Below are 72,089 nucleotides of genomic sequence, written 5' to 3' on the forward strand. Positions count from 1 at the left end.
TTTTTATGATATGCAAAATTTAACTCAAATGGGTCAAAAACTTAAATGGAAGAGAAAAAAGCCATACAAACTCCTAAAGGAAACCACAGAGAAAAAGCACAACATTGGATTTGGCAATGTTTTCTTAGATATAACACATAAATCACAAACAACAAAGAAAAATAGAAGATTGAACTTACCCAAGTTAAAGCATCTGTGCATCCAAGAAAACTACCAGGAGAGTGAATAGGCAACCCACAGAATGGGAGAAAATATTTGCCAATCATACATTTGATAAAGAGTTACTAGCTAGATTATATAAAGAATTCTTACAATTTAACAACAAGAAAATCAAATGTGATTTTGAAAATTGAAAACAGACTTGAACAAACATTTCTCCAAAGAAGATATATAAATTAGCCAATAGATACATGAAAAGATGTTTAACATTACTAATCATTAGGGAAATGCAAATCAAAACCACAACAGGATATCACTTCACATCCATTAAAATGGCTATTAAAAAAAGACAGTAAATAGCAAGTGTTAGTGAGGAGGTAGAGAAATCAAAATGTTTGTGCATTGCTGGTGGGAATGTAAAATGGTGCAGCTATTGTGGCAAACAGTATAGTAGTTTCTCAAAAAGTTAATCACAAAATTACCATGTACACCAACAATTTCTCTTCTGGGTATATACTCAAAAAAATTGACAGCAAAGACTCAAAAAGATATATATATATATACCAATAGTCACAGCAGCATTACTCAGAATAACCAAAAAAATAGAAATAACACAAATGTCCATCGACAGATGGATAAAGTGTGGTATATACATGCAATGGAATATCATTCAGCCTTGAAAAGAAATGAAATTCCAATACTTGCTGCAATATAGATGTACCTTGAAGACATTATGCTAAGTGACATAACGACAGATATTGCATGATTTCACTTACATGAGGTACACAGGTTAGTTAAATCCAAATCCATAGAAACAGAAAGTAGAATCGTGGTTACCAGGGTCAAGATGCAGGAAGAATGTTTAATGAGTAGAGAGTTTCAGCTTGGGAATGAAGAAAAATTTCTGGAGATGGATACTGATGATGACGACACAACAATGTGAATGTACTTAAGCTACTAACTTATATAAATAAAATGGTTAAAATAGTAAATATTATGTCTATTTTGCCACAAAAATCAGTAGCATTACTTTGAGGCACATATCTATCATAGAGGTGGCCCAGATCACCCGAGAAAGAACTTGCTATTCAACTGCAAGGAGTGCAGGTGACTGAGAGCCTCCTGCTGTTACCACCTTCAGGACACATCTCAGCTTCCAATCTGAGACCACATCTTTCCCAGGCAATCTCTGAGCCAATGACTGAGCCAATGGCTGAGTAAGCAGAACCATAGGTCAGGCAATTCTGCCCAACACCAGGGTCCTTATGGGTAATCTTAGCTCTAGAGCTCCTGTTGGGTTGGCTGAGATTTTGTGAGACCTGCAACATGGTCTGTAGGCTTTCTCTGTCCAATCCTGCTTGGACCCCTCTTTCCTATTTTAGTCATTAATCCCCAATGAACCTCTTGACCTCCTCACTCTCGGTGTCTGATTCCTGAAGGATCCGAATGTCAGAGCTGTTACCAGGAGTGACCCCAGGAAGCTGGCAGTAACCTGGGATTTGGGGAACAGATCACTCACTGCCCAGCTGACAATGAGGACTTCATCCCAGCTGGTATGCAGGACACAAATAGCTTGTGGCATTACGTGGAGGTCCACTTTTCACTGGTGGTAAGTTGACAGAATGTTCTGGTAGAGCAAAATACTCTGATGAAATGAAACATAAATAATGATGTAAGAAGTTGTTCATTATCTCCTGTTTAATAAAAATTACAGGTTATAAATTGAATTATCCCATAATTATTTTTAAAGTATATACAAGCATATTCATAAATGCCACAAAAATATACCAAAGAGTAATAACTGCTACATCGTAGTGTAATTATGAGTTAATTTTTTCTTCTACTGTAAATTATATTATTAGTAAAATGATAAAAATACTTTCAGATCTTTAAAAAGACACTTCTAAACCCAGCTGTTTACAGCACTTTAGAGAATAGAATGTATGTGTTGTTCCCATCCTCTATCCTCAGAGATATTTAAATGTAGTATCTCATATTAGCAAAGTGAAATTTTAATATTGAAGAAAAAGTAAGACAGTGAATTATCAAATTTGATTACTGGGTATTGAGTGTTCAAAAGTGCTATTTAGGACAATAAACCAGGCTTCTTCACCTAGTAATTATATTATTTGTCCTTATAATGATAACTTCATATATATTTCTTAATATTACTCCTATATAAACAGAAAAAATGTCCCTAGGAGGTAACCAAAATATTTTGGTCATGTTTCCATTTTAAAATGGCCCCTAGCAGATCTTAACATAGCTTCTTCTGAATTAAATGCTAAAATATCCATGTAGAAAAAGGGACTACTTAAAACAAAACATTATGTTTTATATCTTTATGGTGTTGTTTAACATGTTGCCATATCCCCTGTGTTTATAGAAAGCTAGTAATTAGGTCTTGAGGCTTGAGCACATTCAAGTTGGATGTTTTTAGTAAGAAAAGTTGTGCTGTATACTTAATTTTCATTTCTCTTATAACTAGCAATGTTGAGCATCTTTTCATGCACCTGTTAGCCATCTGTATGTCTTCTTTGGAAAAATATATGTTCATGTCTATGATGAGATGCCACCTCACACTTCAGAATGGCTAACATCAAACAGTCTACAAATGACAAATGTTGGTAAGGATTTGGAGAAAAGGAAACCCTTATACTCTGCCGATGATATGGTAAATTGGTGCAGCACTAAGGAAAACAGTATGGAGGTTTCTAAAAACTAGAAATAGAACTATCATGTGTTCTAGCAATTTCACTCCTGAGTATATATCCAAAAAATACCTCAAAATACTAGCTCAAAAAAAATACATGCACCCTAATATTCTTAGAAGCATTTTTTACAATAGCCAAGATGTGTAAGCAACACAAGTGGCCATCAACAGATGAATGAATAAAGAAGATGTGAGATAGGTATATAATGGAATACTACTCAGCCATAAAAAATGAATATAATTCTGCTCTCTGCAACTATGTAAATGGACCTGAGTACTATGTTTAGTGAAATAAGTCAGAGAAAGACAAATACTGCACACTATCTCTTATATGTGGAATCTAAAAAGTAAAACAAACAAATGTTTATAATGAAACAGATATAGAAAAAACACTAGTGCATACCGGTGGGGAGAGGCAAGAAAGGGGTGTGGGATTAAGAGATGCAAACTACTATGTATACAATAGGTAAGTCTCAAGTATATATTATACAGCACAGGGAAATGTAGTCATATTTTGTAATAACTTTAAATGGAGAATATTTTATAAAATACTGAATCATTATGCTACACACTAATATTGTAGGTCAACTATACTTCAATTTAAAAAAGTTGTGCCGTAGAGTCCCATCATGAGGTATGTAAAGTTTAGTCATTATCTCTTAATGTTAAGATTGACTGGGAGTTTATACATGTTATCAGTCATAGCCTCCCTTAAAAAGTTCTCCATCTGCTCTTTACCTAGTAGTCTTAGCAGCCATTGACAGTACTACCTTTATTCATTATGTTAGGAGTTAGAAGATGGCATATTTCAATTCTGTCATTCTTTCTTCTTTGATAATTCATATATAAAGAAAAACTTCACCTCATCAACTATTTGGTTCCACTTAAGTGGAGTAACAGGAAAGCCTGTACAAATGCTTGATTTTGAGGCAAGAGCACTGCCCTCCAAATCTTCAGTCAGACTTGTCCAAGAGTACAAACGAGCCAGCTCCTAAGAATTCCCGGAACACTTGAAAGGGAATGGGTCCTGGGATAGAGAGTTGGGGGTGGGAAGGAGGGGGCTTGTCAGATGAGTAACTGGAGTTCCTGCTGAAACAGGGAACACATAGTGAAACTTAATTAACTATTGTTAAAAATGATCCAATTACTATGCACAGGCTCAGGATGCATGGGAAAATTCAAGTTACACTAGATTTTAACACAATATCAAATTATTGAGGAAGAGAAAGATTATGTATTAAACTAGAATGAGACAGTTAAAACTCTGTATTAAAACAAAGGGAGACAATTGCAAAAATATTTCAAGTTTAAAAAGTTATATCACCTTTAACTCAAATGTTACACCAAAGAATGCCTTTTGAATTAAAGAGTTAGATATAAGAAATAAAGCAAAAGGAGCATGGGATTCTTGGTATATATATATATATATATTCTTGGTATATATATAAATATATATATATATATATATATATTTTACTACTTTGTAGTAAAATTCTAAGGGTAATTTCAAAGGAAAAAGCTACACTGGGGAAAAATTGATGTATTTGATTTCACATAAATTTTAATGCATTTGTCAACTCTAACATAAAGGGTAAATGACAACCTGGAAAAAAATTAACAAACAATATCCTCAATCTATAAGAAGCCCTTCTTGCCAAGTCAATAAGAAAATTATGAACATTAATAGTAAAAAGAAAAAATAATAAAACAGAAGATATATATGTCATTCAAGATGGAGAAACACATCCAAATTAAAACACAATAAAATTCTACCTCTTTCCTTTAAAACTGATACCAACTTTCTCTCTAACGTTGAAATGTACCATTAAAACCAATACAGGAAAAAGAAAGCCCATGCTCTATAGAGGGAATCATATATCCGTATAATTTTTAAGAAAAGCAACTTGGTACCATAAATAAAGAATCTTAAAAATATTCTTACCTTTTGAGCTAAAATATCCTGTATTTAAAACATACTATAAATTAAGAATTTCTTGTAAACACATAAACAGAGATATACATTAAGATTTGTATATGATGTTGTGCCTGATAGGGTGAGAGGATTCAGAAACAATTTAAATACACAATGTGGTAAAAAACTATATTGTTATTAAATATATCTCCAGAAATATCTTAAAACATGTGGAAGCCTTTCACTATATAATAATGAGAGAAAATAAATCTCAAAATTATTTCTATAGTCAAAATCTAGTTTCATCTAGTTTGACTGATATACACAAATTTGAATATATATACACATATTTATTTACACATAAATATGTATAAATGTATTTTATGTTTGTATATACATACTTATATATTTATATGTTGTGTGTATGTGTGTGTATTGTGTGTGTGTGCATGAAAATAAGTGACTAATATGCTTACTAACAGTATTAAGTGTAAGGATTTTTTTCCTTCTTTATAAAGTTTATTTTTTAATTGAAGTATAGTCGATTTGCAGTGTTGTGTTAATTGCAGGTGTATAAAGTTTTTCATTATGCTTTTCCCAATGAAACATCAGTTTATAATTCAAAATAATGACGAATATTGTATGTTAATCCATGTGCACGGAATCTACAAAGATGGTACTGATGAACCTATTCGAAGGGCAGCATTGGAGAGGCAGACGTAGGGAACAGACTTGTAGACAGTGTGGGAGGGAGAAGTCGGGATGAACTGAGAGAGTAGCATGGAAACATACATTACCCCATGTTAGACAGACAGCCAGTGGGAACTCGCCATGTGACCCTGGGAGCGCAACCCGGTGCTCTGTGACAACCTGGAGGGATGAGGGAAGTTCCAGACAGAGGGGACATATGAATACCTGTGGCTGATTGATGTTGGAAAAAAGGAAAATCAGTATTAGTTTAAAGGAAATGTCTTGTGTGATTCACTCAGCTGACCCAACTGTGTACATTCATTTCATCACTATCAAATTTACAAGCATTTTCTATTATGTGCCAGGCACTGTCAGTACTAGGATCCATGGGAAAAGGGCCTGGCAATCATTGTAACGTTGAATAAGATGCTGACCTTCACCTTAGGGAAGCATACCATAGTGGAAAAAAAATAGGTCTTTAGAGAACTAAGTATGATGCCCTATCCTCAGAGCTCTATAAAAAGTAATACATACTAAGATCAGAGTGCTATTACACAATCCAAACTTTTTCCCTCAATGTAAGATCTTTTTGGGGGGTGGGGTTGGGGGGGTTGTGGGGGGGGGGGGTGGGCAGCATCATGAGGTATCTAAGTTCTCTCACCAGGGATTGAACCCATGCCCGCTACATTGGCAGCATAGAGTCTTAACCCCTGGACCATCAGGGAAGTTCCTACCTCAATAAGTTCTGATTGGAGCAAATACAAGGTTTGCAAGGCCAATGATCTGTGCAGTATAGATAGGTCTCCAGCAAAATGGGTAATGTAGACAGAATGCAAAAGACTCAATGTTGTATTTAACATGAACAGTGGCATTCACTGCTACGATGCAGGACTATCTATACCACTGCTGTCTGGCCCTGGTTTTCTCTTAAGTCATCCCTACATTCTTAGTGCTGAGGGTTGCAATAGTTCAAGCTTTTCCCATTAAACATAAGAAAGAGTCACAAGCCAAGCTTGTCTTCCTCAGCCTCTCTGACCTGTTCCACATCAAGTAGCACCAATCCAAACCAACCTTGGAGGTTTTGCTTCCTGAGTTACATGGGCAGAGTTAATGGAGCTATCACTTGCTCTTATCTGCAAACAGGGAATGATGGATGGCTATCTGCTAGTTGCTCCTTAGCATGAAGAGAAAGACAAAATTCAGATTCTCCATTTCTTCACTCACCTCCTTCATTCTAGGAAGCTTTTGTCTTCTCTTCCTTCCTCATGCTAACTAACATAACTAACAAGTTCCTCAGTGTCAACCCACATGCACAGAATTTATTTAACACATTGCATCCATTCATTTATTCTACAAACATTTATTGAGAACCCATTAAGTGGCAAAGCTCTGTGCTAGGAGCTGGAGAGACAAAATGAATAAAACATACTGCTAGTACTTGAGCTCTAATGATATAGTAGGAGAGAGAGACATTAAAACAAATCATTGAAATAAAGGATTGGAGGTGTTCTAACAAAGAGAATATACAGAGGAACAATTATAAATCCTTTTTATTGAGAACTTGCAATATAAGTACTATGATAAATATCTCACACACATTAAAATCAGTCAATCCTTACAATATCCCTATGAGACAGTAAAAAGTTAAACCAACATACTTTCCTGGAACAATATTTTCATGCTTGTGTGCTAAAAATACTAGGACCAAGCTAAAGGAAGTACTCTTTTATTCCATGAAATATTTGCTACCAGAAGAGAAGACTATGAGCCAATTAAAATACCTTATCAAGATTTAACTGCTCATCAGGGCTTGCTTTAAGATCTTGCCTAGCTATGTCTACCATCAAAAGTTATTTTATGTTCATCACTGGCCCAATCCCAACCAATTCCCTGCCTTGAAAGGCTGCCCTTAAAATCATACAGCTTAGGTCCTAAGATGTCATAAATATCCTCCCCTCATTCTCCATCTTGAGACATTCCTAAAAGTCAGCCCTTACTGATTTGCTCTCCCTTACTTCAGTAGGCCTGGTGAACTTAGCTCTGCTCAGTCAATAGGTTTTCCTGGGATCTTTTGAGGGATCTGTGATCAGCAATTGATATTATAGTCACCATTTCACATATCTATCAAGGTTTATGTGAGCCCCTGGGTCAGGAAGATCCATTGCAGTAGGAAATGCAACCCACTCCAGTTTTCTTGCCTGGAAAATCCCATGGACAGAGGAGCCTGGCAGGCTACAGTTCACGGGATCACAAAGAGTAGGACACGACTGAACACAGAGCATGCAATCTAAGCCTCATATTTCTGTCATTTATGAGGGATTGAAAGAAGTGATATTTTCTTGAAAAGTGACTGAAAGAAAGGCAAAGTAAAGGTACTATTTAAGCCAAATCTGTAAGATAGATTAAGAGAACTTAAAATTTTAGAAAATGGCTAGAGCTAACAATATAAGGTTGAGTGAAATGCTGGGAGATGAGGCTGGAAGTATAGGTGGGGTCAGATCACAAAGGGTTCTACTGCCATCCTGAGAGTTTTGATTTTATCTTGTAGGCAATGGATAAACATAGCATGGTGTTTTTAACCAAGTAATGACACAGTTGGCTTTGTATTTTTATGAAGATTATCCTGGCTACAGAATGGAAGACTAAGTTGAAAGTCTTAAGACTGGAAACAACAAGACTCATTAAAAGAAACTGTTTCAGTAACCTAGCAGAGATTCTGGTGACCTGCAGGATGTCAGAGGGATTTATGACAGAGATGGGAGCCACAGGATATTGTTAGGGAAAAAGAAGAGTTTGGGATGACTCTAGGATTCTAGTTTAGGTTAACGGATACAAAATCACACCATTTTGAAGGTGGAAAATTCAGGGAGAAAAACTTCTTTTAAAAAAATAAAACAGATGCGTTCAGCTTTAGATGTATTTTTCAGACATACTGAGTTCTAAGTATCTATGAAGTATTTGGATACAAAGCTAGATAATGTTGGAGTATCTGAGAGGCCCAAAGAATAGCATCCTTTCTACCCTGAGCAAGTGAAGAAATAAAATAGTGGAGCAATGCTGATAGTAGACTAAAATATCACCTTTTCTACTATACAGGCCAAGAAGGAAGCTGTGGCTTTAGCTTGGTTATTCAAATGGGCTTCCTAACAGGATTGCACAAATAGATGGGCACATCAGCTCTACACCTGGATTGGGATCCATGAGCCAAGCCAAGAAGCTGAGAGGGAGCAGTCATAAGTAAATCAGAAAAGCCAAGAGAAAGTGATATCACAAAATCCAAAGCAGGGAAGTAAACAGAAGGAAGGAGTATGGAGTTTTAGATACTGTACAGGTCAAGCAAGATGAAGCCTGGAAAAGTACAAGTCAAACTGGAAATTCAGGACTTTGAGACCTGAGAGCAGAGGACTTAGGTTGAAAAGACAAGTGTTCCAATCTGCAAGGCAGTGAAGGTATTGCAAAATTCTAGGCCTCACTCCAGGGAGCTGTGGTAGAATACATGGAAGAGACCAACACAAGAATCTTGGCTAATTCTTCTACCCTTTTCTCATCTATTACAGCCTCCCAAGACAGAAAATTTGGAAGGAACTATAACCACCTCTTCTTTCCTTGTTTAGTGGATAAGATCAAGCGATTTATAATGTTTGATACTGTTACTTTTAAAGCTCTAAGAATTTGAGTGTAATAGTGAATGAATACCACTAGAACCGTAAAGTCCCCACAAGTGCTTCTGAAAGAGACAGAACTTGGAGTCTCCTTTGAGAAGGATGTTATTTATGGATGGTTCTAATCAAGACATTCTCTTTGCTCCAAGACACGTGTTCTCATTGCTACTTTGGAAAAACATTTTTATCCTGGCGTGCAAGTACCACCCAGATCAGACCCTTGACTACTTCCTTCCTGCATCCTTTCATCCATCTTACTTGCTAGTCCAGGAGTCAGCAAACTATGGCCAGTGGGCCAAAATGAACCTACATCTGTTTTCGTAAATAAAATTTTATTGGGACCATGGCCACATCCATTCATTAAGGTATTGCCTACAGGTATCTGCAATGGAGACCACATGGCCCACAAAGCCAAAATATTTGCTATCCAGGCTTTTATAGAAGGCCATGAGCCCTTATGGTCTTTACAGCTGACCCATGTGATCCAGCCTATTCTTTCCCATGAATACCATTTGATTTATCTTTTTTACTTTATTCTCACTTTGTGGAATGCCCCTCAAATACTACACAACCTTCAGGAACCAGTTTCCTGAAGTGCCATGTCTTCCAGAAAACAGTTCCCCGATGCCCCTCCCTGGAGGGCATTTCTGCTGTTTCTGAAACCCCATAATACCTAAAGTTTCTGGTGTGTGTTGGGGATCATTGAGTAACTGAAAGAATTAAGGAAGGGGTCTATTTTTGGATATTGTCCATTCTTTCGTTTTCATTATGCTCACATCACTAGAGCCTCTATCTAGAGGGTGGATCAGTCTGCTAAACTTCTCAAAGCACAGTACCTTGACCCGGGTAAGACATGACAAGCATTTATGAAACGAAAGGCTCAGAGGCAGGAGGACAGTAGTGCATGAATTGGCAATTAGGGGAGAGGAGCTCCCACCATTCTACATTCTCGATGCTTCTCCAAAGTGAACACAGATTCTAAAATCTTTGCAGGAACCTCACATCATTAGCTTTTATATGAATTTCTGCAATGGAAACATTGCTTTCCTTTTATTTTGCTCTCTGATAATTGAAATGGTTGAGCAGGAATCATGTGATAGAGAAATGAGAATTGACATCTGGGAACCTGAGACTCACAAGTTAGCTAAGTAGTCCAGGGAGATATGAAATATGCCATATCCTTGTGGGTCTAAAAATAAAGTCAAGGGACCTTCGGTTTGGATTGAGCAAAGCCTAAAAACTAAAACTAGGACCTGAATCACTATGTTTATAATTGTAAAATTTACAGAAGATAACATTTACCTTCTCAACCATTTTCAAATGCATAGTTCATCAAAGGCATCAAAATCAAACGCAACCACAATGTTGGACAACCATCACTACCACCCACCTCCAGAACGTTTTCTTTTTCCCAAACTGAACAATTCAAGTTCAACACTGGATCTGCACATTTTAAATCTGGATTTTCTCAGGTACTATCATGGGACAATCTGTGGCCTAAGTCACCAAGTGACTTGCATTATCAGCTTATTAATGCAAGCCACTTGGTGACTCCTCCCAAGTATTAATCCAAACTATAGCTGATTGTTTAGAAATAACCCTAAAAAAATGAAATTTTAGGAGAAGTAATTATTAAGGGTGCTATTATTAAGACGTAATTATTAAGGACTCTAAGGAGATTCAAGCAGTTACAAAGAATCCACCATTTATTTCCTGGTGGGTAGGACTGGAATTAAGTATTGAAAGGAATTATCAAGAAATATATTTTATGCAAGCATCTGTTCCTTTTTCATACAAAAGGAAAAAGAAGCTACTCCCCAAACCATTCCCTGTACCCAGCTATACTCATTTCCAACAGATGTTCCCACGTGTCCAAAACAGTCCCCAGAGGGGATTCTATATCTTCCATCCAATCGTTTCCAGAAACACAATCTTCTCAGCTAACATGGCAATCGCTGCAGGGTGTCCCACAAGGGCGCCACTCTTCACCTTGTAATGTCTAACCATAGGAGTGTCTGAACAGCGGAGATTGATTTACAACCCAAGGTGTCTGGTCCCCAAGGGCCACTTGCTTCACTCTAGCCTTCAAGAATCGTATTTCACAGTCCCAGATAACCTGCTTGGGTAACAATCAAACTAAGCACCAGTACTGCTGAGGGAGCAAAAGGTCTGGTGGCCAGAGAACTGAGATGGCCTGCTTTGAGGTGGGTAGCTGTCTCAGGAGGTAGCGCTGACTCCGAGCCAGACTTCTTGATTGACTGACAAGCATCACTTTTGGCCCTCTGTCAACACAGACTACTTGATTGACTGACAAGCATCACTTCTGGCTCCTTGTCAACATCATCCGACAACTCCAATGTTTACCTGCACTGAGGGCTCTAGTTCTCCATCCAAAAAGGCCATGTCTATTACTCAGAAGGCCAAATTTTGGAAGGAGCTTGTTGGAGGTGCTCCATGACTTTCAGCACTGGAGGTCACTGGACTGGGCCTGGGCCACCAGCACCAATCCAAAGGGAGAGGAAGGGCTCCTGCCCAGCACTTGCTCCTCTCCTCCCTGGAGCTGACTAGGGCCTAGGGCAGAGGCTGCATCAGATTAGGGCATGGCACCTCTTACTGTATGCCCCATCCTCAGCACCAGAGGAGGCCAAGCTAAGGAAGTTCACTGGGCCCTGTGAAGGAGGGCTGGGGAGGGGGTGGTGGGGAGGGAGCCTGAGCTGGTGCCATTCTGGGTCCTAAGCCCTCTTTAACCCAAACAGCTTTTTATACATGTTAAAATGATTAAAGAAGACAATTTATGAGATACAAACTTTAACACTAAATGAACCAGGCAGTCTCCACTCTCAAGGGTCTAGAGAATTGCAAAATGAGGCAGAAGGCAGGAAGCCTTTATAGGATAAAGAAAGAGAAACAAGGAAGAGAAAAATATAAAATGAATAAGGAAAAAACAAGTAAGTAAAGAACCCAGAGCTGGCCTGGTGTTTTAGGATCAAATAACTGGATATTCTGGGTTTCTGGTTGTGTGGAGCATTTATAGCAGCATAAAAGTTATAAGATTTGGTTTGCAGCCATGTATCCTGGGAGAATCAGCTCCATCTTGGGCCTAGAAAGGTATTTCAACAAATGTGTGTGTGTGTGTGTGTGTGTGTGTATAAAACCATTTTTCACATTGGGGAAATCTACATAAGATCTATATAGCTTCCTCTTTTTAAAAGAATTCTGACATTAAAAAAAGAAATTTCTCCAATGAGAAAATAGAGATTTCTAGCGCAATGGGCTTCCCTAGTAGCTCAGTTGGTAAAGAATCTGCCTGCAATGCAGGAGACCTCACTTCAATTCCTGGATCAGGAAGATCCCCTGCAGAAGGGATAGGCTCCCCACTGCAGTATTCTTGGGCTTCCCTGGTGGCTCAGATGGTAAAGAATCTGCCTGCAATGCGGGAGACCTGGATCTGGTCCCTCGGTTGGGAAGATTCCCCTGGAGGAGGGCATGGCAACTCACTCCAATATTCTTGCCTGGAGAATCCCCAGGGACAGCGGAGCCTGGTGGGCTACAATCCATGGGGTCGCAAAGAGTCAGACATGACTGAGTGGCTCAGCGCAGCACAGCGCAGCAGAGTACAGGTTCTTACAAACCGAGTGAGGTCCAGGAATGGGAATCAGTGTCTTCCTAACACCCATTGCCTCTTCCACATGCCACTGCCAGTTTCACAGCATGCCCTTTACCTTTGAAATGCAGACTGGAGAAGCCGTTTAAATGCTCTGGTCTCAATTATCAATCAGTGTGAACAGCAGGGGAAAATGAAATCCGAAAGAAGTCAAAAGAATCTGCCTGTGGACATCCTGAAAATCAATGATAAACCCAGAACAACCACAAATAAGCCTGCCTCGGGGTCCAGGGCACTCTGTCCCTGAACTCATTCTCACCTTCCATGAGCCCTCACTGCCTTTAATGTCTGTAGTTCCTCCTTCTTCGAGGTGTACCAGATGAATAGTGAACTGCTGATGCTAGAATTTCCCCCAAATTAGGCCTATACCTGGGCCTTGTCAAGGAGTTCTGGGATTTCAGTACCTTCCCAGCTGGTATATTTTTAAATGAAGGCTTGCTTTTTCCATGCAGTTAAGAGGCTCAGCCCTTCAGATATGCTCCTGCAGAAGCTCTGAGTTAATTGTGGGTGTTCCCTGAATAATTAGTATTCAATACCATGGTCAGTTACTAGGAGCAAGGAGAATCAGATTCCTGAGAATATTGCCCCATTTTTTTCAGAAATGGAAATAACTTCATATATGATAGTTCCCAAGTTCTTTGCACTACATTATTCTCACAAGACCAAGTGTTTTTTTTTTTGTTTGTTTGTTTGTTTTTTTCCCTCTAGATATCTGAGTGAATGTGTTAGAGGAAGCACACTGACTGAAACTGCCCACCCAGGCCAGGCAGCCTAGTAACAATTTGCATGAGTTGTTTTATGACAGGAAATCCCGGTAAGGAACAGGGAACTAATAAACCACCACCAACTGGAAGAGTTCAGGAAAGGTCAAAAGGAGACACCACGTGTCTGACCACCTCGCAGAATCCTTCTCACTGGCATCCATCTTGGCTGAGCGATGCATGTGCCACCAGGAAGGATTCGAGTCAGAGTGATTGGCTAAAGACAAGCCAGAAGCTAATCCTATCACCATAAGGCCAGTGGCAGAGCAGTCCTCCTGGGTTCCCTTCCCCCACTGGTCTCCACCCAGGTGTCCCTTCCCAATAAAATCCCTTGCTTTGTCAGCACACTTGTCTTCTTGGACAATTCATTTCCAAGTGTTGGACAAAAGCCCAATTTCAGGTCCTGGAAGGGGTCCCCCTTCCTGCAACAAATGGCAACTCTGGTGGGGTCTCTTCTCCACTGCGACTGACATCCTGACCACTTGGGGTACTCAGGGAACAGCTTGCCTGCCAATGAACCAGACCCAGTGGCTGCAACTGGGACCCTTTCGTCCCTCATCTCCTCCTGACGTGGACAATTGGCCAGAGTGCCCCACAAGGTAAGGAACAAGAGACTATTGATCTCTCTCCCCTTCCCTTTCTTTCTTCTCCTTAACCCTTCCTATCCTATCCTACCCTTTTTTCTAGTCCCCCAGTCTGGGATGCAGGAATCTGGTCGAAGGGCCTCAGCCTGAGCTGACTGGAAAGTGATCACCTCCTCTTGGCAGAGAACTCGAACTCTGGTTCTGTTCTGGTCTGGTTTCTGGTAGGGCCGAGTTCCAGTCCTCCCTTCTCTGGAGGCCCAGGGTAAAGTCCCATAATGCCTGGGTATCTGCAGGTGACAGGAGACATCTGTAAGGCCATCCCTTTTGCCCTCCTCTCCCGCCTCCTCCCCCCTTTTCTTTCAACCTGGCTTCCTTTCCTCCCTTTGAAATCTTTGAAGACCTGAGACATTTTCATTTATTCTGTTAGTACTTGGATCTGACGTTCTGTGTCTATAGGAGGTTTTCTGAGAAACTGTAATCTTGTATTTAAGGGAGGGTCTGATCAGGACTGCCAGGTCTGTGTGTGTGTGTTTTATACTCCGTGTTCTGTGCTGTGACTTGTGATGGCCATTTTGCTTTGTGTGGCCACCATTTGGTTTAGACTTGCTGCCATTTTGTTAGACTTTGATTTTCATTCCCTGTGCCTTGAGACCAGGGTTCTCAGGAACACTTATCTAGACTATCTCTAACTCCTGAGACTGAGGAAAAATGGGAAGAAGCCTTTAAAATTTCATTTATTCCAACTGTTATTTATAAACTAGTGAATTTTATATTGTAATAGCTAATTCATGACTAAGTAGAACATGAAACCAGACTTTGCATTGTGTCTGTCTGAATATGTGTATGTCTTGGTATGTCTTTGTTCTGGATAATATTTTTGAGAGTAATTTGTAAATAAGCTCTATTTAATTGGCTTAAAGAAAAGTATGTGCTTACAAATCAAATAATTCTAAATTAAATAATGAATTCCAGGTTCATGTGAACTGGGAAATATTCAGTATTAAATTAATACCTGGTAACATAAACATATCTCTAGAACCATCAATAAGTAAAATACTTCCATTGTCCTCAGCTTTACTAGAGGTCAAATAAGACTGTGTTCTGTTACAAGTTTGTCAACAAGAAATGGACCTCATTGTGGAAAATACTTTAGGAAAACTAAGATGTGATTTCAGTAGAAAAAAGTATGAAAAAAATACTGAAAAGAAAGACTTATGCATGATCAGGATATTCTAAAATTGGATTACAGTTAGTTGGATAAATGAATTTTGTTAGGATTGACACAGCCATAGGAAAACTGGTTAGAGACAACTAGGTCCAAGATGGCAGAGCTGACTTTCATTAGACCTTGAGCCTTGGTATACATGCCCATTGAGACATATCAGCAAGCTGAATGATATACCCATCAGCATTGACTAAATCTGACTGAATGTTCTAAACCCTTTTGATTGATTTTTCTTTTTTAAATAAAACTCCCTAAATCAAATTCTGAAGAAGTTCTTTTGACCTCTAGCTAACTTTGGGTTGCTTCAGAGGGCCCCTGAAACATCCCAAAGAGAGATATTAAACTAATTGTGTTTATTTGGTTGGTTAAATTACATGGAAAAATTATCAAATAAGTAATAAATCCTCTCAGGGTATAATGTATGACAAATAGTACTAATATAGATATCCTAGAAATTATGTGGAGTTCTTAACATTCTGATATGTGCTGGTATTCTAATGGGAAACTTGATGACTTCACAAAAGTTAACAAAAGGACTGAACAAATCAGCAAATAGGCTTATAAATTTTATGGTTTCTATCTTAAAAATTATGGGTTTGAATCTTTTTCCGAGAGTAGGGAAAACCTTCCTCTCAAACTAATTATGACAGTAATTTGGTAAAATTATATATTATAAACAAAACAATTATATTTTCTCTCTGTCTGACTCCTCCAGAGATTGGAAACTCCTGAGTTTCTGGTAACTTTATCAGATGAGTTAGGAAGGTTATCTCACTAACAGGTACAGAAATCTCAAGGAATTTCTGAGACTTTGAAAAGGGAAGAATTCACCTAGGTTTGTTAGGCAAAATTGATGATGAACCTTCGGTGTGTTTCCCTGCTGCTGCTAAGTCACTTCAGTCGTGTCTGACTCTGTGTGACCCCATAGACAGTAGCCTATCAGGCTCCCCCGTCCCAGGGATTCTCCAGGCAAGAACACTGGAGTGGGTTGCCATTTCCTTCTCCAATGCATGAAAGTGAAAAGTCAAAGTGAAGTTGCTCAGTCGTGTCCGACTCCTAGTGACCCCATGGACTGCAGCCCACCAGGCTTGTCCATCCATGGGATTCTCCAGGCAAGAGTACTGGAGTGGGTTGCCATTGCCCTCTCCGTTGGTGTGTTTCCCAGCCATGTTTTATTTTAAAGTTCAGTCTGAGGCTCTGAAAGTTTTGGCAATGCAAAAAGTATATGATCAATTATGGTTATATAAATCATCAAGCCAAAATTACTGAGAGCAGAACTATTTTGCAAACAAATTAACCTTAATTTGGTTATATTTGATACAAATGAGGATAATCTTAAGGAGAAAAAGACGTTTCAATAAATGTTAAATCCCAGTTTGTTAATGGAAGTCTGCATCTAGTAAGACTCATTTCCTGGACAGATTTTTGTTGTTTTGTGATGTTAATGTAAAATTTAATTGAATTCTTAAAGAACACCCTAAGTTTGTTTCTGAAGCTTATCTCAGTAATCTATCTTTGGGTGAAGATCAGCTGCCTTATGAGCTGCAACCAGGACTGGAAAAAGACATACTTTAAGAAGCTGTCTCCAACCTGGATGGATGACCTTTCTACCAGGTACTCTTAACTGGCTCATGCACAGTGAAATAGAAGGGAAACTGACTCTTAGATTAATTCCCACTTCCAAAGGCCCCTGCACTGGACTGGTCTACAGAGAGGACAGCTGACCTGATCTCACCTTAAAATGACGCTCAAACAGAGGAGAAACTGCACTACACCAGGACGAGAAGAAGACATCAGAGGTAGACAGCTTGCCCAAGATGTTGGACCTGATTCATATGATCATTTATAATGTTTTCTTGACTTCTTAGACCTTTGCATATAAATCAAATACTTTTCTATCATAGGCCTGATCCTATGCTAGTTTTAGAAATCAATCCAATTGTTGGGTTTGTGGCCATTTACCAGTATCTAGTTCTGGGTTACCTTGGTGAATTTCTCTACTCCAAGGCTCTAACTGGCTGGCCCTGAGAAAATTTACTTTAGGAAAAAAAACTATGGTCATATTCAGGTCATTATTGATATTACTAGATGGGATCCCCTCACCTGGCCAATTAATAATGCCTGCTCTGATTCTGGCCATAAATTTGAGTTTTCTTCTATTACTCAAGCTCAATCAGAGCAACAAGCAAAGTTTCAGCAAAGGAAAAAATCTCCCACAATTATGGGATGGATTTATATAGTTAACATCAGGCTATGGTAATTTAGGTTTAAAGTCTCCTCTATGTTGGAAACAACTAAATCATACTAAGGATAATCAGTCTAGTAACACTAGAAAACTGGGCTATGTGCCTTATAGACAGTGCCAATATATAATTTCCCTGGAAGATGAAGATTCATACAATGTAGACTAAGCCAGATGACCTGGGATATACTGAGCTACATCTAATGGAAGCTCTTAGCTTAAGTCTTACTTGTGACTTTACTAATACTGCTGGCTATGTTATTTGTATGTCATCTGTTTTACAAAATTGCTGTTTCTTACACGGCCAAATGGTGACTGAGGCCTCTGATAAAATAATATATAGTTCCATATGAGATCGATGATGGTAACTGTGTAACTCTAGATATGGGAAGAAACAACAAGAGGGAATGTTTTCCTGGACCAAGAGACTAATAAGACAGGTGATCTAGAGAATTTTGGATACTGCTGTATGGCCTAGTCCAGTAATAGCACATTAAGTTAACAAATTTTGTTGATAGGCCTGTCAACGAAATCTTTGCCAGAACCTGAAAATGGACATTCTCAGCACCATTGGATTAAAAGGTCATGAAATGCCCCCCTCAAAATCATGGTCAAGTTTATGACCAAAAAAGGGGCTCTGCCAACTGAAAACTGACACTTGCCATCTACCTCTACAAAGATTAAATCATGGCCACTGCAGCTGCCGACTTTCAACACCCTTGAAAGGAGTTCAGGGTGAAAATATGGAATGAGGCACTCTGTGCTCTGGGAAAGACTGGCGGAACAGGCCTTCAGATAGTTAGATCTTTTCAGGAGAAGATTTTATGAGTCCCAATTCTTGCATCTTCTCATACTTAGAAAAACACTGACATTATTAATGGTGACATCTGCTTTGGCTATTAAAGAGAACTTTACAATTAAAAGTCAAAATAGAGTAGCTATGGTTCAGACATACTGGGAAATAACTAGGTGATACTATGGGTCTAATTTCAGACTAGACCTTGTATTGCTAAACACTTGAGTTTTCTGAGTCATGTTAGGCTTAGATGCCATCAGATATTCTAAAAACAATGTCTGCTGGCAGCTAGTAGCTGCAATCTTGGTTTTTATAAAACTAGGCAAGTGGCTACCTGGCTGCAAGCCTCCCCATAGTGCCAGGTCCAGACTGGGTTTCAGACCTGTTCTTCTGAAAAGAAATGAGATATATTTTCTCTGTTAAAATTCCAGTTGTCACTCCTCCAACTACTTCGAACTGGGTCTGTTACACCAAAATGGCAGACCAAGGGACTGAGATGTTAATCACACAAGACTCAGATATATGACTTGGAAATCAGGAATACCTCCAATTCTGTGTCTATTCTCCAAGCCGAGGCAGTCCTATGCCCCATTTTGACAGGAAGTTATCCCAGTAACAGTTGCCCAGTTCCCTGAATTAAAACTGTGCAGGACTCCGTGGGATGCTGGAGTACAGATCTGTTCTGTGTATTCCATTTCTTGTCTGTAGAATATAGACTTCATTCAGCCTCCTTGATCTTCCCTGAGTTCCAAAGGGTAGATTCAAACAGTTGTTAATCAGGGAAGGGAGGGGATATACAAACAGAGGAGGAACAATCAAATAGTGGTACAGCCTTGAGGCAGGGTCCTGGTTCCTACTCAAAAAATCTGCATAACAATATCTTTGAATTCTTCTGCAGAACTGGGGCCCCCACCCAGGTGGAGGATGGTAACTTCAGGCTGAGCACAAGATTCCTGGACCACTGCTCTATTGCTTCACCACCAACCAATCAGAACAAAGTCACATACCCTGCAGCCCTCAGCCTTTTGTTCTGGGGCCCAGTGATGACCATCCTTTTAGGCCTCCTGTTTGGCCTATTTCATCTCTGACAGGGGCCAACAGTTTCAAGTTCAGTTCAGTCGCTCAGTGGTGTCCAACTCCTTGAGAGTTTCAAGCTAAATTGCTGTTTTTACAAGGGTGAATGCTGGTTTCAGGCACAGAATACCTCTCCTTAGATCAGGTGAAGAGAGACTTCTGCTCTGCTAGGCAGGCCTACACCCATGCACAGCAGGAAAAAGTTACAGAAGAAAGAGACCTCTGCCCCTATTCCCAAGAAGTATCTTGAGTATGAAGTCTCTCAGGGGGGAGTTGTTAGGGGAAGCACACTGATTGAAACCGCCCACGCTGGCCTGGCTCCCTAGTAACCGTTTGCATGAGTTTAACACAGGAGATCCCGGTAAGGAACAGGGAACTAATAAGCCACCACCAACTGGAAGAGTTTAGGAAAAGTCAAAAAGAGACACCACGGGTCTGATCACCTCCCAGAATCCTTCTGACTGGCATCCATCTTGGCTGAGTGATGGTGCACCACCAGGAAGGACTCTGAGTCAGAATGATCAGCTAAAGACCACCCAGAAACTAATCCCATCATCATAAAACCCAAGACTGCAAGCCACATGGCAGATCAATACTCCTGGTTTCCGTTACATCTCTCCACCCATGTGTCCCTTCCCAATAAAATCTCTTGCTTTGTCAGCACATGTGTCTCCTCATATAATTCATTGCTGAGTGTTAGACAAGAGTCCACTTTCTGGCCCTGAAAGGGGGGGGAGAGGTCCCCCTTCCTGCAACAAATGCATTGGAGGCAAAATATGTCACCCAAAACACTTTTTCTTCCATTCATATAAATGATAAAAGGAATCAAAACACCAGCACACAAAGAAGCAACAAAGACTTAGGCAAATTCTCAGATTTTTATAGTTAGGTAAGCTGGGGGTCACCCGGAAGTTCTATGTAGTTCATGGTAGAACCCACTTTCCAGTCCTGGATCTTGCTACCAAACTCCCTGACAACAGTAGGCAGGGAAAGGCCATATGGGACCATCTCGGATGATGTGTGTTGTCCTAGTGTACTTACTGTAGTGCCTCTGTCCCTCTCAAGCATCCCAGCAAAGTCAGTAAGTGGCATGGGCATTATCTCCTAAGGACATGCATCCACTGGGCTTCTAACTGAGATATATAAAGCCAGGGGGAGGAAGCTGGAAGTTTTTAGAGTCTTAGCCCTTGGACGGAGCACTCAGAAAAACCCAACTGAAAGCCCAAACCTTGTGTCGCTGTGCAGGCTCCTGAAATTCTCAGAGATATCCATAATCTAAAATCCATGAACAATCACTAATCCAGTTCATGGCCCCACCTCCTGGGCAACCATCTAGGAGACCATCAGCTGGGCTGTCTCTTCCTTCTCTCTTCTCACTGCACCAAACCCTTCCCATGAAACTCAAAACCTTTCCAAATGAATTTGGCTCTTGTTTTAGTTTTAGTACCAATTCCCTGGGGCCTCTCACTTTGGCAAGATTCTGTTAGGTTTGTCAAGTTTCAGAGTGTCGTGATTCAGAATCTTAGAGGGCAATGGAGTGGGAGGAGCAGAAAAAGAGGAGGAGGAGGGAGGGGGTGCAGGGGGAGAGGAGAGAGCCAGGAGGAGCAGGAAGAGAAGGAGGAAGTACTGTTAACAATAGAACCACTGGGACAATCGGCCATGGGAATGATTTCAGCTTAAACAACAAAGATTGTTTTGTTTCCTGAGAGCTCTCAACTGAGCAGTATTTAGCTGCAACAGAAGAAAAGGATCCCCAAGGAAAGGCAGGGGTGTGGTGTTCAGCTGCCTCCCTACCACCACAGGCTGTCATCTCCCAGAATCCTGGCAAAGCTGGGTTCAGTCCACTCCTGGGAGGAGACCTGAGAGGCTGCATGTGTCTGGGTCATGCCACTGGGGTCCCTCTTCCCTCTGAACCCCACCCTGGGAGGTTTAACCGCCTGGAGATCCTGCCTTCTCTCCTGGAGACGCGAAGTAAGACTCAGGTCACTTGGGATATTAAAAATCCTGAGGTGACTGCAAGAGGTGAGAAAGTAGTTCCAAGAGACGGGCTTTTAACTGCAGGACCCAGCAGCTTAGCTCCCAGATTCCTTTCGAGGCGAAGCCTAGCCATGGTCCTGTCTCCCTCTGCCTTCCTTCAAAATGAAGAACAGTGCTCACCTGAGAAATGTCACTGGAAGGGCTGCCATGAGGATCAGGGACACTCTTACTGTCTCTCTGTGGCACCCATGGCAGCCCTCATTAGTGCTGTGAAAGGGGCTCTGCATTCGATCCGTGAAGAAGTCTGACGTCCACGGAAAGCAGTCAATGGCTTCCTAGAAAGAAGCCTGACCACTCAGCCGTGGGAAGCCCATTGTAAAAATTGTGTGCATTTAGTCGGGTCTTTGAAGGAACTGTACATCCTGGTCTCACTGAGAGTCCTTCCCAGTGCCCTTCACTGGAAAATTAGCACACCTCAATTTACAAAATTACCTCTAGAGTGTGTTATGCCCGATGTCCGAATCCCTGAGCGGGAAGAGAGAAGGCTTCCAAGACAATGCAACACGAAAAAAAAGGGAAGTTTATTGCTGACTCGAGTCAGGGCTCCTGCCGCAACCAACGCAGTGGTGCAGGGTCAGAGAGCCCTGAGCCCACGCTGTTATCCAAATTTATAGGGTGTGAATAAGCAGTTGGTAGCTGGCTTAAGCAGATTGGTTACATGTTTGCAAAGCAATCTTATTGGCCCAAACCTTCGCGGGCTTTTTTTCAAACTTGGGCGTTTGCGGGCTTTTTCAGCTTTCCCCTGATAGGTTCCCTTTTCCTTACTGGGCGCATGTTGATTGGCTGGCTCCAGGTGGCCTGATAATCATGTTACCCCAGAAAACCAGGCCTACTCCTAATCTAGGCTGCCTGTCATGGCGTTAGCCCTGGCAGCCTTACAAGTGGAAGTAGGAAAATGGTCACATGAGGCTGGCCTTTCCCCCACACACCAGCGGCAGTGTTGGAAGGAAAGACATGAGATGAACAGCCCACATACAGACCCCAGAGGGGGAAAATGAGTGTCTGGTCGCTGTGAACAGGGAAATTCTTCCTAAAGAACCTCAGACCTGGAGGTGACAGAAGGACCCGCCTTAAACTTGAGAAACCCAGAGCATGTGAGGCAGGAGAACTCTCTCCAAAGTCAGGAAAGAAATGGACATTTTCACTTCCCCTCCCACTCCCTGCCCTCCCTCTCCCTCAGTTTTGAGACCAAGTGCATTCACACCCCAAAACTGAGAGCTGACACTGCACACTGCCTTTCAGTAGCCCTCCCCCGGCTTCTGGCGGGCAGAAGAGATCCTGAGCCGCCCTCTCTGGAGCACCATTCGTTACTGCTCTGAACAGGCTGGGACTTGCTTTCAAAAGGCAGCTGGGCCTGGGGACCATGTTTCACTTCTTGACACCATTAATTGGGTTATGAGTCAGAGCCATAATGAAGACAAGTTTAGGTGTCTCCTGCAACTATCCTGGGAAATGCACTCACACAGGCCCAAAAGCCACCGAGGGAGGGAGAGTCGGCCAGATTTGCTTTGTTTATGGGGCCCGCATGGCCACAGATAAACGGTCAGTGCCATGGGACTCCTCTGTGGACAGACTGACGGTTTTTTCTGCTGCTCCCAGAGGCCCTTAGATGTCACAGTCTCTCACCCAGAGAGGCTCATTAGTAACAGGGGGGAGCGGGAGGAGGGGGGAGCAGGAGGAGACAGAAGTAGATTCAAAACAAGCTACAGAAGGAGCTAAAAGGACGGAACATTTTGAGAACCAGTGATGGTAAACAGGAGGCAAGAGCTGGTCTTGCTAGAAAACCAGGCTACTTCACATCAGGTTTAAGACCAGCTCCCCACATGAAGGCAGCACTCGGAGTCTGCATCAAGGAATACACCTTGAGGGTTTGATTCAAAATAAATGGCCTGGTCTTCTCAGTGTGGAAGAGGGCTATAATTCATGCTGTGCTGAGTCTGGCCAGTTAGGCTGCATAAAACGTGCAGGCTGATGAGTCCATCACAGCTAATTCGAAAGGCCAATTACATTTATAGGATTGCTGACCTCTCTAATATCTCCAGGTAACTGTACCAGACTTCACTTTGTTTCCCTTCCTTTTGGGTTACACATTTGCAGCCCCAGCTGCAATCTCGCTAGGCTTTATAAATCCCCTGGTCTGTCGTATTGTTTACAACTAGCCAGGCAAAAGGATCAGGCAAGGTCCTTTGGAGAGGATGCTTTATGACATCATCTAAGGAAGTCACATCCCCGGTGGCTCAGCGGTAAAGAATCCGCCTGCAATGCAGGAAACAAGGGTTCAGCCCCTGGGTTGGGAAGATTCCCCTGAGAAGGGAATGGCAATCCACTGCAATATTCTTGCTGGGAAATCCCGTAGACAGAGGAGCCTGGTGGGCTACAGTCCATGGCGTCACAAAAGAGTCGAACACATCTTAGCAACTAAGCAATAACAACAAAGGAAGTCACAACACCACCTACAGGCTCTCCTTTAAGTCCTCTGCTCTGGAACAATTCCATAAACCCCAGTACTGCACAAATCAAATTAAAGACAGGCACGTTGTCAGATAAAGACTTTCTGAAACAAGTACTTTGGAGCCTCTTCCTGGGCCAAGAGGGGAGACTGGCTCAGTACTAGGTCATCTGCCCCTAGTCCTGGGGTTGTAGGAAAGCTGCGAGCTAGGATGGGGCAGGTGGGAGGCACAGAGAGAGAGGAAAGAGTTTGTGTCTCGGAAGGCTGATAACTTGTCTGTTCATTCTAAGTGCTCTGGAGTCAGACTGCCTACTTCCAATTCAGCTCCATTATTTGAGTCCTTGGGCAACCACTCTTTGTCTCCTTTTCCTCTTCTGTAACATTGAGAGAAGGAAAGTGCCTACCTCATGGGATACTTATTAAAGAAGGTAACACAAGTGACATGCATAGAATGATGTCAGGCATGAACTAATTGCTCAGTACCTGTTAGCTCTGATCCAAGTGCCTAACCATGTGGACTTGTTATCTCCAAGGAGAATGGAAGGGACAGGATCTGCCCTCAATGGAGTGGAATGTTACCCCAGATAGCCAGGCGACTTCATAATGTGGTGGCACCAATGCTGATAGTTACCTCCACCTTCTCACTCAAGAGACCAGATAGAGGCTTTCTTGCTGGAACTTTCCAAAGACAATACCAGATGAGTCACTCTGAGCAGCCTCACATTCTGCTGCCAACCCTGGAATCAGATGGTGCTCTTGGGACTAGAACCTGGGCTCTGAACAGTGGTGACTCTCATAAGTACCAGTCAGGCCCTTCCTCAGTTTTAGCAAGTGAGGGTTGCAGAATGTGGGTTGCAGAATTTGAATGCATTATCAGGCAACAAAAAGCTAAGGATTTTCTGTTGACCTTGGTTGCTTCTTAAGCCTCCCATCTTGAGCGCTGCAATCTCCCCTAATAACATGGTTATTTATCCTCAGCCTGTGCACCCTTATTCATTAACTGGCATCTATTCCACAGGAAGCTACCATCCTGGGAATTTCCAGGAACGAGGCTGAGCCCCCGAGATTACTCACTTCAGTAAAACTCTCCTGTGAAATTAGTGGATGATCCCCCACCTCACCCTCACCCCATCCTACCCCAGATGGAGGTGTGATTCAGGAGCTATTGTCACCAAATGCACATTAACTGTGTTTGCACCTAACTTGGTCTGAATTGTGAATATTTCTAGGCTCACTTACTCTTCAAGACAAACCCAGCATTTCACACTGAGATTAACACTCTTTGACACAGCACACAGAGCCAGAGTGTAACATTTCAAGGGGGAAATAACTTGAAAGTGAAAAAGACTAAAAAGGCATAATTACCCAAGGCAAACTGTTTTGTTCATTCAGCGATTACAGTGGTTTTAAAGCCTTATAATTTATCATAGCTCAGAACAATTTAAATCTCAGTTGTACTCCTTTGAGAAACTAAGACACTTTCCTTTCCTTATTCCTTCTGACAGGCTATTCTTTTAATATCATCTTAGTTCTGGGATGTCATAGACTGTACCTTCCCTACATCACAAGCAGAGAGGAGGAAAGCTGACAGCAACAGACTCATACCTTTGAATTAGGCCCAAATAACCAAAGAATCCAACAATTCTGAATGGGAGTAATTTCTTTCAGGTTCAAGTATCAGTTTGCTTGTTTTGCTGCTGCTAATCACCTCTTAAACAAACAATTGCTTTATCTATGTACTGTGCCTCATTTCACTTTCAAATTATGTGTGTGTTTTCCTCCTAACAGCTTATTATGATCTATAATTAACAATTTTGCTGAAAGCAGAGCCACATATTGAAAAGAACCCACATGCTATCTGAGAAGTACTTGAAATGAGAGGCCTTTTTTTTTTTTTCCCCAAATTTGGCAAACCTACTGCCATCTTTGCCGTGCATTGCCTTCTCCAGAAGTCCACAAGTGGACAGATAGAAAATTAAATTAAGATATCAAACTTTGGCAGAATTTCAATTTGTTATCTTCAAATCTAAATAAACCAAGTGAAAGTGAAGTCACTCAGTCGTGTCCGACTCTTTGTGACCCCGTGGACTGCAGCCTACCAGGCTCCTCCATCCATGGGATTCTCCAGGCAAGAACACTGGAATGGGTTGCCATTTCCTTAAGGGTTTTCAGATTTGGCCATAGTTTAGAATCACCTCAGAGTTTTTGAAAGAATGCTCAGACCCAACCCCAGACCAATTAAGTCAAAATCTCTGGGCGGGGAACCAAGCCTGAGTCCTTGTGAAAATTCCCTAGTGATTATAAAATGCAGTCAAGACTAAGAACTACTGTGGCAACCAATCCAGTCTTCTTTTCAGGAGCCCAAAGAAGAAGGTAACCACCATGAGTAAGTCTTAGATGGTTAAAAACTGAATTTACTAGACTGCACTGAAACTTAGGTTATTTGCCAAATACCTGCAACATCTCCAGTTTCAGTGACTTGCACAAGATTCTTTTGACCTACCTCTTAGCTTATTCAGACTCACCAAGCAAGCAGCAAATTTGCTTAAATATTTCACCCTTGGAAGCAAGTCTTTGAGATAATGGAATGGAAAATCATTTGGGAACAGATTTCCTGGAAGTATTCTGGAATGCAAGCAACCTGCATTTCACTTGTGGTTCAACTACTTTAGAACATTCTCTGTGAGGCTGGACAAAGTTATTAAAGACACAGCCCCTGAATTCTTGTGTTGAAAGGCCTGGGTATGGATTTCAACTTTCAACACAGCTTGTTAGATTGGAGGAAAACTGGCTTCTTCGGTACACATCAGAGAAGTGAGGTGTGGGCTTTACCACAGTGAGCCAGTAGAACTTTTAGGCACAGGTGTATTTTCTTCCTTTGTGACACATGTTTGGAGCTCCACCAGGAGACCTTCTCTTGGACCCAACACCAAACGGTGCCAAATGTGTCTCCTGTCCTTCCCTTGACCCTCAGTATAACCTTCTCTGGAAATTGCTCTGGAAATATATTTTCTCTATTGGACTTTGTATCGACGAGTTTCATCTCATCAACCAATACCTGCACATGTACATTCAAATTCAAAATGCTAATAAGAAATTATCAAGGGATAAACTACAACTGGGGGCAACATTCTCATCTCCTATTTCTTTCCTTTATTGGAATATCATTCCTTTACAATGCTGTGTTAGTTCCTGCTATACCACATCATGAATCAGCTATACGTATACCTATATCCCCTCCCTTCCACCTCCCCATCCCATCCCTCTAGGCCATCACCTAGCTCGGTGCTCTGCGGACACTTCAGCTTCCCACTAGCTATTTTATACACGGTAGTGTATATATGTCAATGCTACTCTCTGAATTTGGCCCCTCCTCTCACGACTCAGCGACTTCACTTTCACTTTTCACTGTCATGCGTTGGAGAAGGAAATGGCAACCCACTCCAGTGTTCTTGCCTGGAAAATTGCATGGACAGAGGAGCCTGGTGGGCTGCATTCCATGGGGTTGCTAAGAGTTGGATAAGACTGAGTGACTTCACTTTCACTTTTCACTTTCATGCGTTGGAGGAGGAAACAGCAGCCCACTCCAGTGTTCTTGCCTGGAGAATCCCAGGGACGGGGGAGCCTGGTGGGCTGCCATCCATGGGGTTGCACAGAGTCGGACACGACTGAAGTGACTTAGCAGCAGCAGCTCCGTCTTCCACTGTGTCCACAAGGCTGTTCTCTATGTCTGCACCTCTATTCCTGCTCTGCAAATAGGTCAACTGGTATCATTTTTCTAGCTTCCATATATGTGTGGTAATATACGATACTTGTTTTTCTCTTTCTGACTTACTTCACTCTGTCAAATAGGCTCCAGTTCATCCATATCACTATAAATGATCCAATTTTCTTCTTTTTTATGGCTGAACAATATTCCATTGTATATATGTACCACACCTTTTCTTCTTGAGTGCTGCACTCAATATGCCAGCAAATTTGGAAAACTCTACAGTGGCCACAGGACTGGAAAAGGTCAGTTTTCATTCCAATCCCAAAGAAAGACAATGCCAAAGAATGTTCAAACTACGGCCCAATGGCACTCATCTCACCCGCTAGCAAAGTAATGCTCAAAATTCTCTAAACCAGGCTTCAACATTTCATGAACTATGAACTTCCAGATGTTCAAGCTGGATTTAGAAAAGGCAAAGGAACCAGAGATCAAATTGCCTACATCCATTGGATCATTGAAAAAGCAAGAAGAGAGTTCCAGAAAAAACATCTACTTCTGCTTTATTGACTATGCCAAAGCCTTTGACAGTATGGATCTCAACAAACTGTGGAAAATTCTTAAAGGTCCAGAATGGGACCTTTTTGGAAGTTTCCAAAGTGCTGCTGCTGATCATGCATATTTGAAATGTCTGATCCACTCCCTAACAGAATGCCAACTCAGACAGAGCCCATAGAGGTGCATGGGAGAGATGTTTAGAAGTAGGTAAGGACTGGGGGCACCTTTTCAAGTGGAAAGTTCTAGCTGACACAGAAGCTTGTGTAATAGAAATGACCCTGCTCAGAGCATAACTGGTCCCTGGGATTTGCAATTCATCACCACCACTACCCAAGTAGTTCACAGAAATATCCAGATATAGGGCTATCTTTAGCCATACTTAAGATTCTCATTTTCCAAAACCTATTCTCCACAAAATAAATGAGAACACATACGCTGTGTCAGAGAGACTGCTCCTCAAGCAGAAACTTCCAACTAGGACTTAAGAGGGGTACAAGTGTTGGAATGGAAGAAAGAGAGAGTTGTTAAAGAAAAGGTTTGTGAGAGGGTTAAATGTACAAAACACGGAGGACAGGAGACCTTCCATTTAATAACCGGCATGATACAAAAGCATTTTCTAAAATGACTGAGCAGGCAGGTGGGAGAGTGCTTAGAAACTATTCTCAATATTTCTCATTGGTTGGTTTGCCTCACAGATTCTCCTCGTGAAGAAAATACTGCAAGGCAAGAAATATTGTGACTTAAATTGCATTCATGAGATTCTCTGATAAAAAAAAAATCAATGTGTTGGATCAATTTTTCTTAAACAAGTTCATCATACTCTAAAGTGATCAATAGGGAATGTTTTTAGCCACTTCCCAGCCTTCCCACTTCAGTAATTGCTAGAATTTCATATCGACAGGTCATAGGATGATTTGAAGGCTGAATTGATCCATTTACCTGCGGTGCTACAAGGCTAGGTCACAACAATAATGCAGCATCCCCCAAGGGACAGGGCTGGAATCAAACAGGAGCTAAACCAGGACATTATGCGTTTGACCCTGGAGGTGCCAGACTCCTGCTTCTATCTGTCACCAGGGAAGGAGGAAGAGGAAGAAGAAGCAAGAAGCAGGGAGATAAGAGGACCAAGAAGAAGGAACAGCAGAGACTGGGGAGGAAGGAAACATGAAGAGGTCAGCCACCTCTCAAATGTCGAAAGGTCCCTGTTGAAGAGGAAATGCTATGTGGCTGGGTGAACCACATATGCTGGGCAGCTGCAGTCAAGAGAAAAATCAACTTGAAAGGACTCCAAATAGGAAACTAAATGGTGCTCATCAGTATCATTGTGGTCCTGAACTTTAGCTCATAGTTTTTCCTTAACATTGATGTGTGTAATTACTCGTGCCTGGGGCGAAGGAGAAAGGGAGCTTCCTAGAATGCAGCCAAGGAAAAGTGGGCAGAGAGGACAGGGAAAATGGAGACACTCTCATCTTTTGCCAAGAGGTAAAACTTATTCATCTTGTAATCACTCCTGGACAGCGGTACTGTGCATTTACACAACCCACTAGCTCAGCAGGTTATCATAATAGGGATTATAAATACAAAAAGCACCTTAGAGAAATCAAGGCTTGATTCACGATGGAGTAGACCTACCACAGGGGGCCAGGTCATACTGCATTTTGCAGCACAGATTCTAACTCTAGTAACAGGAAAATAAAATCTGACAGTCAGAATGTATTCCAGTAATAGGCACTGATTTGCTTGTTACAAAGTCACAGTTAATCTATTAGTCAAAGAATTGTTCATTAACTGTCCTACACATCACTGTTACGTGGGATTCTCAGAAACCTGTTGGAGAGCAATGTCTGTGGAAAGTAAATTTGCACTTGAGATGGAAATTGCCCACCACATACTAGCATGGCTAGCTTTCAATTTTTATGTGGAAATTAGGTATGCCTGATTAAAACTCAAAAGCCAGAGTTTTACTGCTCTCAAATACAAGCATATGGAGATACCAGTAGCATGAGCTAGTTCTAAGTGACAGGCTGGCACATGTGAGCTGCTGGTCTGGACCTACCAGAGGATAAACTGACATGTCCTGCAATGTCACACATTGCTCTCTGCATGAACTAGATATCCCGAAGGATGTGGACCTCCTTGACAGCTCATGGGTTTTTCAGTTTCCATGAAAACCTTACATCGTGAGTCCATGTGGGTATTTACTCAGTATATTTCTCAATTAGAGTCCGACATGGACCTCATGCAAATATAATTAATCTGTCCACACTGAATAAAACAGCTGCTGTATCACTTATGTGATTTTTATGTAAGAAGTTAAACATGGGAGAAACAAAATTACAAACATGATGACTGTTTCAATTATAGGTTTGTTGAGTAAGTTACTAGATAAACTCATTGACAGGCAATATTATGCAGTTAGCAATATATTTATTTGAGCAAATCTATAGTGGATTATGGAAAATCAATACCTTCCTTCTAGAAACAACCACAGTGGCCCATAAAGGGCAGAGAGATGGTGGTGATGTCAACCTGGCTTCCCACTTTGAGTGACATGGATAAGCTTGCTACCTAAAGTCTGCTATGAAGTCAGGGGATAATTCTCACAAAGGGCAAGACAGACAGGCCACCCTCTAGGCAGGCTTCTGTGCTGCTCCTATCAAAACTACATCTGGAATGAGTGACAAATAAGACTGTCTCAGGAAAGGAACCTCACACACACCCTGTCTTGAACCAGCTTTATCCAAATAACTAGGGAGGTTTTCTAAGATACTGATCCCTAAGCTCCACCTCCAAATCTAAGGTAAGCCCTGAAATCTGGACTTTTTAAAGTTCTGCAGGTGACTCTGATGGACACCCTAGGGTGGGAACCAGTAAGTTCCAACTGGTTCCTTAGGTGATCTAAGTCCTTACTATGCAAAGTCATGGAAAATAGATGGGGAAACAGTGGAAACAGTGACAGACTTTATTTCTGAGGGCTCCAAAATCACCGCAGATGGTGATTGCAGCCATGAAATAAAAAGACGCTTGCTCCTTGGAAGAAAAGCTATGACCAACTTAGCATATTAAAAAGCAGAAACATTACTTTACCAACAAAGGTCTGTCTAGTCAAAGCTATGGTTTTTCCAGTAGTTATGTATGGATGTGAGAGTTGGACTATAAAGAAAGCTGAGCACTGAAGAATTGATGCTTTTGCACTGTGGTATTGAAGAAGACTCTTGAGAGTCCCTTGAACTGCAAGGAGATCCAACCAGTCCATCCTGGAGGAAATCAGTCCTGAATATTCATTGGAAGGACTGATGCTGAAGCTGAAACTCCAATACTTTGGCCACCTGATGAGAAGAACTGAGTCACTGGAAAAGACCCTGACACTGGCAAAGACTGAAGGTGGGAGAAGAGGGTGACAGAGGATGAGATGGTTGGATGGCATCACTGGACATGAGTTTGAGCAAACTCCAGGAGTTGGTGATGGACAGGGAGACCTGGCATGCTGTAGTCCATGGGGTCCCAAAGAGTCAGACACAACTGTGCAACTCAGCTGAACTGAACTGATGCAAAGTAGTATGGACAAGCAGCATGTTAGGATCGCAGAGTCTCGGGCTCCATCTCAGACCTACTGAACCAGAATATGCACTTTAACAACACCTCCAAATATCTTATGTGGATGTTATTAATAAAATTCAAGAAGCACTTCTGTAATTTGTTTGCATATTTATTGAGTTACTGGACGTTATCAGCCTAGTGCTTGCTGGATTGCCACCACCTTGTTTCATGATGCAAAGAAATGCCCTCACTAAGTTACACCATGGGATTTTGATAAACTTTAGGAAGAATGGTTTTGTAAAACTGTTGTTTAACGTATCATATAGTGCTGAGTGCCCTTTGTGGAAGACTGGGACTTGGTGCAAACCCTGGGAGAAGGTGCCTATGGAGAAGTTCAACTTGCTGTGAATAGAAGAACTGAAGAAGCAGTTGCAGTGAAGATTGTGGATATGAAACGTGCCATAGACTGTCCAGAAAATATTAAGAAAGAGATCTGTATCAACAAAATGTTAAATCATGAGAATGTAGTGAAATTTTATGGTCACAGAAGAGAAGGCAACATCCAGTATCTATTTTTGGAGTACTGCAGTGGGGGAGAACTTTTTGATAGAATAGAGCCAGACATAGGCATGCCTGAACAAGATGCTCAGAGGTTCTTCCATCAACTTATGGCAGGGGTGGTTTATCTGCATGGTATTGGAATAACTCACAGGGATATTAAACCAGAAAATCTCCTATTGGATGAAAGGGATAACCTCAAAATCTCTGACTTTGGCTTAGCAACCGTGTTTCGGCATAACAATCGGGAACGTTTGTTGAACAAGATGTGTGGTACTTTACCATATGTTGCTCCAGAACTTCTAAAGAGAAAAGAATTTCATGCAGAGCCAGTCGATGTTTGGTCCTGTGGAATAGTACTTACTGCAATGTTGGCTGGAGAATTGCCATGGGACCAGCCTAGTGATAGTTGTCAGGAATATTGTGATTGGAAAGAAAAGAAAACATATCTCAACCCTTGGAAAAAAATTGATTCTGCTCCTCTAGCTCTGCTACATAAAATCTTAGTTGAGAACCCATCAGTAAGGATTACCATCCCAGACATCAAGAAAGATAGATGGTACAACAAACCACTCAAGAAAGGGGCAAAGAGGCCCCGGGCTACTTCTAGTGGTGTATCAGAGTCTCCTGGTGGATTCTCTAAACATATTCAATCCAACTTGGACTTCTCTCCAGTAAACTGTGCTTCTAGTGAAGAAAGTGTGAAGTACTCCAGTTCTCAGCCAGAACCACGGACAGGCCTTTTCTTATGGGACACCAGCCCTTCATACATTGACAAACTGGTGCAAGGGATCAGCTTTTCCCAGCCCACTTGTCCTGATCACATGCTTCTAAATAGTCAATTGCTTGGCACTCCAGGATCCTCACAGAACCCCTGGCAGCGCTTAGTCAAAAGAATGACACGATTTTTTACCAAATTGGATGCAGACAAATCTTACCAATGCCTGAAAGAGACTTGTGAGAAATTGGGCTATCAGTGGAAGAAAAGTTGTATGAATCAGGTTACTGTATCAACAACTGATAGAAGAAACAATAAGCTGATTTTCAAAGTGAATCTGGTAGAAATGGATGAGAAGATCTTAGTTGACTTCCGGCTTTCTTTTTTTTCTTTTTTTTTAATTTTTATTATTATTATTATTTTTTTCCAGTGGGTTTTGTCATACATTAATATGAATCAGCCATGGATTTACATGTATTCCCAATCCCGTTCCCCCCTCCCACCTCCCTCTCCACCCGATTCCTCTGGGTCTTCCCAGTGCACCAGGCCGGAGCACTTGTCTCGTGCATCCCACCTGGGCTGGTGATCTGTTTCACCATAGATAGTATACATGCTGTTCTTTTGAAATATCCCACCCTCACATTCTCCCACAAAGTTCAAAAGTCTGTTCTGTATTTCTGTGTCTCTTTTTCTGTTCTGCATATAGGGTTATCGTTATCACCTTTCTAAATTCCATATACATGTGTCAGTATGCTGTAATGTTCTTTATCTTTCTGGCTTACTTCACTCTGTATAATGGGCTCCAGCTTCATCCATCTCATTAGGACTGGTTCAAATGAATTCTTTTTCATGGCTGAGTAATATTCCATGGTGTATATGTACCACAGCTTCCTTATCCATTCATCTGCTGATGGGCATCTAGGTTGCTTCCATGTCCTGGCTATTATAAACAGTGCTGCGATGAACATTGGGGTGCACGTGTCTCTTTCAGATCTGGTTTCCTCAGTGTGTATGCCCAGAAGTGGGATTGCTGGGTCATATGGCAGTTCTATTTCCAGTTTTTTAAGAAATCTCCACACTGTTTTCCATAGCGGCTGTACTAGTTTGCATTCCCACCAACAGTGTAAGAGGGTTCCCTTTTCTCCACACCCTCTCCAGCATTTATTGCTTGTAGACTTTTGGATAGCGGCCATCCTGACTGGCGTGTAATGGTACCTCATTGTGGTTTTGATTTGCATTTCTCTAATAATGAGTGATGTTGAGCATCTTTTCATGTGTTTGTTAGCCATCTGTATGTCTTCTTTGGAGAAATGTCTGTTTAGTTCTTTGCCCCATTTTTTGATTGGGTCATTTATTTTTCTGGAATTGAGCTGCAGGAGTTGCTTGTATATTTTTGAGATTAATCCTTTGTCTGTTTCTTCATTTGCTATTATTTTCTCCCAATCTGAGGGCTGTCTTTTCACCTTACTTATAGTTTCCTTTGTAGTGCAAAAGCTTTTAAGTTTCATTAGGTCCCATTTGTTTAGTTTTGCTTTTATTTCCAATATTCTGGGAGGTGGGTCATAGAGGATCTTGTTTTGATTTATGTCGGAGAGTGTTTTGCCTATGTTCTCCTCTAGCAGTTTTATAGTTTCTGGTCTTACATTTAGGTCTTTAATCCATTTTGAGTTTATTTTTGTGTATGGTGTTAGAAAGTGTTCTAGTTTCATTCTTTTACAAGTGGTTGACCAGTTTTCCCAGCACCACTTGTTAAAGAGGTTGTCTTTTTTCCATTGTATATCCTTGCCTCCTTTGTCAAAGATAAGGTGTCCATAGGTTCGTGGATTTATCTCTGGGCTTTCTATTCTGTTCCATTGATCTATATTTCTGTCTTTGTGCCAGTACCATACTGTCTTGATGACTGTGGCTTTGTAGTATCGTCTGAAGTCAGGCAGGTTGATTCCTCCAGTTCCATTCTTCTTTCTCAAGATTACTTTGGCTATTCGAGGTTTTTTGTATTTCCATACAAATTGTGAAATTCTTTGGTCTAGTTCTGTGAAAAATACCGTTGGTAGCTTGATAGGGATTGCATTGAATCTATAGACTGCTTTGGGTAGAATAGCCATTTTGACAATATTAATTCTTCCAATCCATGAACACGGTATGTTTCTCCATCTGTTTGTGTCCTCTTTGATTTCTTTCATCAGTGTTTTATAGTTTTCTATGTATAGGTCCTTTGTTTCTTTAGGTAGATATACTCCTAAGTATTTTATTCTTTTTGTTGCAATGGTGAATGGTATTGTTTCCTTAATTTCTCTTTCTGTTTTTTCATTGTTAGTATATAGGAATGCAAGGGATTTCTGTGTGTTAATTTTATATCCTGCAACTTTACTATATTCATTGACTTCCAGCTTTCTAAGGGTGATGGATTGGAATTCAAGAGACATTTCCTGAAGATCAAGGGGAAGCTGAGTGATGTTGTGAGCAGCCAGAAGGTTTGGCTTCCTGTCACATGATAGATCCACTGGTTCTGGGATTCCTGGTGAATATAGTGCTGCTATGTGGACATTATTCTTCCTAGAGAAGATTATCTCTTCTGCAAACTGCAAACAATAGTCCCTGAAGAGTTGTCTTCCCTCTAGCCAAACATTTTCCAATTCTTTTGTATATTCTTCATACAAATAATATCTGTATCTTAACTGTAAGTGAAACTTTGGGGAAAGGGTGGATAGAATTCATTTAGATAGTCCTTCATGTGCATTTAGCATCTGAATTGAGACCCTCCTGGTGGAAACCATGCTCTGGGGTTACATGAGTTTACCAGCATTTATACCAATATAATGAAAAATTATACTCTTGTCCCATTCTACCAAAACATTCGGTTCCATCCAAAAAGTACATATTTCCTGCACATTGACTTAATCACATGGATAAATTAGTAAAAAAAAAAAAAAAAAAAAAAAACAAAAAAAAAACCTTGTTATTTGTGGGACAGTAAATTTATCAGTCAGTCTGAAGTGAAGCCAGCTTCAAAATGTATACCCCAAGATTTGTACTTAAAATGGCCTGACCAGGTACCTAAAGCTGTTTTTGAACAATAATTAAAATTGCAAGTAGGTATGTTTTTTTCTGGTATAGTTAATATGTATGATTGGTCTTTCAAATAGAAGTTGAGCATAAATTCTAGTGCTTAACTATCTTTACTCAGAATTACTCTTGCACATTTTAAATATTTTTCTATATTATTTTCTACTTTCACAGCCATATTTTAATTCTTTATTACAGAAATAAATTCTATTTTGAAAATGAAAAAAAAAAATAACATATCATATAGTGCTCAAGGCTGTCAAACATCTCTTACTCTAAAGGCCTAGGGAGGAAATTATTTTTTTAATTAAAAAATATAGAAAGTAACACATATTTACATACAAAAATACAGATAAACAAACAAACAAAAAAAAAAGAAAAGAAAAGTGATTTATAATTCCACCCTTCAAATAAACATGCATTCTAAATCTCTTCAGCTATGTCTGACTTTTTGCAACCCTATGGACTGTAGCCTGCCACGCTCCTCTGTCTATAGGATTTTCCAAGCAAGAACACTGGAGTGGGTTGCCGTGCCTTCTTCCAGGGGATCTTCCTGACCCAGGGACCAAACCTGTGTCTCTTATGTCTCCTGCATTGGCAAGCAGGTTCTTTACCACTAGTACCATCATACCATTGATATTTTGTTATAGAGTACATATTTAAACCTTAAGTGTATTAGCATAAACATTTTCACAGAATGAGAAGTAGGCATTTTCAACATGGCTTTTCATACCATCATAAGATCCTCTTCTATGAGCATATATCACTGTTATGTAATAGTTGTATGGAATATTATATTATACCACTCTTCCTCAATGTTTACTTCTAGTTATTAGTACTTCTTTGCTAATATAAACAATACTGGTAATAAATACCCTGAAAATCAGCATTTGGATTTGTATGTCCTTTAAAATATTTTTAAAATATATAATATCTAAAAAAACTGGCTCACCTGAGGGAACGCTAACATTTTTCTAGATGAAAATTATAGTGAATTGAGTTTCTCTTTTTACTTTCATTGTCAGGAAGTTCAAAATCAAATGTAATGCTCAATTATATTAATTACACTAACCTAGATTTTATATAAATAGATGTATATGTGCATACACTTTTTTTAAAAATAGTTTTAAAAGTGTGCATCTTTAATAAGACACCTCTAATCTTCCAATGCAGCAAGGGACTTATCAATTTAAGCAGGTAATTAGTGGATTCAAAAGAAAAATTCCAAAGCTGGCAGAGTTCCTTTTAATGCATGTCAATAAAATTTTATTTGGGTTAGGAAGATAAAGCCCAACAAACATACTGTTCTTTAAATACCACAGAAATTTTTCTCACTATTCTGCTGTCAGAGACTTATAAAGTACTCCCCTAAAAACATACTTGAGTCCATATTAAGTGAAGGACAACATGAAATTCAAAGCAAATTGCTACAGAGGGAAGAGGTGACTATAGCAAGATTTTTCACTGCAAAAGAAGTTTAGATTCCCTCAGATTTAAATGCAAATAAGTGATGAGGATAAGAAAGGGAAAGGGAAAAAGTGACAATTACTTTATCCATCCATTTTCAGATCCAACATATGCATTTGAGATACTGTCAGACAGATTTGTCTGCTCAGATTCAAAATGATAAAGAGGGAGGAATCAAGGAAAAGTAGACAATAGAGCAGTTCCCATAGCAACTCCCAGTGGTTCTTAGGTGACTTGACCCAAAGCCTGGTCTCACCAATAACTAATTTAAACCCAGCAGATAGAAATTGAAGCCTTTTATAACATTCAGGGCCTTCTTGCTTGAAGTTAGTTAAAGCCAGGAAAACTTCTAACTCTTCAAGAATGAGCAAAGTAGATAACCTGAAATCACAAAATAATCAAGACAGGCTATTTGATGTGAACCTTGAGAATATGGACCTTCCAAGCCTCAGACCTCATGTTACCTCACCACTGAGCCAGAATTCTGCTCATGGACAGAAAGCCTCTTGGAGACAGCCCTTTATTGAGCCTCTTCCTTTTAGAGAAGAGGGAATAAATAGCTTTCATTGGGAGAACAGTTTTACTCTGGAGCGAAGTATTTCTGTAATAAAGCTCAACCAATGGAAAGGATTAATATAAAAATAGGTAAGCAATGAGTCTATTTTCAGAGAAGTGAGAACAATTCTGCTTAGCAATCTCAGAATCAGAATTTTTGAGCTGAATGAACATGGAATAATTCTGGAGTCCAGCAGTTCTCAGTGAGTGAATCCTGATGTAGTTGACAGAATAATGGCCCCCAAAGATGTCTATGTGCTAATTCTAGAACCTGTGAATATTTATGTTCCATGGTAAGGGGCTAATAAAATTGTAGATGAAATTAATGTTGCTATTCAGCTGACCTTAAAGTAAAGAGATTATCCTTGATTATCTGGGTGGACCCAATGTAATCACAAGGGACCTTTAACTTGCAAGGAGGAGGCAGCAGAGGAGGTCAGTCAGAGATTTGTAGGAACTACAATGTTAGCTTTGAAGATGAAAGAAGGGGCCACATGCCAAGGAATGCAGAGAGTCTCTACAAGATAGAAAAGGCAAAGAAATGGATTCTTCTCCAGAGCTTCCAGAAGGATTGTAGCTCTGCCAACACCTTGACTTAAGGCCAGTGAGAAGTATTTCAAACTTCTGACCTCCAGAACTGTAAGATAATGAATGCGTTGTGTTAAGCCACCATGTTTGTAGTGATTTGTTGCAGTAGCAGTAGGAAACTAATACATGTGGGAACTTGTTAGAAATGCAAATTCTCTGGCTCCACCCCAAATCTACTGAGTCAGAAACTCTGGGGGTAGAGCCCAGTAATGAGTATTTAACAAACCATCCAGGTGATTCTGATACGTGTTAAAGTTTGGGAACTACTGATCTAGTTCAACTCCTTCTGAGACACAAAATAGTGAAGTTGGATTTGCTAATGTCAACAGCCTCATTAGTGGCAAAACTGGAACTAGACCTAGATCTTCTAGTTTGTATATTATTGAGTAAAGTGTATATGTGTGTGTGTGTGTGTGTGTGTGTGTGTGTGTGTATTTCCATTACTTTTATGCCTTTATATGAATGTACTATTATTTAGCCTACACCTGGGTTTTCTTTGTCAATGAAATAAGACTAAGTGTGTCTAACCGACCCCTCAGAGCACCACTGTGAGCAAAAATTTAGGTAATATGTAAGTGAAAATTCTTGGAACAGAATAAACTGTTACTCAGAAAAAGGTATGTTTGCTAGGCTGATAGTGGTAATATTACACTGGAATTTATAGGAGACTCCAACAGCCATTATCTTTGTGTGCCCAGCAAGTTGTTCTAAGCTTCTTGTGCACATGTAACTACTCTCTCCTCACCTTAAAATATCACCCACATATTTTGGGTGATATGACCCACCTTAGCCAAATAAACAGTTCTTGAATTTTTTCAATCTTTGTTTCCAGGCTATTTATCTGTAACTCCGTTTTGTTTTCAAGATTTTGGATCATTTTTATTATCACTATTCTAAATTCTTTTTCAGGTAGAGTCCCTATCTCCTCCTCTTTTGTTTGACTTGGTGGGCATTTTTCATGTTCCTTTACCTGTTGGGTATTTCTTTGCCTTTTCATCTTGTTTAGATTGCTGTATCTGGAGTGGGCTTTCTGTATTCTGGAGGTCTGTGGTTCCTTTTTGTCGTGGAGGATTAACCCAGTGGGTGGGGTTAGACGATTGGCTTGTCGAGATTTCCTGGTTAGGGAAGCTTGCGTCAGTGTTCTGGTGCGTGGAACTTGATTTCTTCTCTTTGGAGAGCAATGGAGTGCCCAGTAATGAGTTTTGAGATGGGTCTATGTGTTAGGTGTGACCTTGGGCAGCCTGTATGTTGATGTTCAGGGCTATGTTCCTGCGTTGCTGGAGAATTTGCGTGGTATGTCTTGCTCTAAAACTTATTGGCTCTTGGGTGGTGGTTGGTTTCAGTGTAGGTATGGAGGCTTTTGGGCAGTCACTTATTACTTAAAGTTCCTTGTAGTCAGGAGTTTTCTGGTGTTCTCAGGTTTTGGGCTTAAGTCTCCTGCCTCTGGATTTCAGTTTTATTCTTCCTGTAGTCTCAGGACTTCTCCAACTATACAGCCCTGATAAGAAAACTTCTAGGTTAATGGCGAAAAGATTCTCCCCCGTTATGGACACCCAGAGAGGTTCACAGAGTCACATGAAGAAGAGGAGAGGGAGGAGGGAGATAGAGATGAACAGGAGGAGAAAAAGGGGGACTCAAGAGCAGAGAGACAGATCTACGCCGCTGTCTGTTCCCAGAGTGTTCTCCGTAGCCCAGTCACCTACAAAGATTCACAGAATTGGATTGGGAAGAGAAGGGGAAAGGAGGAAATAGAGGTGTTCTGAGGTAGAAAACAGAGAGTCAAGATTGGGAGAGAATAATCTTCGGTTTAAAAATAGGGCTTCTCTTCTTTTTTTTTTTTTTTTGTAAGGTTATAGTGTATTGAAAATGAAAATTAAGGAGTAGTAGAGGAGTACTAGAGGACTTTAAAAGAAATAAGAGAAAAAGAAAAATAGAAAATAAAAGAGAAAAAGGAAAGAAAAAAAAAAGAAAGAAAAAGAAAAAAGAAAGAAAAAAAATTTTTTTTTCCCCCTAATTAAAAAATCGTAAAAGTCTATGGAAATGAAAGTTAAGGAGTAATGGGGGAGTAATAGGGGATTTTAAAGGAAAATAAAAGAGAAAAAAGAAAAAAGAAAAAAATTTAAAAAAATTAAAAAAAAAGAGAGAAAAAAGTAAAATTATATCTAGGAGTTTCTCTGGAGCTGTTGCGGTCAGTGTGGGTTTGGCTCAGTTTCAGATAGCTCCTCGTTCCAGCTTACACTTCTCGATATCTACAGGCCCCTTCTGGTGTAGTCGGTGTTTTCTACAGGGATTTTAATCTGTTGCACCAGTCCCTTCTGAAGCGGTTCCCTTTGTTTATTTGGCTTCCGTTTGCCGGTCTCTTCAGAGCCTCATTTCCGCCCTGACACAGGCGGGCGGAGGTGGACTCTTATTCAGGTAGCTAGTTCCGTCGCTCCGCGGGGAGGGGCTGGCGCTGCCAGGAGGGGCCGACGCTGCCCTCTCCGTCTGCGCTGCTCAGGCTCCCGGCTATTCTATATGGAGCGCGCCCCGCGCTGCGCGAGGTTCCAGCCCTCGGGTGTTCCACAAAAGCGCGGAGGGGAAAGCTGCGCCTGCTCTCTGTGCCTTCCCCGTCAGAGCGGTCCAGGCAGCCAGGGGCTTGGTGGGCGCACTCTCCCCAGGTGTGGCGCGCCCACTCCCTTCCACGGACCCAGTCTCAGTTTCCGCTGGCGCCAGTCGGGTGCGCGCGCCTTCTGCCCTCCGCATCCCCAGCCCCAGTCCCCGCCCGCGCCGGTCGGGTGCCTGCGCCCTGCGTCTCGCCGCGACCTTCCCCTCCCCCCTGCCTCCTGCCTCCGGCGGGGCTGGGCCGGTCCGCAGCCTGCGAGCTCCTCTCTGGACCCTCTCGGTCTCTTTGTTCTGCGAATGGCCGGCAGTGTGTTCGGGCCGGTTAATTTACTCTCTCTCTTTTGGTCTCCCACAGTTCAAGTTGGCAACTCACAGAAGCTCCCTCCGATTGTCCTCAGGGCACTCAGGCCCGGACCCTACCCCAAGCAATGCCGCCTAAGAGCTCCCGGGACAGATCTCCGTCCTTAGCTCTTTTGTCTCACTTTTTATCTTTTATATTTTGTCCTACCTCCTTTCGAAGACAATGGGCTGCTTTTCTGGGCGCCTGATGACCTCAGCTAGCGATCAGAAGTTGTTTTGCGAAGTTTGCTCTGCGTTCAGTTATTCTTTTGATGAATTTGTAGGAGAGAAAGTGGTCTCCCCGTCCTACTCCTCCGCCATCTTGGCTCCTCCCCACCTTAGCCAAATAATAGCTCATTCCTCTGCACAACATTATAGAGAATCAGATAACCAAACAATAGCAGACAGTGTCTGTCCCGCAGATTGTCATATGCATGGTCAGGCAACAAAGCTTTTCTCCCTGTGTTTGTTAAACCCTGCCATTTAGAGAAATTTTATCTGCAGGACAAAGTCAATACAGATGAGAAATGGATGGATGGAGATGGTGGCAAGAGGCGGAGAAAGGCCCTAGAGTCATGTTGGTTCAAGTTCTTGAGGCCCTGGGTCCTATGCTATAACTCCAGTCCAACAAGCTCTTTACTTCTAAGATATGTGAGCACCCAATACAGTCCTCTTCTTCCTCAAACTGCCTAAAATGAGTTTCTATCACTTGCAGCCAAAAGAGTTCTGGATAACATAGGATTTTTCTTCTTCAATGCAATACTGTTCTTTAACATCAAAATGTTGCCTTTCACACTGATTAATTCTCTTCATCAGCACTTCGTAGCAGTTCCAATCTGCATGGCCACCACCCTTGGAGGCAACTCTTTCAGGGTCAATTCCCAGGCATCTGGGTCTGAGCTGGAAGCCCCCTCACCTTCTACATCCACTCCCTGTGTTCTCACTGGTTTCCCTCTACTTCTCCTCCATCAAAGTTCCCAGGAGTCAACAGCCTAATAGTATAGCACTGAGCCTTGCCTCAAGGTCTTCCACTGTTTCTTTATGACTTCAGCATAAGAACACTTTCACAATTCTCAGTGATATCTATTATACAAGTGTCTGTCAAATATTCCTAGAAGAGTCCTTGAGAATCCAACTCTCATAAAGTTCCTCTGGGCCTCCTAGGTTAAGAGAAGGACTGATAAGAGTTACGACTTTCTGATGTCTTTAGTCCAGATTTGACTCAAGCCAGATGCCACCTGAAGTGATGAGGATACCTGGATGATTATTTACTGCATGTACAATATGAGGCTATAGTTTGTAGACTATATTTAATGGGCAACTGCTTATGCAGCAGAAAGACAAAGCCTCTCATCTGAGGTGGGAAAAGACTGAGTTTAGAAACAACTTTCCTAATTATAGGAAAGAAGGTATGTCCAGTGGAAGGAAAGGAAACAGAAAGGAGAAAGGAAAGAAAGAAGAAAGGAGGGAAGCCTTCCACCAGCCAAGCAAAGAAGGAAGGGAATGAGGAAGGCTGGTTCTTTAATTTAGATACTTACTAAAAGACATCTTTATAGACATGGAACATTTTCAAGAATAATAAAGAGTTTGGCATTTTAAGGTAGACCCTAAGGAATGTTAAATTTACCAAAAATACAAACACCAAATAAGTCACTTATATAAAATTATGTGGTATAACACACCTACCTTCTAGACTGAAGCAAGCATTTGTCCTAAGTAATAAGGCAAGATCACATTATCAGGGCTTTCCTGTTGGCTCAGATGGTAAAGAATCTGCCTGCAATGCAGGAGACCTGGGTTTGATCCCTAGATGAGGAAGACCCCCTGAAGGAGGAAATGGCTACCCACTCCAGTATTCTTGCCTGGAGAATTCCATGGACAGAGGAGCCTGGCAAGCTACAGTCCATGGGGTCACAGAGAGTCACACGACTGAGTGATTACACTCACTTCACTTTCATATCACAGAGAACTCATACTGAGCTGTCTCCCTATCTAACCCATGTCCTAGAAGGCAACAGACAACAATCTTCCCAAGTCCAGGAAGAGTATATGTCTTTTTGAGCCAACATCCACTTCCCAAACATGCTCCTATGGACCTGATGAAAAACTGCATCTACCGCATGTCTGAGTTCACCTCAGCAGGCTGCCTCACCTAGAAGGCTTCTTCTGTTACAAGCCTGGCTTTAAAATATGGTTTCTCAGTCCCGTGGGCTAATTAAGCACTCCTGGGTCTACATCAGCCCCACTCAAGTGTGACAATTAAGCTGGCAAGAAAAAAAATCAATCATGATTAATCACTAAATCCATGTAGTGACTTTTAGAGGTGCTAAATGGGTGCAAAGGGTGATGGTGATGCTTTTCATCGAGCGACCAAATGGTTAACAGGAGAGAACGCATGCACTCCTTCTACAACAAACAGCCTGGGTGGGAACATCAGATGTACATGTGTTTACAGAACAAGAAAATCTAGTTAATGTGGGAATAAAGTGTTTATAATTTCCCACACATTGCACTCCTTCCAATTTTGGCTCTCTACTAGGGCCAAAGGGAGATGCTTTTGCCACCTGGATGGTACCTCTGTTAGACTTTAAGATATCTCTTTTAGAGTGAATATATATTCACTTGTAAAGTGTTTTCATTGAGCAGACTTTTTTCCTTTTATTGGACTATTCCCTACAGCCCTTTGCCTTATGATGCATTGAGAGTTTATGCCTTTTCCAAATACAGTCTTTACTGAAGCATTCACTGTAAGGCAGTCTGGTTTATACCAATGCCATTTAATTTACCAAAACCATCCTCCCTTTTAAGAAAGATGGTATAAAGCTTCCAGATTGTCGTGTGAAGAACAATTAGCAGTAACGTTATTATTGCTTTGTATGTTGTAACTTTGTTTTAGGTTTGTCTTCCTGTTTTTAATTCCCTTCTATTTCCTTGGCCAAGTAGGCTGATTTTGGAAGCTGTGGGAATACTTTATTGCGTCCACAATGAGAATCACTTATCCAATAAAGAATCCTCTCTCTTGTCTCATCATTAGCTTAGAAGCCACTTGTCCCATGTCCTGTGATACAGTGTGCAGCCAGGAGGTGCCTGTTTACCTAAAATGAAGCAAGCCCTGGTATTCTTTCTGGTGTAGGATGAGTGCAGAGACTACTTTAGATGACAACACGCTCCATGCTGCTGCTCCCACTACTCCAATAGAAGACAAGTGCCAAGCATGGGACTCATTCGTAGGCCAGACTGGAAAGCTAACAGGACACTGGGCGACAGCCTTAAGCCGATGAGGCCGTTCTCGCATTTGCCTTTGGATACTTACTTGAGGGTTTTCATTGTAAACTCAACATGTGAACTGTCCTGTCCTTGGTTTTTATTCTGTCTCTGCTGGGTCTCCACTGTGGCATGTGGGATCCTAGTTCCCTGACCAAGGACTGAACGAGGGGCCCTTGTTGTTACTGTTTTGTCGCTAAGTCACATCCAACTCTTTGCAACCCCATGGACTGTTACCTGCCAGGCTCCTCTGTCCATGGGATTTTCCAGGCAAGAATACTGAAGTGGGTTGCCATTTCCTTCCCCAGGGTATCTTCCTGACCCAGGGCTCAAACCTGCATCTCCTGCATTGGCAGGCGGATTCTTTACCACTGAGCCACCAGGGAAGCTCACCATGAACTTTAGAAGGTTAAATACAAGGAATTTCATATATCTGTGACTTAAATGACAGATTTTCCTGGAAAAAAAATCATAGATATTTGTCAGGCCCTTGAGGAGGCATCATGGTTGTTCCGTCTTTGGGAGGATCTTCAATTTCCACCAAGACAAAGGTCTACCCACCCATCCGCCCAAGAAGGAAAGAAGAGAGGCAACAAAAGCTTGACTTGTGTGATAGTAGATGCTTAATTCTGGCCCAGGGCACACACACGTGCTCACACACATATCAATCATCCAATTCTCACCTATTACTCTATTATACTGGATTGATGTCAGAAATTTTAAACCATGTTTGAACATACTGAGACCGCCAACACCTTAAGCTGTAGGTATACAGTGTAAACACGTGGTTCCTAGGCCTATTTTGATAAAAAGCAGGGAAGAGAATGGTAGTAACTATCAATCTAATTGGGTGTCATAGAACATAGAGTAATAGGTTAGGACTCAGATAGGAAAAGAAAAATGTTCAGATGCCCTCAGGCAAGCTGCCCAGGTGTGATCTTCTAGACTAGAAAATCATTGGCTGCTTAAACCAGACACTTACCCAAAACCTGTGAGGCTGACACTCACTCAATCACTCAGAACGGCTGTTTTAAGTTTCGTGAACAAGACACCTCTGTGTTTCTGGCAACGCAGGTGACCCACATGAAGAGGGCCAGCTGCGTCAAAAAGCCGCTTCACCATCCGAATGCGTGTTCCCCATCGACAGGTTTTGCCAACAAGCTCCTCTCCCAGGACCTAGCCTGGCACAAAGTAAGCAGATGCCAAGAAGAAGGAAGTGTAGGCAGTGGGTGAGCAAAAGCAGGAGAGAGTGATCATGGACGTTGGCCAGACTGGGTTTCCTGAATGAGACACCACCAAGATCCCAGCATTTCAAAGAGGGAAAGCACAGATAAAAAAAACAGATGGACAGACAGACAGACACACACACACACATGCAGCCACACATAGAGTAAGAACAGTTCAGGACTGAGGAGAACTTCGAAGTGGGCTCAAATGGCCAGCAGCAAAGTCAACTGAGGCCTGAGACAGGAAAGCAAAGCCTCCAGGGATATATGACCAGAAGCAAATTTCTGGCCCCTGGCAGCTCCAGCTCCCAGCAAGCAAAAGAACCTGTTGACTAGCAAGTGGGGGGAGAGGGCAACACAGCTGGGAAATCCAGTCGTGCTTTTTGTAAAAATCAACCCTCTCAACGCCTTCTCTGGTGAGTGCCACAGGGTTCTGGCCACCTGCGGAGGCTCAGCTAGACAAGTGTGACCCTTCATTCCACATTTCTCAGTGAGAGGTGCCTGTGACAAGATACCCAAGCTAGAGTGAAGCACAGCCTCCTCTAAGGCATCCTAGGAGAACCTGTTCCACCAGCTGTGAATCCAGCCACCCACTTGCAGAAGACAAAAGGGGAGAGGAGGCAGAGAGAGAGGACTGGTGAGAGTTTCTTTCAGAAGAAGGCTGTGCTCACAGTGAATCCCACCACAGGGGGAGCCCCACCACAGGGGAAATCCACCACACAACCCGGGGGTACCATTCTGATTGTTCTGTGTATTTAACTTGTTCCAGAGTTCCAGGAGTTTCTGAATACACAGACTGAAATATGAATGCTGTGCCTCAGAATCATGCAAAGCCACAGCCTTGTCCCACCGCACCACATGTCCCTGCGGGGAACAAGAGGAGGAAGCTGCCTTCTCTCCACATGTCTAGTGAGGGAATCTGCAAGCGTTTGCTTCAGAGAGCTTCAAAATGGATTGCCCATCACTGAGACACAGAAAGAACTGGTGCTTGATTCATCCTTGAGAAAGACTAAGCAAACTGTGGACCAAGGCCTGACTCCAGCCCACAAAATAAAGTGGTGAGGGAGGAGGTAACCATTTCGACAGCAAAGACAGGCGTGCATGGCCACATGGAGGCATCTGCAGCCCACTGTTCACTACAGCAAGTGGGAGGTGGGGACCATATGTTTCATGTGGGCCAGAAATGGGTCGCTGAGTACAGCAAGCCACACGGGAATTTCTTACTGTCACTCGGGATAGAAAAGCATCAGCCCAGGCCCAGAAAGCTCTACAAGAGAGAAAAGAACCTCCAAAATTCCTGCAAAATGCCCACAACACAGCCAGTGGCAACCCTCTGCAGGGCCAGAAAGCAGAAGCTACCAGCCAAGTAAGAAGTGCCCTACTCCTTATACCTTCTCGCTCCCACTCTATCCACTTCCCTTGTCCCCAGTAAAACAGAAGCCAGCTCAGGGAGAAGGTAAGCCTGGAGAGAAGAGCAGGGAAGCCAAGAGTACCCCACCTCCTTCTCCACTGAAGGCCTAGCTGGGAGGGATTTTAAATTGTATGAGTTTGCTGCTATATGACAAATTACCACAATCTTAGCAGCTTAAAACAACATCCACTTATTACCTACCAGTTCCAGAGGTCAGAAGTTCAGCATGGCTCAGCTGGGTTCTCCACATAGGGTCTTATGAGGATGAAATCAAAGCCTCAGCCTGCTAGGTTCTTATCTTGAGGCTCTGGAAAGGAATCCACTGCCAAACTCATTAGGCTGTTGGCTGAATTTAATTCCATGTGGCTGTAAGTCTAAGGTCCCCATTTCCTAGCTGTTGGCTAGGAAATGCTCTCTGCTCCTTCCAGCTCTCTGGTCCTTGCATGTGTCCCCATCTATCCTCGAATGCAACAACAGCACATGGACTCCCTCTCAGGCTTAGAATCTCCCTGACTTCCCCTCTACTTCCAGCAAGAGAAAACTCTGCCTTTAAAAGGGTCATGTGCTTAGATTTGCCGCACCAGAAAAATAGCCCTTTCGCTACAAAAAGTAACACCATCATGAGAACACAAAACTCATCATATTCCCAGATCTCACCCACACTCTAAAGGCAAAGGATTATATTAATATAAGAATGAGGGTGTGCAAGTTCGATGCATGAAGCAGGGCACCCAAAGCCAGGGCTCTGGGACAACTCAGAGCGATGCGGTGGGGAGGGGAGAGGGAGGGGGTTCAGGTTTGGGGGGACACATGTATACCGGTGGTCAATTCATGCTGATGTATGGCAAAAACCATCACAATATTATAAAGCAACTTTCCTCCAATTAAAATAAATTAATTTTAAAACAAGACTGAGGGTGTCAGAGGTCATTCTTAGATATCTGCTTACCACAAACAAGTTAGGTAGGAAATTTTGATTACTTTTCAGGTCTGAAGATACAAATTGTTAAAATCAAGAGTGTGTGTGCAACACAAAGGAATTGCAGGACTGTCTCTTAGTGAAGAATGAGCATAAAAGTTCATGGCTTCCATAGTTTTCGTGGAGGGAGAAGAAATGGTATGAAGAGATTATCACCAATGAATAAATGTTAAGGACAGAGGGATAAAACATTAAGTGTTTTGTTTGCATCGTTGAGTTGTACTGGTTGGATGTACAGTTTACCCCAAGATGGTAACCCTAGAGAGAGGTAGGGGTGAATCAAGCCTATATAAAGCATGCTAATAATGGTAACACCAGAGAGGATATTAAAAACCAGAATAAAGTAGAATTCCCTGCTACAAAGAGAAAATTCCAATTACTAAAAGGGAAGGTTAGGTGAATCCTTGCACTACAAGGAAAAGCAGTTATGTCAATGGAGTCCCAGAGTGGATGCCAGCAGATTTAACCCTGGTTCCTGTTCCACCCCCTCACTTGGAGTAGAAAATTGGGCAAGACCCTAACTCCCTAGACCCCAGTGTCCTAGCAGGAAAATATAATAAGAACGTATGGAGTATGGTGGCATAAACTCTACAAGTGTAGAACCTGGAGGCCCATATGCTCTGGAAGGCCCACAGATGTGTTTTGTTTGGCCCATGCAGTGTTTTACAATATATAATATCATTTAATGCCAACATTTGAGGGAAAAAAAAGTATATTTCCCATTAAAAAAAAAAATCCAGATTTCCAGCTTCTGTCAACAATCTGGAAGATCTGGACACACAGGGCCTGCACTCTGTCTGGCGACAATCTTCTGTGGCTTCTGCATCCAGTTCCCACCACCCTCACCCGGCGGGCTGCAGGCTCCAACCTTCTGGGAGGCCTCACCTCATCGCGCCCTGCTGGATCTGCACCTTTGATCTTGCCCTAAAGCATTACACAAGTGTTGGCTGTTATTACCTGTAAAATGAGGTAACTGGAATGGATGAGCTACTTCCACTCAGAGAAGCTGTAATCCCAGTCCTTGAAACAGGTCTTCAGTCACTTTTCCCAAAAAACGTGTAAATTGATCACCCCCAAACCCAGGTGGTCGTTGGTCCCTGTGTACAATATAAAGACCATAAAATGTGCTGAAAATCAAGTATTTGTACTGGGAGTTACAGAAAGACTTCAATAAACTGAAATGTAGTTTTCCACTGGACAACATTTAGGCACTGGCTTCTTTAAAAGCAAATAGAAGTGAAGATGAGGAAAGGACAAAGTCAGCATCCCAACTAAGAGAGAGGGCAGACCTCCAAAAGAGGAGGGGATTTTAGGGAAAATAAACATTCTCCATAAGAGAGCTAATCCCAGTGGTTCATCCCAAGAAAGGAGCCAAGAGTTTATAGTTCTTTGGGGTTTGTTTTATTTATCCCTGCCACAAGATATAAATCAATCTATTTAGATAGGGATGGTTGAGAGAACACATTTTATTGTGATGGATAATTCCCCAAGGGAGAAGGATCACTGTGTTTCACTTCTAACATTTTTTTTTCTCTTTGGGTTTTGTGAAAATCCCACAAGTTTATGAGAAGTTGTCCAGATGAGGACACAGAACTTAGCAAACTATTCCCATCTTTAATTCTCATAAAAGTGGAAACACATACCCATGCTCATGCACACATAGCACTAGACACCCGGAAAACTAATTGAGTGCCAAGCACTTCTGGTACCCTAAGGATATATATATATTTTGGTAGCCTGAGGCTGCCAGAAACTTTGCCTGCTGAATGAATTATAGAACAGGAAGCAGATGGGCTGTGTATATGAAACAACCACTATCTGGCATGATGTGCTGTGCAATTTGGCTGCAAAGATTAAATTGAGCTATTGAATGTTTAATACACTATGCATAACAAATACAGCCAGAGCCACAAAACAGCATAAATTACAGAATTGGTATTCACACGGCCTTTCCCAGGAATCAATACGCTGCCACCGCTCATAAGAGTCTGTTGTTTAATACACATAAAGAAGAGAAGAATTCTTCTATTAAAATGAGTTATCTGGGCTATTTACCAAAGGCAGTGATTTAGCAGTGGTAAAGTCTATGTCGTGCTGTTGAATGCAGATGATAATACTTCTTGTCCTTGTCTGCCTGTTTCATTGCGCCTATCAGTTGCTGGGGCTTCAAGTCCCTTGGGTACATTAGCAGTCAGCCCAGGAAGTGTGTTTAAGTAATGGACATAATGTTCACATTTGCTAGACCAGCCTTCTCCCTAATCATGAATTATTCTTCCCCAAGGCTCAATTGGAACATTACTTTAGAAGCAGAAGATTTAATCCTTTTCAGCTGATTGGAGGGAATGATTACAGTATTATTTTCTTGTACAGGCTGTCTGCAGTGAAGGTGCCTTTTTCTGTCCCCCTCTTTAATAGGCAGCAATCTTTATTTCCCTGGAGGGAAATGGCAATGAATTTGAAATGGGATAAATCTTCAGGAATGCAAGGTGCTGAAGCGGTAGATCACTGCTGGTTAGTTAATTAGTTTAGCCCTCACTTGTTTCATCTCCAAGACAGAACACCTTGTAACAAGGGGAACCAGTGGGTGGGTGGGTGCGGGGTGGGGGGGAGAGCTGAGGAACCAGCTATAGGCAAATAATCAGATGCCTTAAAGCAACAATGGCCCCATGAATTTCCTTCTGTGCAAATGCTTGGTGCGGGATCTTGGAGTTCCCCTTGCTACCATCATTAAAATAAGCAGTGCTGGTTTTACTCTGACCAGTCTGACTTTTAAGGACAATCCAAGTCACCAAAGGGAACTGCGTCTTTATCCAGCAGAGATGGTGAAAGCAGAGTCAGGCAGACAGGGTCCAAGAGGAGGCTGCAGAAGGCTGGAGTTGTCGCCCTGTAATGATATTTATATACAGGGCTGGCCCCAGACTAAGTCCTGGGAGGGAAAAAAAAATTGTGTTTGAACATTCCTGGTGAGTGCTCTTTAAGCCCTGCTGCACTGAGAAGCAATAAATAACAACCGAGCCAGTTTGGGTTTTTTGTTTTTTTTTTTAATTTTCATGATTAATGTTTCCAGAGAGGGGAAAAAATGTGGCTTCAAAATTAATTATCTTGGGCTGGAAGATCTAAGCCTCAGACATGTCATTTTCCTGCCCCTACCCCTTCTGAGGGGAAAGTCCATGCTGTGTAAGCTTCCATCGCTGAGCAATTCCTGAAGTGTGGTTTTTTGGGGAGCCCGTCCCACCTTCCCTTCACCCACCACCAATTTTCTGTTTCCTTTTATATAAATAATGAAGAAAGAGATCAAACCTAAAGAGATCAACAGAATCATAACAAAGTCCTTGACAGCTAACACGTTTTGCGTCTGATTTAAAGCAGGAAGCCCCCATGTCTAGCTGCTTGTGATTTATTTAGAATAAAACAAGGTCATGCTGCCTTGGCCCTGATTATAAATATATTACATTTAAGTGATGAATGCGGCATTCATAAGGAGCAGGAGATCAAGAGTGCCTGAGGCTGGCACTTTCAATCTCCCCTCAGCCTCAAGTCCAAGATTTCAAATAAACACACTGTTAAGTGAATGCTACAGAACCCACATAGGGAGCACTGGGATGGTTTTCTTCCTGAAGTGGAAAATAATGTCAGAGGAGAGGCTGTGTCAGAGCTCCTCAGGAGATGTAAAGAAAACCTTCTCCTGTAGGCTTTACCCAGGCCCCTTGGGTCCCTCCACCCACCAATTCTATTATTATTCCAAGCCACCACGAAAGGCAAGAAAGGTCACAGTTCTTCATATCAGAGGGAAAGATGGCATGATGTGCCTGTTTGCTGTGGACATGTTCAGTCCTTGAATGCCTTCATCATCTGTGAACAGTCACACCGCTCCTTGCCACTCCCACAGATCCTATGATAGGGTTGGTGTAGGAACTCCACGAGGAGTCGCTTGGGTCAGCACTCTCGTCTTTAAAAGGGCAGAAAGTTGTTTTAAGGACACACCACTGGGAAGCAGCCCATCTGATATTGTGACCTGTAGGAGCCTGTGCCACGTCTATCTACAGGCCATAAGCTGCCTACCCTCCGGCCACCTTCTTTAAGTCAGCCCTGGATTCTGCCCCCAGGCACCCCAAACGCCTCTGAATCCAAAGATCCCAAGCCTTGGTCAAGGACCACCGAAATCCCTCTCCTTCCTCTGCCATATCTTTTAAGTGATCAACCAAATTAATACTGACTAAGCACCTACTGACTGGCCTCTCTCAAAGGCTAAGCTCCGGCAGAATGGCCCTTCTTGTTCCAGATCACTTTAGTTGTTGTCTGACCCACTTTTTTTTTTTCATTTTACTTCCATCAACTTCTGGCTCAAAAAAACAGTATTTCTCCCCAAACTGACATTTACCTATAAAATGTTATGTTTCTATTCTGCTGTGGCAGGAAATGGGAACGATCATCATATGCTACATAATAATGGAAAGAGCAAGTGCTGACAGTCTTTGCCTTTTCTGCCTCTCCTTCTCCTTCCTGAAATAACAAAATTCAGACAAATGACCAAAGCTGCAGATAGGAAGAGATGCAGGGGAACAGAGCTAAGGAGTCAGTAGGAATGGATCCTAGTCCCCATGGCCACTGAAATGACTTATCCAACCTTGGCGAAGCCACTCAAGCCCCTCAGGGCCTTGGGACTCTTCATGTGAAATATTAGGGGCTGGACACAGGTCCCTGACTGTTCTATATCTCTATGGTCCTGCTTGCCTCGAAAACATTAATTGGATTTTACATCGTTTGGTTTCATTTCTGGACATTTACAATTCTCTGAGTAATGGGTAACATTCACAGCCCAATTACTTTCCCAAGCTCATCGAAATTTAATTTGCTGCGTGCAGTGACACACGGCCTGAGTTTGACTAGGAAGTCAGCAAAGCCACACCAGTGATTTATACAAGGCTCCCTGACTACAAAATTTACCACCAGGAATGTCTAATGAAAGTTTTTCTCATGTAAACATATAGCTTTCACATCAACTGGAGTAGGAGCAGATGAGCTTCCAGAGACAGAATGTACTAGACAATACGCTCCTTTTCACATAATGAGCTCAGAAAATTCTGCACTGAAATGAAGGGTCTTGGAGTTATTATAATGATTCATAAATGAGAACTCTATCTCTTTCAGGACTTCACAATGCTATTTGCATGTTAAAAACACCTAACCCCTGGAGGCTGCATTTCTTCTACTGCAGCTCTAAAAATACTATGACCTCCACATTTACATTTAAATACTGATACCTGTGCATTTTTACTCTCCATCTACTGGAAGGTTTTGGTGAAGAGGGCATTTTGACAAAATTAATGTGACTTTTGGAGGCAAGAAATATTATTAGAATTTAGAAGTCACTGATGCAACCATCATTAAATCGCTGGATCAAAAGCATTTTCTTCTTCCTGTCACTGTTTTTAAAACCATACATCTGTGCTGCCCAAAGTGGCAGGCACAAGTCACATGTGATTGTTGAGCATTTGAAATGAAGTGGATCCAAGCTGAGATGTGCCTTAAGTGTAAAATACACAACAGATTGCAAAGATTTTGCATGAGGAAAGAAGGTAAACTATTTCAGTAATCACTTTATACATCTATGTACAGACGACTTGTTGAAATGATAAAAGTTAGGATATCTTGAGTTAAATAAAATAGATTATTAAAATTAATTTTACCTGTATCTTTCTAGTTTTTTAAGGCTTCTAGAAAAGTTTAAACAGGTTGCTCACATATTCCTACTGAACAGCTCTGCTCCAAACGTCTCATAGTTTGGTATCATGCTTCATACACCTAACATATACACCTTAACTTAGTCTGCAAATTCTTTCTAAGGGTTTACAAAGTGCCATGCTCTCTGCTTGACAGAAGGAACTGAAAAATGAAATGACATTTCTTAAGGATCTAACATTTTAGAAGAGGAAGTAGAAGTAAAGAAGGTTAAAATCTACTGGATACTCACTGCTTCCCAAGCAAGACCCTGACTTAACTTAGGAATGTTCATATACAACATGAACATTCAGTCTCCTTTGTAGCTCTGCAACCCTGGCTGCAAGCCTGGCTGCTCAGGACACAACTCCTCAGACTCCCTTACGCAGTCTCCAAATCCCAACCTGCCGCCCAAGGGGTTAGTTCAGGTAGGCCCTGGACCCCCTGTGGGCAGACACCAAAGCATTGTTTTCTGTTGATGACCTAGTGTGGGATGGAGGCCAGCCCATCAGTCTCTCTTCTTTATGCACTTTGAACAGCCTCTGCAGGGGTCACCTCAGTTAATGCCTAACTGGCAAACCATAACTTTGAACTTAGTTATGAACCTTGTGAACCCATGTGCTACCTAAGCTAACTGACTTACCCCACTTTCCACAGACTTTTAGGTCCACCTACCACTAGGTCCTCTGGCAAAAGTAAATAAATTGAACTTCTACCTTGTCAAATACACAACTACTGTGAGAGTCACAGAAGGACCTGGAACTCAATAAATGTACCCTCAGATTGCTTTGGGGAAGGCAATGGCACCCCACTCCAGTGCTCTTGCCTGGAAAATCCCATGAACGGAGGAGCCTGGTGGGCTGCCATCCAGGGGGTCGCTACGAGTCGGACACGACTGAGCGACTTCACTTTCACTTTTCACTTTCATGCATTGGAGAAGGAAATGGCAACCCACTCCAGTGTTCTTGCCTGGAGAATCCCAGGGACAGGGGAGCCTTGTGGGCTGCTATCTATGGGGTCCCACAGAGTCGAACACGACTGAAGCGGCTTAGCAGCAGCAGCAGCAGATTGCTTACTTTGTCCTATTTCTAAAGTAAATCCCACTGTAGACCTCTGTGCATGCTTGCTCACTTGTGCCCAACTCTTTGCCACCCCACAGACTGCAGCCCACAAGGCTCCTCTGTCCATGGGATTTTTCCGGCAAGAATACTGGAGTGGGTTGCATTTCCTCCTCTAAGGGATCCTCCTGACCCAGGGATCCAACCTGTGGCTTCAGAGACTCCTGCATTGGCAGGTGGATTCTTTACCACTGAGCCCACTGGGAATCCCACTGCAGAACTCCATAGGACAGTAAATAACCCTGACTCCTCCAGGCCCTGAAAGCAGGTCTGATTACACCTGGGCACTCAGCCTGGCATCCTAATGGTACTGTCTACCTTTTACTTCATGATCAAGAAAGGGAAGCTCCTTTCTTTCAACACAGGAATATTGAAGAGCAATGTAATACGAGTGACTGAACAGAGCTAAATTCCAATGTTGAGAGCAATATATTTACATTAACTGAGGCCAAAACACCTGTGAACATTTTCAAGAAGGTTGGAAGTTAAGCTTGTAACTGTTCACCTAAATGCAAGCCTTAAAATGTCTTATAGGGTTTTACAGACCAAACTGTGGTCCCTAAAATTCATATGTTGAAGCCCTAGTCCCCAATGTGACTGTATTTAAAGATAGGACCTTAAAAGAGGTAATTAAGATTAAATGAGGTCATAAGTATGGGGCCCTAATCCAAGGGAATTGGTGTCCACATATGAAGAGGAAGAGACACCAGAGATGAGCATGCACCAAGAAAAGGTCAATTAAGTGTAGAGCAAGAAGGGAGTCATCTGCAAGCTAAGGAGAGAGGCCTCGGGAGAAACCAAACCTACCAACACCTTGATCTCAGAATTCTAGCCTCCAGAAGAGTGAGAAAATCAATTTCTGTTGTTTAAACCTCCCAGTCTGTGGTATTTTGTTATTGCATCTCCTAGCAAACTAGTATGTAGGATATCTGAACAGAAGAAATACAAGTTAATTTAGCCAGTTTGAAGAAAGAAACTGTGTCCTTTTTCTCCAAAAGAAGTGTGATTTGATGATAGGGTGATACAGTGAGGAGGCAATAGAGCAAGTTTGAATGCTTTCTACCTGCCAGGAACTACTCTAAATGAGATGTGTGCATCGAATCATTTGACACTCCTGAGACTAAAGGTAGGTGCTATTACCCTCCAAGTTTAGCTGAGGAGAGGGAGGGTCAGATGACTAACCCCAGCGTGAGATATAAGAACATGAAACCACTGTGTGTGAGATCCAGACAGGAGGCACAAGACGAAAAGTCAAAAAGAGAACTAGAATTCATACCTGAGCTCTTCTCGTAGGGGGCTCTGTCACTCCAGTGGTGTAACCACTTTGCATTATTTGTATATTATTTGTATAACCCCAATGCAATGGGATTAAAAATGTGCTCCCTGGGAAGCACCATAAATCCCTCAAAAAGAGATACCTGAACACATTCAGTGTAAGCCATCTTTCATCCTTAGAAACTTTAATTACACCATTCTGTCTGACTTTCTATGACCTCTTATTCTTAGATCTTGTTTATTCTTTGTATGTTAATTTAGATTTGAAGATTAATTCTTCCAATGGTTATCACACCAAGAGACATGTAAAATTCATAGGAAGTCTACATTTCAAGGGTTCATTTTACATGTTATCAATTGTTTTTTCACACCATGTTATTTGCAAAATAAATATCACATAACTCTGTTAGGTTATTTTTCTAATCCATTATCAGTCAGTTCCAATGGACTAGTGCTTGGGCAACAGAAAGCTTATCTTTTTAGCACACATAAACCCAAAGGTTAGTTCCTAAATTTTTACAACTCAGCATTCTAAAAGAGATACCTTTGAGGATCTAACTTTAAATTCACAGCCTCTTGCTCTCTGAAAACAAAAGCAACACATATATGCCATGTAAGGATTAGAAATTTGTGCTGTCACAGGCATTTACCTGTAGAGTTTAAGTCCAAGTTATGTAGGGAAATGAATTTTTATTTTAAGTTTACCGTGTAAGTTTTTCTTTGTTTCCAATGAACATCATATTCTTTTAAACTTACAACTGTTGCTTCTGGAAATCCACCCCGCACCCCCCACCCCCACAAATCAGCAGAGAGAGAGTGAGGCTGAAAACAACAATTTCAATACTGGATAAATGTGAACACACAGAGAACAAATGAAACAACAACAATAAAACACAGATGAGCCAGAAGAATTGTGTATATTGAGGGGATGTGTCCAGATAGGCTCATCACTAGGGAGAGACTCAGAGGCCCCAGAAGAGAGCACCCCAATTCAAAAATGGGACTTACGTTTTAAAGGCTCAGAAATTGGATTTTGGGAATATCCTAGGCAGAGATTAGTTTCTCAAAAACAAAAGAACATAATTCAAATTCATAAGAGACTAATGTAACAGCCGGATTGTTGCTCAGTATATTCTTCCCTGTGGAGAAATCTACATGTGAAGCCAAGCTCTGATGAAGAGACTGAACAATTTACACGTGCTCTGGCATCAGAATATGGCTTCTGCATCTAGGAGGCCCTGAGGCCATTCTCATAGGTAGGGTTGGATTCACATGGACAAAGTTTTCTCCAATTTAGTACAGTTTTCTCAACAGCAGTTTGAGGAACATTAATGTAGACAAATGGTTTTTTCTATCTCTGTGCTGGTTAGAGCTCAGAGGTGCCGCCACACTTCTAACTACCAACATTCAATAGCAGGATGCCATATAATGGTGCCCCCTTTAATAGAGGAGTTTTAATTTAGACTCTAATAAGTTACTGCCTATTTAAAATCTGGTTTATCATAATGTGATTCTTTTTTTTTTAAGATCACTTAAGGCAGTGGCTCAGCAGTCCCTCAGATCTGTCTTTTGCTTCAACAACAGTGTTTGGAGGAATCAACCCATGGACTCCCTTTCTTCCAGGCTCTGACCACCCTCCAACCTTCTCTCCAGGCACAACCTTCGTATTCAATCACTCAGCTCTCCAGGACTAGCCAACACCATTTTTTGAAATTAACTAAATTTAATTTAACTTATTGTCAACCACGAGCTCCCGTATTTGTCATAATTATTCCACCTTGGTGGAGGCCGCCACCCACTGCTAGTTCAACGTGCATCTGCGGGCACTTTCCTCTCTCTGGGCTTCTATTTCAGCAGCAACAATGTGGCTCTAGATGGTGTGGTCTAAAATTTTCTGCTGAGGAGAAGCTCAAGGGCACCAAGAGTCTCTGGAAAATGCAAAATCAGTGTTGCTGCTGTGCCCTCTTCCAGAACATGCGGAAGCTTCTCAAGACGAGTAGGGTAAAACCCAGGGTGCTATGAAGCCACCATTCTCAGGGAGAAGAATCTGAGCCAGGCCCTCCTGGATCTGCCTGCCCTGGTTCTGCCACACAGACTCCCACCTCCATGACTTTCTGGAGAGCCGTGTCCTGGAGGAACAGGTGAAACTCATCGAGAAGATGGGAGACCACCTGACCTACCTCCGCAGGCTGGTGGCTCCCAGGGCTGGGCTGGGCGAGTCTCTCTCTGAAAGGCTCACCCTAAAGACTGACCAGGAGCCTCCAAAGACCAGAGGTCTCTGAGGAGCACCTCTGGCATCAGGGCTACTGCCTGAAGCCCCTCTCTGTGGCCACAAGGCAGCTTTTACTACCCTGGAGCCCTCTTCCATGACTTAGATATGTGGAAACAATAAAGCTTTTTGCAGCAAATATATATATATATATAATTTTAGTTCTAAATATATATTATATATAAAATTTTAGTTCTATCTCTTCAAGAGAACCTGGGTGTGTAAGTTGCTTCAGTTGTGTCTGACTCTTTGAGACTCTATGGACTGTAACCCACCAGGCTCCTCTGTCCATAGGATTCTCCAGGCAAGAATACTGGAGTGGGTTGCCCTGCCCTTCTCCAGGGGATCTTCCCAACCCAGGGATAGAACCCACATCTGGAAGGCGGACTCTTTACCACTAGCACCACCTAAGGAGCCCTCAAGAGAATCTACTACTCACCAACCATCCCTCCAACAAAAAAATAAAACTACGCACATACCAAACAGCAACATAGAATGCCTTTTAAAGATCTACTAATGTTCTTAAGAACATTAAAGGGTTAGCCCACTGTGGACAAACCCTATTTTAAATTCTTTTCGTTCTACACATCACATAGTATGTCAAAAACTAAGTGAAAAACACTACTGAAGAAAATAAAACTGTGTATCCTGCTTTGTACACTGATTTCTCCCTCAGTTTCAAAAGATCAAGATACATCAAGCATTAGAACAAGATACACATGTGTGAGAATATTATTTAAAATACAGCATAACAGATTATAGAGAATGAAAAGTAAAATCGGAGGTGCCTGGGCTTGAGGAAGAAGATAGATAGGCCCCTGGGCTGGGACACCTGGTTTTTGTCAAGTGGAGTAAAATTCAAGCTTTGTTCTCACACAGATCCTCCAAGGACAAAGCTAGTGGCAAAAGCTGAGCTCTGGCCCAAAGAATTGGTGCTTTTGAACTGTGGTGTTGGAGAAGACTCTTGAGAGTCCCTTGCACTGCAAGGAGCTCCAACCAGTCCATCCTAAAGGATATCAGTCCTGAATATTCATTGGAAGGACAGACGCTGAAGCTGAAACTCCAATACTTTGGCCATCTGATGCAAAGAACTGACTCACTGGAAAAGACCCTGAATTCTGGGCAAGATTGAAGGCAGGAGGAGAAAGGGACAACAGAGGATGAGATGGTTGGATGGCATCACCAACTTGATGAACGTGAGTTTGAGCAAGATGGACAGGGAAGGTGGTGATGGACAGGGAAGCCTGGCATGCTGCGGTCCATGGGGTTGCAAAGAGTCAGATAAGACTGAGTGACTGAACTGAACTGAACTGAAAGTAAAGAGATTAAGGTTAAGACCTCCTGAGGTTAAGAAGAGTTCCTTGTCTGCACATGCACAGGAAGGCTTCTTGGGGATCAAAAAGGGATGGGGTCCCACCCCATAACGAGTGTGGACATGCACCTATGGCCCTCTATGGTGCAATCCCTCTGAGAAAAAAGTTGCACATGCATCTTGGGGAGGGTCCTAGGACCAATCAAATGTGGAGAAAGAAACAAGATAATTGGCCAAATGTAAACATAAGACCCAGAAGGGCTATCCTATAAAAGTGATGTAAACCACCTGGTTACTACACTACTCGTTCAGAACGGCCACAGTCCTTTCTGGGTGTGTATCTGTGCCTTGCTTCTCACATAAATAAGCTGTTTCTCTGGGTGTTCTCCTATGCATTGTGCTGTGTCTCTAATAATAAACTGTGTACCTGTTTTGCACTTTTTGCCTCCTTGTAACATTCTTGGTTTCAGACAGGGTGAGAATCAGGGAACTTTGCTTCTAGCCTCTAGCCCACGGTGGACTGGTGGCTAGGTTTAATCCCTCGACAGGGAAATGAGATCCCGCTTCAACACTACTGTCCCTCCAAAAACAGGCTCAAATTCAGGGTTCCCTTTTATGAGCTATTCCATTATCACATCCTTAAAATGAGGTTAAAGATATCTAAAGTGTAAGGTCATTTTCAGAGTTAAAATGTAGTATGTTTGGCATAAGCAGATACTCAATAAATAGTAGCTTATCATTACTGTCATTTTTGAAACTTCATTTTTTGAGCATTTCCTTTCCCTTCTGCAAAACAAACCCGTATCCCTTCAATTAAATGAGGTTTAACAAGATATCTTCCTAACCCACAACATGTACAGAGAGCTTAGAGGAGTGTCTATATTCTTAACTTTATTCTGAAGGATACTACTGTCTTTTGCCTGGAAACTGGGTGAGTTAAGAAGAAAGAACCAATCACTTGAACTGCTGTTTTAAAGAGAGAACTGGAGAGAAACCAGGCTTCATCTTAACCAGGACATGGAGGTCAAGACTGAAAAGTGTATCATTAAAGTGGAATTACCACGAAGTTCAAAGGTTGGTTTCATTCCACTTCTCAATTCTTTCTATTCTCTCTGTTGCTCTCAAACTTAATATGTGTTTTTAGCAAATGCTCTTCTTCATCAAACTCTTGGATGTAATGTACAGCTTGGTGACTGTAGTTGATAATGCTATATTCTACATTTGAAGGCTGCTAAGAGAGTAGATCTTAAAAGTTCTCATCCCAAGAAAAAATTGTTTATAGTTTTCTATGGTGATGGATTGACTAGACTTACTGTGATGATCATTTCACAACTTACACATATATCAAATTATTATGTGGGATATCTGAAACTAATATAATCTTATATGTCAAATATATCTCCATAAAAAATTCTTGATGCCCGCCCCCCCAACAGAAGAGGACCTTAGCATGTCTTTAACTCAAACAGCCTCTGACTCTCACTGTGTTATTGAGGGGCTGAAAGACATGGGTGGAGGGGGTAGGAGGGGAAACAGTCAACCTTAATTTGCCCTGAATATCATACTTTCCTCTTTTATTTGTCTCCTACTTTTTCCTTCTTGATTATTACTGAAATAAACATATCAGTAGGTCTTTCCATAGAAAGAATAATTAATAAACAATAAACTGAATAATAAATTCTTAGTCTTTGCATATCTACATTTGTCTACATTGTGCACCCATGCCTGACCAATATTTTACCTGGGAATGGAATCCCAGTTTGCTTCCTCATAGGACACTACAAAAATTATTCAATTGATATCTTGTATCTACTTTTTGCTGTGAGAAGCCTATTATCAGTAAAATTACTTAGAAAAGAATAAGAACCTGGCTTCTTTTTTCTGGTAGTTTATAGATGTGCTAGGTATGGACTTGTTTTTCAAATCCTGCTTGCAACTTAATATTGCTTCTTATATTTGAGGAACCATGTCTTTCTTCAATTCTGAAAAAAAAAATTCAACCATCATCTCTTACAATATTAAACCTACACCATTCTCTCTAACCGTGCCTAGAACTCTTATTAATGTTGGAGCTTTTAATTTTTTCCTCCATGCCTCTTAGTTTTTCTTCCATTTTCATATCTCTTTATCTCTGAACTGCATTCTGGGTGATTTTGTTAGTTTCACAATTCAGAAAACTCTCTTCTTGGGAGATCTAATAACTGATTAACCTATTTATTGAGTTTTTCAGTTCAGTTCAGTCACTCAGTCCTGTCCGATTCTTTGCAACCCTATGGATTGCAGCATGCCAGGCTTCCCTGTCCATCACCAACTCCTGGAACTTATTCAAACTCATGTCCATCATGTCAGTGATGCCATCCAACCAACTCATCCTCTTTCATCTCCATCTCCTCCCGCCTTCAATCTTTCACAGCATCAGGGTCTTTTCCAATGAGTCAGTTCTTTGGATGAGGTGGCCAAAGTATTGGAGTTTCAGCTTCAGCATCAGTCCTTCCAATGACTATTCAGGGTTGATCTCCTTCAGGATGGACTGGTTGGATCTCCTTGCAGTCCAAGGGACTCTCAAGAGTCTTCTCCAAAACCCCACTTCAAAAGCATCAATTCTTTGGCACTCAGCTTTCTTTATAGTTCAACTCTCACATCCATAGATGACTACTGGAAAAGCCATAGCTTTGACTAGATGGACCTTTGTCAGCAAAGTAATGTTTCTGCTTTCTAATATGCTGTCTAGGTTGGTCACAGGTTTTCTTCCAAGAAGAAAGCGTCTTTTAATTTCATGGCTGCAGTCACCATCTGCAGTGATTTTGGAGCCCCCAAAAATAAAGTTTCTCACTGTTTCCATTGTTTGCCCATCTATTTGCCATCAAATGATGGGGCCGGGTGCCATGATCTTTGTTTAATGAATGTTGAGTTTTAAGCCAACTTTTTCACTCTCCTCTTTCACTTTCATCACTAAGCTCTTTAGTTCTTCACTTTCTGCCATAAGGGTGGTGTCATCTGCATATCTGAGGTTATTGATACTTCTCCCAGCAATCTTGATTCCAGCTTGTGCTTCATCCAACCAGGCATTTCACATGATGTACTCTGTATATAAGTTAAATAAGCAGGGTGACAATATACAGCCTTGAGGTATTCCTTTCCCAATTTGGAACCAGTCTGTTGTTCCATGTCTAGTTCTAACTGTTGCTTCTTGACCTGCATACATGTTTCTCAGAAGGCAGGTCAGGTGGTCTGGTATTCCCATCTCTTTCAGGTTTTCCACAGTTTATTGTGGTCCACACAGTCAAAGGCTTTGGAATAGTCAATAAAGCAAAAGTAGATGTTTTTCTGGAACTCTCTTGCTTTTTCGATGATCCAGCAAATGTTGGCAATTTGATCTCTGGTTCCTCTGCCTTTTCTGTATCCAGCTTGAACATCTGGAAGTTCACGGTTCACATACTGTTGAAGCCTGACTTGGAGAATTTTGAGTGTTACTTTGCTAGCGTGTGAAATGAGTGCAATTGTGAGGTAATTTGAGTATTCTTTGGCATTGCCTTTCTTAGGGATTGGAATGAAAATTGACCTTTTCCAGTCCTGTGGCCACTGCTGCATTTTCCAGATTTGCTGGCAGATTGAGTGCAGCACTATCACAGCATCATCTTTTAGGACTTGAAATAGCTCAACTGGAATTCCATCACCTCCGCTAGCTTTGTTCATAGTGATGCTTCTAAGGCCCACTTGACTTCACATTCCAGGATGTCTGGCTCTAGGTGAGTGATCACACCATCGTGATTATCTGGGTCATGAAGATCTTTTCTGTTCAGTTCTCCTGTGTATTCTTGCCGCCTCTTCTTAATATCTTCTGCTTCTGTTAGGTCCATACCATTTCTATCCTTTATTGTGCTCATTTTTGCATGAAATATTCCCTTGGTGTCTCTAATTTTCTTGAAGAGATCTCTAGTCTTTCCCAGAAATAGCCTTCCTCTATTTCTTTGCATTGATCGCCAAGGAAGGCTTTCTTATCTCTACTTGCTCTTCTTTGGAACTCTGTGTTCAGATGGGTATATCTTTCCTTTTCTCCTTTGCTTTTAGCTTTTCTTCCTTTCTCAGCTATTTGTAAGGCCTCCTCAAACAACCATTTTGCCTTTTTGCATTTCTTTTTTCTTGGGGATGGTCTTGATCACTGCCTCCTATACAATGAGTTATTGAGCTTTACTTTATTCTGAATCTAAGCATTATGCAAAAAAGTATAGTTTTAACCCAGTTCCCTGACTATCCCAAAGAGATGAAAATGTATATTCTTATGCAAATGTTCTTTTTGTGGTAGATGTTTCTGGAGATGTTCCTGATTCATATTCTGTATAAATAGAATCTCGCCATTTCAATCCTATCATAGTGACATATTGGACACTTGTGATAAAATGAAGAAACATTTCTAATATACAGGGAGACATATATTTTTCCAGTTAATTATCTATCCTGTTTTAAAGCATACTTATTTTTAAAGTGTCAAAATGTACTAATCCCTACTGCAATTGTTTGGAAAACTTCATGAACACATATATTTCAGCAAGAAAAGACACTTGATGCTAGCCAAATTCTCTTTTTTTCTGTCACTATAAATGGCTTTCCTATTTTCAACAGTTTTTCAAAATCGAAGTCATATCTAAGCTGACAACTTCTTTGGCAAGTCTCAGCTAGATGTAATTTGAAACAGTCAAGGAAGCAAAGCCTAAACAATAAGGTTTTTAATGGGAATGGTGACAGATCCTTAACTATTGTCATACTGTGTCTGACACCAGAAGACTTGAGAGGAAATTTGTTAAATAAATACCCACAGTTAAAGGAATACACCTGCATTTAGAGTATGTGTTCTGTGTCATGAAAATATGTAAGATCTGAGAATTCAGTGATATTAAGCATGTAACAAAAACATATCTGAAAAATGCCCTCAAGGGATTTCTCTAATCTTCAGAATAATCTTTGTCTATAGGTGGCATCCAAAAGTCATTAAAATGTCACAAGAGATACAAAAAATATCAAAGATCTCCTCCTTTTAGCTTCAGCTTAATTCTATAAGGTTGTTTACTTACTAAGGGAGAAGAAAGTGCTAGTATGACTTTTTAATCACTATTGCCTACACAAACATATACACATACAATAAGACTTTCCAAGTATCAACACTATTTTGATATCCATGTCTTATGTTGTCAGGATTGTTGTCGTTCAGTTGCTCACTCATGTCCAACCCTTTGTGACCCATGAACTGTAGCACACCAGGCTTCCCTGTCCTTCACTGTCTCCCAGTTTGCTCAAACTCGTGTCCATAGAGTCAGTGATGTTATCCAACCATCTCCTCCTTTGTCATCCTCTTTTCCTCCTGCCTTCAGTCTGTTTCAGCATCAGGGTCTTTTCAAATGACCCAGCTCTTCACATCAGGTGGCCAAAGTATTGGAGCTTTAGCTTTAGCATCAGTCCTTCCAATGAATATTCAGGACTGATTTCCTCCAGGATGGACTGGTTTGATCTCCTTGCAGTCCAAGGGACTCTCAAGAGTCTTCTCCATCACCACAGTTTGAAAGCATCAGTTCTTTAGCATCAGCCTTCTTTATGGTCCAACTCTCACATCCATACATGACTACTGGAAAAACCATAGCTTTGACTATACAGACCTTTGTCTACAAAGCGACATCTCTGCTTTTTTAATATGCTGTCTAGGTTGATCATTGGAGAAGGAAATGGCAACCCACTCCAGTACTCTCGCCTAGAAAATTCCAGGGATGGAGGAGCCTGGTGGGCTACAGTCCATGGGGTCGCAAAGAGTTGGACATGACTGAGTGACTTCACTTTCACTTTCAGGTTGATCATAACTTTTCTTCCAAAGAGCATCTTTTAATTTCATGACTGCAGTCACCATCCTCAGTGATTTTGGAGCCCAAGAAAATATAAGATCTGCCACTGCTCCCACTTTTTCCCCATCTATTTTCCATGAAGTGATCAGATCGGATGCCAAGGTCTTCATTTTTTGAATGTTGAGTTTTAAGCCAGCTTTTTCACTCTTGTCTTTCACGTTCATCAAGAGGCTCTTTAGTTTCTCTTCACTTTCTGCCATATAGGTGGTGTCATCTGCATATCTGAGGTTATTGATATTTCTCCCAGCAATTTTGATTCTAGTTTATGATTCATCCAGCCTGGCATTTCTCATGATGAATGCCACATATAAGTTAAATAAACAGAGTTACAATATACAGTCTTGATATACTCCTTTCCCAATTTTGAACTAGTCCATTTTTCCATTTCTGGTTCTAACTGTTGCTTCTTGAGCTGCATACAGGCTTCTCAGGAGGCAGGTCAGATGGTCTGGTATTCCCATCTCTTTAAGAATTTTCCACAGTTTGTTGTGATCCACACAGTCAAAGGTTTTAGTGTAGTCAATGAAGCAGAAGTAGATGGATTTCCAGAATTCTCTTGCTTTTTCCATGATCCAACGGATGCTGGCAATTTGATCTCTGGTTCCTCTGCCTTTTCTAAATCCCGCTTATACATCTGGAAGTTCTTGGATCACGTACTGTTGAAGCCTAGCTTGAAGGATTTTGACTATTACCTTGCTGGCATGTGTGTGCATGTGCTGTTATTTCAGTCATGTTCAACTCTTTGAGACCCTATGGATTATAGCCTGCCAGGCTCCTCTGTCCATGGGATTCTCTAGGCAAGAATACTGGAGGGTTGCCATGCCCTCCTCCAGGAGATCTTCCTGACCCAGGGATCAAACCCTTGTCTCCTGCGTCTCCCACATTGCGGGCAGATTCTTTACTGCTGAGCCCCCAGGGAAGCCCCTGCTAGCATGTGAAATGAGCACTATCATACGGTAGTTTGAACATTCTTTGGCACTGCCCTTCTTTGGGATGGCAATGAAAACTGACATTTTTCAGTCCTGTGGCCACTGCTGAGTTTTCCAAATTTGCTGGCATATTGAGTGTAGCACTTTCACAGCATCATCTTTTAGAATTTGAAATAGCTTAGTTGGAATTCTGTCATCTCCACTGTCTTTGCTCACAATAATGCTTCCTAAGGCCCACTTGACTTCACAGTCCAGGATGTTTGAGTCTAGGTGACTGACCATAACATCGTGGGTATCTGGGTTATTCAGACCTTTTTGTATGGTATTCCTGTGTGTTCTTGCCACCTTTTCTTAATCTCTTCTGCTTCTGTTAGGTCCTTGCTATTTCTTTCCTATATTATGTCAGTCTGTGCATGAAATATTCATGCACAGAATTGGATCTTGATAGATCCAATTTTGTTGAAAAGATCTCTAGTCTTTCCCATTCTATTGTTTTCCTCTATTTCTTGGCATTGTTCATGTAAGAAGGCTCTCTTATATTTCCTTGCTATTCTTTGGAACTCTGCATTCAGTTGGGTGTCTTTCCCTTTCTCTTTCTCTTCTCTTAGTTATTTTTAAGGCCTCCTTAGGCAACCATTTTGCCTTTCATTTCTTTCTCTTTGTGAACATTGTGTTGCAGAAACACCACAAATTTGGGGTTTTCCTAAGAAAACTAAACTAAATCGCCAGGAAAACTGAAAATAATCTATTCTTGACAGTTGATTATAACAATTTTCTCTACTTAAATTGCCTAAGCTTAGTGTCAGATAAAAATTACTATCTTTGTTTCGGCTTTTGATGTCTCAAGAGATAAAACACCAATTCTGATGTGTAAAGCTCTTTAATTTAAATGAACATTACTAGGCAATGTGAAGAAAAATTAAGTCTGTATTTTTGTTGTTGCGGTTTAGTCACTTAGTCATGTCTAACTCTTTTGCAAACCCATGGCCTGTAGCCTACCTGGCTCCCTCTGTCGATGGGATCTTCCAGGCTAGAACACTGGAATGGGTTGCCATTTCCTCCTCCAGGGGCTCTTCCCAGCACCTGGATCAAACCCAAGTCTCCTGCATTGGCAGGCAGAATCTTTATCACTGATCCACCAGGGAAGTCTATGTTTTAGGACACAGCTAAACCCTCAACCCCAATGAATATCTGCACAGCTATCATAGAGAAGAGGAAAGCAGCAGGTGATTCTCAGAAGATGTGGCTTGATTATAACTCTCTTCTCCCCCAATATCAACTTCAATCGATCCCCCTTTCCAGCACTGAACAGCTGCTCAGCCCTGCGGGAGCAGAGAAACTGCTGAGTTCTGTGGAAGTCCTACAGAAGAGAAAGGTGCAAGATTGTCTCTGCCTTATACTGGTAAAGCACCTGAGGCTAGAACTGGAGCTGAGTGTCATAAACTCGTGGACTCCAGGGAGACCACTGAACTGCAGACATGTATGTGTTCCCAGGCAAAGTCAAGATCAACCGGAGGAAACAGCCTGATTCCCTGATCCCTAAAGCACACGATGGATTCAGTTCTTCCTTTCCTCAACCCTGGTAAAACATAAGGAACCCAAGAAATTAAAAATAGAATTACAATATGTAATTTATCTGTAATATATATTACATATATAATTTGAAATCTATATATGTTGATTAAATAATAATACCATCTCAGTTACCAACAATCCTACTTCCTTCCTAGATATATATGTAAAGGAAATGAAATCACTATCTACATTTTCACATTCACTGAAGAATTTTTCATTATAGCCAAGACATGGAAACAATCTGTCTCTCAACAGATGAATAGATAAATAAAATGTGACATATATCTTTCACATTACACACACACACACATATACATATACACGAATATTATTCAGTCTTAGAAAAGAAAGAAATCTTGCCATTTGCAACAAATGGATGGACCAGGAGGGCCTTATGCTAAGTGAAATAAGCAAGATAAAGAAAGACAAAAATTGCATGTTGTCACATATGTAGAATCTAAAAATAAATAAAATAAAATTCAAATTCATAGCAAATGGTGGTTGCTAGGGGCCGATGACTTGGGAACATGGGGAAAGATTGATAAAACGGTATAAAGTTCCAGTTATAAAATGAATAAGGTCAGTGAATTGAATGCATAACATGATGACTACTGTTGATAATACACACACACACACACACACAAAGGAACTATGTAAGGAGATGAATATATTAATCAACTTGATGAGGGATATGTTAATTAACTCTTCACAATGTATACATTCATCAACATGTTGTGTACTTTAAATATATTACAATTTTATTTGTCAATTATACCCAATAAAGCTTGAAAAAAAGTTAACTATCAAATAAATGAAAATAAAGAAAAATCAAGAGTAAGATATTAATATCTGGGAAGTTAAAGTATAATGTTTGCTCTAAGGAAAACAAAGAACATATTTGTTGAGGTATTTTAATGTGACACATCTACTAGAAAAAATTTAAAAAGACTAAAATTAATAAACTGAATGTACTGGGTATATACACGTGGCATATATGTGGCATATATGTGATGTATATAGAATAACTTTTTAGGGAGAAAGCCTTACATTTCTCAAATATTGCAATTTGTTTTTTTTAATACCATCTTTGACTGTTCACCAATACAATTAGAAACAAATGATGTTAAATGATCAAAAAAGTCTTACATATCTGAAATTTTAAAACACACTTCTAAATAAGCCCTGAAATGAAAACAAAATCAAAGGTGAAGTTTCAAACTATCTGGAAAACAATGTAAAGGAAAACAGCCCATACAAACACCATTGAGAGAAAGCAAAAGAACTACTCAGAAGAAAACGTTGACTCAAAAGTCTCATTACCACAAAATAAGAATAAAAAGAAACTTAACATTCATCTTGAAACACTAAAAACAAAGTTAAAAAAAGGAAGTTATACAAGTCTAATTAAGGAAAAAGAAAAAGTACTGTAATTATTAATATTATACATTCAAAAACTGATTCTTAGAAAAGTAAAAGTTGTTCTGTCAGGTCCAACTCTTTGCAACCCCATGGTTCCCAGAGCCTCTGTCCATGGAATTCTCCAGGCAAAAATACTGGCATGGGTAGCCAATCCTTTCTCCAGGGGATCTTTCCTACCCAGGGACTGAACCAAAATGTCCCACATTGCAGGCAGATTCTTTACTGATTCTTAGAAAGAGTTTATCAGATAAAGAAGTCCTTCATGAGTCTAAATAAGGGAAAATGAGAGAGAAAAGAAAAACAAGTTTAGGAATGGAAAAGGAAACATAATCACAGATACAGAATAGATTAAAAGAATTATAAGACAATATTATAGATAACTATTTGGTAACAAATTTGAAAATCTAGAGGAGATGAAAAAACTGACCAAAAAAAAAAGATGATGTGAAAACTTTAATAAAATAGATTACCATATAAGAAATTTAAAAGGTGATTAATAACTTGCCATTGAAAAAACCAACCAGAACACACAGGCTTACAGCTCAGTTTTATTGAGCTTTAAAAAAATAAAAATTCTTAAACCCTAGCAGCAAACTTTAATAACTTAAAAAATTTTTTTTAATTAATTTTTATTGGAATATAGTTGATTTACAATGTTGTATTAGTTCCTGCTGCACAGTTAAGTGAATAAACTATATATATATCCACTCCTTTTTAGATTCTTCTCCAATATAGGTCATTACAGAGTAATGAGTAGAGTTCCCTGTGCTACACAGTCGGTTCTTATTAGTTATCTATTTTATACATTAGTTCAGTTCACTCCAGTCACTCAGCCAGGTCCTACTCTTTGCAACCCCATGGACTGCAGCACACCAGGCTTCCCTGTCCATCACCAACTACCAGAACTTGCTCAAACTCAAGTCCATAGAATCAGTGATGCCATTCAACCATCTCATCCTCTGTCTACCCTTCTCCTGCCTTCAATCTTTCCCAACACTGGGATCTTTTCCAATGAGTCAGTTCTTCGTATCAGGTGGCCAAAGTATTGGAGTTTCAGCTTCAGCATCAGTCCTTCCAATGAATATCCAGGACTGATTTCCTTTAAGATGGACTGGTTGGATCTCCTTGCAGTCCAAGGGATCTTGGACTTTATACATAGTAGTGTGTGTATGTCAATCCCAATTTCTCGATTTATTCCTCTCCTTACCTTTCCCCCTTGGTAACCATAACAAACTGTAATAAATTTAAAAGAATGGAAATCACATGAAATATTTCTCTGAAAATAATGAATTGAATTAGAAATCAATAGAAACATTTTTTAAAAATCTCCAAACACCTGGAAATTAAACAACACACTTCTAAAAGTCTATGAAGAAGTCTCAATGTAAATTAGAAAACATTTTGAATGAATGAAAATGAAAATATCACACATCCCAAATAAATGAAGCAGTGCTTTTTAAGAAATTTATAGCAAAAAATTTTTATCTTGGTAAAAATTATTTCTTATCAATAATATAAATGTTCACCTTAAGAAACTAGGAAAAAAGAGTAAAAGAAATCCTACACAAGTAGAGAAATGAATGAAATTATAATAAAGGTAAGAGAAAAATCAATATAATTGAGAGCAGAGAAACAATAGAGAAATTTAATGAAATCAAAATTAATTGCTTAAAAACATTATTAAAAGGTATAAATCTCCAGAGTAAGATTGACAAAAACAATTTTTTCAAAGATACAAATCACCAGTATCAGAAAGGTACAGACCCTGCAGACATTAACAGGATAAGAGAATACTACAGATAAAACTAGATACATACATTTGACAACACCAAATGGTGACAACCCCAGACCACTTTTTCAAAATCCATAAATCACCAATATTTGAACAAGGAAAAAATAAATAATTGGAATAGTTCTTATATTAGTTGACTAAGGCTGTCATAAGCCATAAATTGAGTGCCTTAAAAAGTAGAGACTTACTGTCTCACAGTTCTGGAGGCTACAAATGCAAGTGTCAGCAGGGTTGGTTCTTT

At 41.1% G+C, this 72,089-nt stretch overlaps 1 protein-coding gene across 1 annotated transcript; it reads left to right on the forward strand.

Moving 5' to 3' along the window:
• The first annotated feature begins 26,350 nt into the window (after positions 1-26,350).
• Positions 26,351-35,968, forward strand: LOC133048771 (serine/threonine-protein kinase Chk1-like). The gene is made up of 3 exons (XM_061132531.1): positions 26,351-26,354; positions 32,109-33,426; positions 35,441-35,968. The coding sequence occupies exons 1-3, from the start codon at positions 26,351-26,353 to the stop codon at positions 35,544-35,546; spliced, it is 1,428 nt and encodes a 475-aa protein (XP_060988514.1). The 3' UTR covers positions 35,547-35,968.
• The last annotated feature ends 36,121 nt before the right edge of the window (positions 35,969-72,089 follow it).

The sequence above is a fragment of the Dama dama genome, chromosome 29 (genome assembly GCF_033118175.1).
Source record: "Dama dama isolate Ldn47 chromosome 29, ASM3311817v1, whole genome shotgun sequence".
In the NCBI taxonomy this organism is placed as follows: Eukaryota; Metazoa; Chordata; class Mammalia; order Artiodactyla; family Cervidae; genus Dama; species Dama dama.

What these genes read in the sequence shown, in the direction of transcription:
- LOC133048771 (XM_061132531.1), top strand. An exon ending in AAGATCTTAGTTGACTTCCG is followed by an intron (nt 33,427 to 35,440) that starts GCTTTCTTTTTT and finishes CATTGACTTCCA; the next exon opens with GCTTTCTAAGGGTGATGGAT.